This window comes from Bufo gargarizans, chromosome 6 (assembly GCF_014858855.1).
Source record: "Bufo gargarizans isolate SCDJY-AF-19 chromosome 6, ASM1485885v1, whole genome shotgun sequence".
Lineage (NCBI taxonomy): Eukaryota > Metazoa > Chordata > Amphibia > Anura > Bufonidae > Bufo > Bufo gargarizans.
Genome location: NC_058085.1, coordinates 314,897,044 through 314,969,132, shown reverse-complemented (window position 1 = coordinate 314,969,132; position 72,089 = coordinate 314,897,044).

The window sequence follows — 72,089 nt, the reverse complement described above, 5'->3', positions numbered from 1 at the left end:
TGCCCTGACCAACACAGTTACTGGGAAGGTCCTATGTCGATCAGGGTTTCCAGCACCTATGTTAGTGGCTCCAAAACCCACTTCTCCTCCTCCGCCTCCTCCTCTACTTCCACCTCCAAATTATCTCCGTGCAGCATCAGTCAGTCATAAGTCGGTAGCTGGAAGCAGTGTAGCACTGCAGTGGGTAAGCGGCAACAGGCTGAGCTGAAGCTGATATGCTTAGGGGACAAACAGCACACCGCCGCAGAGCTGTGGCAGGGGATAAGAGACCAGACTGAGCTGTGGCTCTCGCCACTCAACCTACAACCAGGCATGGTTGTGTCTGATAATGGCCGTAACTTGGTGGCGGCTTTGGAGCTCGGCAAGCTCAGACAGATCCCATTACTAGCCCACGTGTTCAACCTTGTGGTTCAGCAGTTTCTCAAAACCTACCCCAATTTTCCTGAGATACTTCATGTTATGCTGCCTTTGCCACGACCCACGCGTTATACGCATTTTAGACAACACGTATCGCCGGTTATTCACCCTTCTTGCCCTCCGCTACAAAGAGAACTTCTCATCTCTCATTTCTATGGTGGAGAGGACGAGCAAAACCGTGCAATACCAGAAGATCCTTGTTGAAAAATTGCTACAAAAATTTCCATCTAACAACGCTGGTGGCAGAGCCCATAGTTCCTTGGCCAACTGAGAAGGGAAGATAAGGAGAACACACAGCAGTTCCAATAGAGGCAGGGTAACACTCTCCAAAGCCTGGGACAGTTTCATGACACCTCACCAGCACCCTCACCCTAATGCGCGGAGGGAAATATTTTTGAAGATGGTGAAGGAGTACTTGGCAGACCGTGTCAGCGTCCTCAATGATCCCTCAGTGCCTTACAACTACATGGTGTCCAAGCTGGACATGTGGCACGAACTGGCGCTCTATGCCTTGGAGGTGCTGGCCTGCCCTGCCACCAGCGTTTTGTCTGAGCGGGTATTTAGTGCTGCTGGTGGCATTGTAACAGATAAGTGTATCAGCCTGTCAACTGAAAATGCTGACAGGTTGACTCTTAAAAAAATGAACAAGGCCTGGATTGACCATGACTTCTCGACTCCACCAGAGGAAACCTAATAAACATAAAGGCAGCTTAAATGTGTTGTTTATAATGTACTGAATACACTGTATTCCCATGCACCCCTTCCACCACAAACAGGGTATGTGGTTGAATCTTCCTTTTCTCATCCTCTTTCTCCTCTTCCATCACATGCTTATTCGTCGCATATAATGCCCTCGCATATATGCCCTTCGCATATAATGTTTTACAGGGTCAGCTCACCAGCAGGCCCTCTCCTACAATGTTTTACAGGGTCAGCTCACCAGCAGGTCCTTGCATATAATTATTTAGAGGGTCAGCTCATCAGCAGGCCCTCGCATATAATTTTTTTACGGGGTCAGCTCACCAGCAGGCCCTCGCATATAATGCTTTACAGGGTCAGCTCATGAGCAGGCTCGCACCTAAAATCTTTTACAGGGTCAGCTCACCTGAAGGCCCTCACATATAATGTTTTAGAGGGTCAGCTCACCTGCAGGTCCTCACCTACAACCTTTTAGAGGGTCAGTTCACTAGCAGGCCCGCACTTAAAATCTTTTACAGGGTCAGCTTACCAGCAGGCCCTTGCATATAATTTTTTACAGGGTCATCTCGCCAGCAGGTCTTCACCTACAATCTTTTACAGGGTCATCTCACCAGCAGGCCCGCACCTAAAATATTTTACAGGGTCAACTCATCTGCAGGCACTCACCTAATTATACCTAATAGGTAATTGTCATGGGTGAAGTTGCAGATAGCTGGAACTAATAAATGAACGACCGACTGGCTTGATCCCAAACTAAGGAGCATATGAGTGAGCCCTTTAAAACCCTAAGCGCTCTCCCTGACTGCTATGCACATGCAAGGGTCTCAATGGTAGACGATTGCATGCCCACGTACCTAAGACTGTGTGACACCTGAAAACCCTGTAATAGTAAGGGAACACAACCACCGGCTCCCTGCACTTAATACGGACGGAGTCAGGGTCACCTAGAATCAAGCCAGCAAGGAAACACAATAAAGGAAAAGACTTATCTGAGCATACAGCGGCAGCAGCCTCCAGCAGTGAACACTTCATCCAGGAAGTAGTATAAAAGTGAGGCAGTATGGGAGGGAATATAAAGGAAGACAATTAGTCTAAATAAGTGACACCTGGCAGAAGGAAAGGAGATGACAAAGTGAAACCAAAACAAAGAACGTCATCCAAGAGGTAGAGAAGAACGTCTGTCAGACCTTCTCACAGAACTGGCGGTGACAGTAATTTGCGCTCATGCTACCTTGCTTGGATGTGGTAGCTGTTTCTCAAGCTCCCTCTCTGGAATCGAACCATGATTCCCCTGTTACCCGTGGTCACCATGGTTTGCGCTGAAAATAACATCGAAAGTTGATAGGGCTGACATCTAAATGGATTGTCCCCATCATAGGGATGTGCGATCGGCCCCAGGTTATCTAGAGTCACCAAAGTGGCTGCAGGATCTCGCACATAATGTTTTAGATGGTCAGATCAGCAGGCCCTTGCTTCAAATGTTTGTGAGGGTCACCAGCAGGCCTTTACCTACAATATTTTATAGGGTCAGCTCGCTTTCAGGCCCTCACCTAATTATACCTAATAGGTAATTTGCGCGCATGCTACCTTGCTTGGATGTGGTAGCCGTAGCTGTTTCTCAGGCTCCTTCTCCGGAATCGAACCATGATTCTCCCCGTTACCCATGGTCTATATGGTTTGGGCTGCAAATAACATTGAAAGTTGATAGGGCAGACATTCGAATGGATTGTCGCGGTCACAAGGACATCACCAAAGAGTCACCAAAGCGGCAGCAGGCCCTCGCCCATAATGTTTTAGATAGTCAGATCAGCAGGCCGTAGCTCCAAATGTTTTTGAAGGTCACCAGCAGGCCATCAATCATAATTTTTCAAGGCTGTGTATGATGCCCTCAATTATGTGTAACAAAGGGTGTATTGGAGTGCCGGTTCCTTGTAATTTTTGGCAGACTTTTAACTTAGTGCATAGGCTTTATGAGTGTAGGAGTCCCACTACCTGAACAATTGTACCACAATGTTAATGAGGCCCTCCTTTATGTGATATACACGTTGTATCGGAGTGCCTCTTCCTTGTAATTTATATACAAGCACTTGCACTTTATATACAAGTAAATATATAGGAAAGAATGGTTCCTAACAAATTTACCTCAAAAATGTACCTCTAAAATTGATTTTAGCTTTGGTTTGGTGTGTATTATTGTCTGTAAAAATGGCGTACTACTCGGACAACATCATTCCCAGCAGCGACCTGGGAGTTCAAGATACATCCAGACATCCTCCCCATGCTGTTCCAGAACCATTTAGGTGGCGTTTCCATCATTTTATGACCTTTTCCTATGAATTATACACCCTCCCCTCTTCAGAGCAGGGCGTGCCTGGTTCAATGCTTGGGTTCTCCAATTGACTTCCATTGTGGGCACCTGAGCATCCCAAAGTGTTCTACTCGAGCACCCGAGCACTTTGGTGCTCGATCAACACTAGAAATTTATGTTTCCTTTATTTCTTGAATTTAGAGCCCCAGACTTTCTATGAACATACATTATAGAGAACAAGTTGATGGTCTGGAGATCCCGGGAGAGGTGACTAGGTGGATTAGTGGTTTGGGCAGATAGCACTTGGGGTATTTTTGTAACTTTTTCTTTTTTTTTTTGTATATACATTTGCATAATCTTTTGTAGATGGATCCACTTATTGCGGTTCCATCTGCCTTTCTTTATATGATAAAACAATAAAACATATTAGAAAGATGGTGAGGACGATTTAAAATGTAAAATGGTCCTACCCTAATAAATCAACAGTGATAGTTAAAGTTTTGTAATTATGTCTCCTTTTTTATAGACAGAATTTTGTCGAATTTAGAGCCCCAGTCTTTCTATGGAAATTCATGAACTTACATTACAGAGAACAAGTTGATGGTCCTGAGATCCTAGGAAGGGGTGTATGGGTGGGTTAGTGGTTTGGGAACTATAGGATTTAGGGTATTTTTTGTGACTTGTTTTCTGTATACATTTGTACAATATTTCTGTGGATGGAGCCACTTGTGGCTCCTTCGGCTTTTCTTGATATTATTAAAAATAATAAAAAAAAATGGTAAAGAAAAGGTAAAAATGGTCATACTCTAATGCATCACAAGTGATGGTAAAAGTTTGGCATTTCTAGTTATTTGCAACGATGTTGACACTTTTTGCTTTGTTGTGCAGCTATAATTTCTCGGTAAAGTGAGAATTTGTTACATCTTGGACATGCTGTCAGTTTCTGCCTATGCAGCAGTGACAGTTTGATAAAATGTCCAACATAATAAATAAAATACAAAAGTAAATTTCACTGCATGAGAAACATCATTAGGACACTTCTGATTTACTATTATCTGGTCAATGTTACATTATGGGTGGAAATCCTCTTTCATTTTAACAACTTTTCCATATATCACCCATGAGACAAGTAGAGAGCTTTGTCTGAGGCAATATTCTTCCCTGACACAGGGAAGGTAATTTTATTTTTTTGCAGAAATTCTATTCTCTAAGTTCTGGTTTGGAAGGGTGTTGTGCCATTTTGCTTTTAGATCTTGGTGGCAAAAGGTTTGTCACAACTCTGCCTAAAATATACAAAAATCATGTATCTACAATAGAAGTTGTGAGGAATATGGTTTATCATTTATTGGCAGCCCTGATTGTCATTTGATTCACCTTTTGGCATGCACACAGTCAGTGTACATGCAAAATATGTTCTCACCCTCCAGCCATCTGCTGTCAGCTAGCAAGGGAGGAAGCCCCAGGGGTCCAGGCTTCAAGGAGGCCCCAGGTGGATAAAGTCACACCTCAACCAGCCAGGTTGGAGGCAAGCTAATCCTGCAGGAAAACCCACAGCAGGAGGTTTCAGCCCTTGCCCAGGATCAATACCTCCCAGACATGTTGGCAGCTACATTTCATAAGGAATTATGAATCATCCGTCCATCCCAGGCATAATTTTGTTATCTTTTTGCGAACCTGGGGCAAAGCCAAACATCCACGTGGTCCTGGCTTGATGCTAAGATGCCTGGGAGGGGAGATATACTCCCCACAGAAACCACATAGTGGCACCATGTTTAAACTCTAGTTGTAGCCAGAACCCAGGCGGATCAATTGAGCCTGAGACCATCTTCCTGCAACATTCTGGTCTGGCGCTATGAGCCCTAAGGGGTTTCATGGGTCATTTTCTGCCAGCACCAGAAAAGGAGGAGTGGACCCTTCCCATAGGCGGGGAGGGGAGCGGCCGGCTACAGGTCAAATGTCCATGCAAGTCAGCGGGCATTGTCTCTTCTGAAGGGGGTCACATCGTGCCAATGTGTTTGGAGAGACCGGGAACCAGCTGATATCACTGCCCCTACGTGACTGCAGCCGATGACTATTCCAGTCTCATACCCAAAGGAACTTTCATCTACCCGGTAACTGACTTTTGCTCTGCTTAACCGTGTTGTACCTATATCACCTGTATCTGTAACCTTAGACCACTGTATATATTCTCTGTCTATATTATGTTATATCTAGTGTGCCCTTAAGGCGATTAAATATATAATTTAATCTTATGCTATCTTGTAACTCGATCACAAATCCCCACGTCCGTGTTTCGGCCAAGTTATAAGCTACCGCGGGTTGGTTTCTCACCCTATATAATCCCGTTAGCAGACCGGGCTTACAGTATATCAAATGAGAAGCTGGTGGTAGATTACCTGGGCTGTTAAGGCGCTGTTTCACAGCAGAAGTGAAAAGGCTCTCTCAGCTTGTTGCCTCTCTGTGCCCGCGTGGACAGATGTCTGTGTAAACTGTACCAAGCTGACCTTACCTGCTCCTCTGGAGGGCATAACGTCATGCTTTGGTAACTCGTGACCATACCGTGTCTCGTGAGTTCGACGTAGGTGACGTCAAGTGGGCACGACGTCTGGTATTCGTCACAGAGGTTAGTGCTAAAAGTCCTTGAATTTGGGTTCTCCAAGTATAGTGTTTTGTTTCTGATTTCTTCTGGTTAGCTAAAACCGGAAAAATTGTGTAATACTGTTAGATTCTAAGTAAAGAGCATGGACGTTGACAAAGTGTCTTCAGAGTAAAGAGTAGGTTTATCCTACCCTATTATCCAAACATCAGCTGTTATCCTAGCTTCCAGGACTGTGCAGCAATATACCTTCTTTTGCTCTGTCTATACTGGGGGAAGGGGAACAAGAGATTTAAAGGAAATATGTCTTCACAAAATGACCTATTGTTTAAATTAAGTGTTTATGTTTTTTTTGAAAAATAATGATAATTTTAAAATTTTCCATGTCCCTATAACAAAGAAAAATGCTAAAATCATGCACTGACCTATAGGCCTAAAATATGGTACATCAAGCCTTCCTGTTCCTTGAGAGCCACATGGTTCATAGACACAATGGACAGGAGGGGACCACATTGACATCTATGGAAGAATTTTCTAAGTATACTCTGTGACCTGTGCTTAGGTCAGGAGAGAGTAGATAAGCTGTGATTAGAGATGAGCGAATTTCTCAAAAATTCTATTTGGCCGGTTCGTGGAATTTTCCCCAAAAATTCTATCTAAAAATCTGAATTTATTTGTGTCGAATCGCGTAAAAAAAATGGCTATTTCCTGGCTGCAGAGAGCCTTTATAGTGGTGTAGAACACTGTGCCTTGCAGTAAAGCCCATAAGGTGTCTGCTGTGGTAGTGAAACAATACTGTGAGTCAGTATTACATGTAGATGACAGGCGTTGCTCTTAGATTCACTGCACACTTCACTTATTTGGGCAGTTACGGGGCCAAAATGACCAAAAAGCTCAAGTGTGAACTCAGCCTTACAGCTCAACTGTTAGCGCCACATATAAAAACCTTGCAGAGGCCCAAGATACTACTATAGCGTAAAAGAGCGCACTCCTTTTACACCAAGTCACTGATTCCACATAGATTTCTACAGAACCTGTTCTATTAAATGCTTATACAAGTAGAACCCCCCCCCCCCCCCAAGACAGAGTGGAGAGGGTGTCAGCAGTAAGTTTGTATTGACTTCACTGATTATTTTGCCCTTCTCTGATTCATCAGAACAATAACCACCCAAAAAAAGGATCCTGTCTGTGGAGCATCCACCTTCACTCGGTCAGCATTTGGTCAGTAATCCATCAGTATTGCTAAAGCCCAAAAAAACAGGAGTAGATCCAAAACAGAGATGACACATAAATGGAATATTTGCATGTCTTCTCTGTTTTGTACCCACTCCTGCTTTTGGATACCAAATCATAAGCCAATTCTGATGCAAAATAGGGACCATGTCATGCAGGCCTTACAGCTCTGACATGGACAGGATCCGTTATCATTTTCCTTTATTCTGACAGAACAGAAGAAGGTTAAAATAAATGATGATGTCAGCCGAAATGCAAAATCGTGGCCCAGTCATCAAGTGGGGAGGGTGGGAACAGCATGACAAGTCCACAGAGTGGCCTTATGACATAGTGGTGAGGTGGAAGCAGCATGAGGAGACCACAGAGTGGCCCAATGACAGAGTGTGGTGGTGGCAACAGCACCAGGAGGCCACAAAGTGGCACAATGACAGAATGTGGAAGTGGCAGCAGCATCATCAGGAGGCCACAGAGTGGCACAATGACAAAGTGTGGAGGTGGCGGCAGCAGCAGCATCAGGAGGAGGCCACAGGGTGGCACAATGACAGTGTGGAGGTGGCAGCAGCATCAGGAGGCCACAGAGTGGCACAATGAGAGAGTGTGGATGTGGCGGCAGCAGCATCAGCATGAGAAGACCATAGAGTGGCACAATGACAGGGTGTTGAGGTGGCAGTAGCAGTATTAGAAGGCCACAGAGTGGTAAGGTAACAGTGTGGAGGTGGCAGCAGCATCAGGATACCACAGAGTGGCAAGGTGACGTAGAGTGGAGGTGGCAGCAGCATCAGGAGACCACAGAGTGGCAAGTGACATAGTGTGAAGGTGACAGCAGCCTCAGGAGACTACAGAGTGGCAAGGTGACATAGTGTGTAGGGGGCAGCAGCATCAGGAGATCACAGAGTGGCAATGTGACATAGTGTGGAGGTGACATCATCATCATCATCATCAGGAGACCACAGAGTAACCCGGTGACATAGTGGGGAGATGGGTGGCAATACCAGTACCAGCTGAAAATGGTGGGTGAAAGAAGGAGCACTTGGAATCAGATGTGTGGCATCAGGCAGGTGGCAGCATCAGAATAGTAGCTGAGGCAGGTAGCCAGAAGAAACCAAAGTGTTGGTGTGGCACCATGGATGATCTAGTCTGATTCATCAGGCATTGGTGGGTGGAAATACTGGCTGATCCATGCCTTATTAATCATGACAAAGGTCAGTCTCTCCACATTTTGGGTGGACAGGCGAGTTTTCCTTGGGGTATCTATGGCCCCGCCGCACTAAACACCAGCTCTGATGCGATACTACTGGCCGGGCAGGAAAGCTTTTCCAGGGCAAACTCTGCCAGTTGCGGCCACAAATCCAGTTTGGCTGCACAGTAGTGATGAGAGGCAGGGGCAGTATTCGAATTTGCGATATTTTGCGAATATATGGTAGAATATTCGTCATATATTCGCGAATATTCGTATTCGAGATATTCATTCTATTGCAAAAAATCTGTAATAAAAAAAAATCGCATAATGCGAATTTTTATGCGAAAAAAAGTGTTGGTCAAAAATGAGTATATAGCACTACAGAATATACTGCTATATATTTGTTTTTAGAATATTCGTCATTTTTTACATCTGAACAAATTATTACTCCCTGCTTAAAATTCTTGTGGGTCAATGACTCATTGGCCCACAAGCAATAAGCAGGGAGGAATCATGACTTTAGATGTTGAAAAAAGACGAATATTCTAAAAAACTAATATATAGCAGTATAGCGAATATATTCGTTTTGACATTTTTTTGAATATTCGTCTTTTTTTCCCCCTCCAAACAGCACAGTTAAACCCCTTTGGCATACTCCTCCCCACAAGCGTCCCCGTCACCATGGGAACGCCTGGTGGTTAGAATATACCATCGGATCTGAGTTAGATCGTGAAAACTCAAATCCAATGGTATATTCTAACACAAATGCGTTCCCATGGTGATCTGGACACTTGAAGTTAGAGTATACCAACAGGCGCATTACATACTGGCCCCCTGCTGCCTGGCGGCACCTGACCTCTGACAGGGCACTGGGATCCACACAATTAACCCCTCAGATGCCGCACCTGAGGGGTTAATTGTGCGGATCACAGCACCCTGTCAGAGGTTGGGTGCCACAGGGCAGCAGTGCGCCCCCCCCCCCCCGCCCTCCCCACTATTAAAATAAATCATGGCGGAGGCGCATGCGCGAAGCCGGAGGAGACGGACATGCTTCTCCGAGCTCCGTGCCGCGGGCTACAGAAATCCCTCATTAAGCGCCGCTATACCGGCTCCACAAGCCTCAGGATTACGTGACAAGTTCCACGAAGATGTCCCGTCGAGAAAGGCGAGAACGGAGAACACGCCGACCCCTTCACAGACTTTACCCGAACTCTTTAGAAGTGCCGGGCGATCATCAATGGCGGATCCCTCTCCGGCTCCACCAAGCCCCGCCTCCTCCACAGCTAGTGGATCCATACTGGAGCCCCGGGAACAGCAACCAGGGCAGACGGAGCTCTTTACCAACATAGCGTTGCTGTTCCGCACTGAGCTTTCGCAAGCAGTGGCAGAATTCACTCGCCAAATCCAGGACCTGGGGCAACGGGTCTCGGACTTAGAGTCCCGGGCCAACGATATTGCAGACGCTCTGGGGACAGATAGAGCGGACATTGATGCGCACACAGCGCAACTAGAGGCACTCGAATCCAAGATCGAGGATCTCGAAAATAGGTCCCGCAGAGGTAACCTTCGGGTGAGAGGTCTGCCGGAGACGTACACAGATCTGCCTGCCACCATGACAGCGCTGTTCAGCACCCTTCTCCCACAGGAGGATCAAAGTCGCCTGAAAATGGACAGAGTCCACAGGGCCTTGGGCAAACCGCGCACCAGTGATCTACCCAGGGATGTTATACTTAAATTTCACCACCCTGAAACCAGGGATCTGATTTTGGCAGCAACCAGAAACATCTCTGAACTACCAGGTCTCCCGCCATCTGTACATCTTTATGCAGACTTGGCGCCATCTACCCTCCGTTGCCGCCGCAAACTGCGGCCAGTCACTCAAGCATTACAGAGGGCTCAAGTTAAATACAGATGGGGCTTCCCCTTCGCGCTGTCCTTCCAGCTCAACTCCCGGACCCATGTGGTTCGCTCACTATCAGAAGGCCTGGAGGTCTTACAGAAAGCGGGCATACCTCACGACCAAAGAGACAGACCGGATCCGGCCCCCAAGCCTCAAAGACCAGCTAGAGTCTGGACCACAGTGGCCCCGTCATCTGGTTCCGTGAGTCGGTCGCCGAAGATCTGAACTATGCTGACTAAGGTGACCCGATATTCTAAAGATTTGAACTTATTGTTCTCATGTTTCTGAGGATCACTCCCGCTCCTGTTTTGTTGTACTTTGTTCTCTTAGACAGTTATATCCACTCCCTTGTCGACTCACCTTGTACCAAGGATTCCTCAGCTATGCCTACTTCTCACCTTGATCTGGAGTCCTGCACCAGGGAAGTAGCCTAGTGGACTTTCATGTTGCCTCACCTAAGAGGGTTGATGGAGATGGGGATTCGCGCCATTTCTGGTCGAAATCCCCCCTCATCCAACCTGTTAGAGTTAGCTGACCCGAGTCAGTCAATGTTAGACGTTGTTTTTCATGCAAAAGTCATAACTTTTCTTGTTTCTTTGTTTGATTCTTATGTTTTGGATCCAGTGTTATGCGGTACTAATGAGAGCTTGACAACAAGTGTAGAGTTGGTTAATGGGGTAACTGAGCCAGAGAACGTCGCCATCTTTAGCATACACGGATCATGTATAAAGTCATGTCACATAATGTAAGGGGTCTAAACTCCCCTAGAAAACAGAAGGCGGCATTCTCAGTTTATTTAAAGCACAAACCAGACGTTCTCTGCCTCCAGGAATCTCATTATACACCAGGGTCCCACCCGAAATACTTCCACCCGCAGTATACCAGGTTCTATTCATCTACTTTTCAGTCTAAGAGTAGGGGTGTGATAACGCTACTAAGAAATTCCTTCCCAATGACAGTTACACAATCAATCCTGGATCCCAATGGAAGATTTGTCATTTTGCTGGGTACATATCAGGAGGAAACGCTCTGCTTGGTTAATGTGTATGCACCTAATGAGGACCCATCTCATTTTTTAGTGAGATGGGTTCTATCATTGACGCACTTACATTTCACAAGGTGATTTGGTGCGGGGACTTTAATTTTAGTGTTAACCCTGTATTGGATCGATCTTCCCTTCCTGCCCAACCACACCCTCGTTTGCATGACATCAGAATCCACAAGGTTCTTGAGACCATGAATGTAGCAGATACGTGGAGGGAACACAATGGATCACAAAGGAGCTATACTTATTACTCGCCCATACATCGTGTATATACTCGCATTGATATGATCCTGTCCTCCGTGTGTCTTCTCCCATTTTTGTCCTATTCAAGGCATATCCCTTCCTCCTGGTCGGATCACGATATGGTACTGGTCGAGATAGATTGCCCAGGCCAGACATCCAGGCCTTTTCACTGGAGACTGAATGAGTCTCTGATGTCCAGACCAAGCTTGGTAGACCAGTTACAGGGGAACATTCGCAAATTTTTAAGGACAACACCACGGACGACTCTGACCCGTTAAATGTATGGCTAGCCCATAAGGCATTTATGAGGGGGAAACTTATCCAAGTAGCTTCACGTATGAAACGCAAACGTACTGAGGCCCAGAGATCTTTAGAGGCTAAACTGGAGAGATTGGTTAGGGCTCATCAACGTTCACCTTCCTTGTATTTGCTAAAAGCGGTCAAAGATACTAAATTACAGTTAAATACCATTCTTTCTAATAACACAGAAAGGGCCCTACGCTGGACAGCCTCATATTATTATCGCTTTGCCAACAAGCCTGATAAAATGCTGGCCTCACAGCTTAAAGCCAAACAGAGGTTAAATCAGGTATTTCAATTGCGTACGGCCACAGGACAACTAACTTCCAACCCTGACATGATCCATCAGGCATTTCATTCCTTTTACCAAAAGCTTTATTCAGCTCCCCCCCCCAGATTCCCATCTACACAGCTTCCTCTCCTCGGTCCCTGTCCCTCGAGTGACGACTAGCTATACATTTAACGGGTCAGAGTCGTCCGTGGTGTTGTCCTTGAAAAATTTGCAAATGTTCCCCTGTAACTGGTCTACCAAGCTCGGTCTGGACAACAGAGACTCATTCAGTCTCCAGTGAAAAGGCCTGGATGTCTGGCCTGGGCAATCTATCTCGACCAGTACCATGTCGTGATCCGACCAGGTAGTAATTTTCCTACCTAAAATAAATTATTTTTGAGACTAAAATAAATCATGGCCAGTGCACCCTAACCCCCCTCACTAGTATTACAATCATTGGTGGCCAGTGCGGATCGCCCCCTCTGTATTAAACATCATTGCTGGCAGCGCGCTGACAATCCCCCCCCCCCCCCCGTATTAATCATTGCTGGCAGTGCGCCCTCAATCCCAGCAGTGTAATGCTAGGGCTCCGATCGGTTGCCATGGCAACCAGGACGCTACTGAAGTCCTGGCTGCCATGGTCATTTAGTCAGCATTGTACTTACCTGCGCTGGGGCCGCCGGGCGCTCCTTCTTCTCAAACTCACAGGTCTGTGCGGCGTATGTTTATAGACCTGTGAGTTTGAAAAGAAGGAGCGCCCGGCGGCCCCAGCGCAGGTAAGTACAATGCTGACTAACTGACCATGGCAGCCAGGACTTCAGTAGCGACCTGGTTGTCATGGTAACCGATCGGAGCCCCAGCATTACACTGCTGGGACTCCGAACGGAACTGCCGTTGCCACCAATGATTGGGGGGTGCACTGCCAGCAATGATTAATACTGGGGAGGGAGGGGGGATTGAGGGCACACTGCCAGCAATGATTAATACTGGGGAGGGAAGGGGGATTGAGGGCGCACTGCCACCAATGATTGTAATACTGGTGAGGGTGAGAGGGGTTAGGGCGCACTGCCCATGAATGATTTTAATAGTGGGGGGGCGCACTGCTGCCTGGCGGCACTTGACCTCTGACAGGGTGCTGTGATCCGCACAATTAACCCCTCAGGTGCCGGTTAATTGTGGGGATCACAGTGCCCTGTCAGAGGTCAGGTGCCGCCAGGCAGAAGGGGGGGACAGTATGTATGCGCCTGTTGGTATACTCTAACTTCAAGCGTCCCCATCACCATGGGAACGCCTCTGTGTTAGAATATAGCATCGGATTTGAGTTTTCACGATCTAACTCAGATCCGATGGTATATTCTAACCACCAGGCGTTCTCATGGTGACGGGGACGCTTGTGGGGAGGAGTATGCCAAAGGGGTTTAACTGTACTGTTTGGAGAAATAAAAGACAAATATTCTGAAAAATGTCAAAACGAATATATTTGCTATAGTGCTATATATTAGTTTTTTTGAATATTCGTCTTTTTTCAACATCTAAAATCATGATTCCTCCCTGATTCTTGCTTGTGGGCCAATTACTCATTGACCACAAGCATTTTAAGCAGGGAGGAATCATTTGTTCAGATGTAAAAAATGACGAATATTCAATATAACGGATATATAGCAGTATATTCGTAATATTTGTGAATTATCGAAGTTGCGATATTCGCGATTCATATTCGAATATTCACACTCAACACTACTGCCCAGTAGTGAATGTGGGGTGGCAGGGAGCTGTCCAAGTATGCCACCACCTGCTGGTTCAGGTCCTGCTCCAGGTCTAGCTGCTGCTGCTGCTGAGTAGCTGCTGCTCATCAGCGACTGTAGACTCAGGCTGCTTCTGATGGAGCTCGAACTGCTACTACCCCCCTACTACAGAAACCATGGCAGAGGAACGTGAGCGCAAAGGGCCCCCCGGTCAGACCTGCGGGAGGATGGACGATGGCTCAGATAGGCAAACGGCCAACTGACTACATAGGATGCCTCTATAGTAGTTCAGTTTGTCCTCCCTCTGAGTGGGTGTAAAAAAGGCCCCCATTTTGGACTGGTAGCGAGGGTCCAACAAGGTGGAGAGCCAGAAGTCATCCCTCTGCCGAATGCTGACAATTCGGCTGTCACTACGCAAGCAAGTGAGCATGCAGCGGGCCATTTGTGCAAGTGACTAGGAGGGACTCCCTGTCTCCATCTCGACTGCATACTTCCACAGTGTGTCTGGGTCCTCTGTCTCATCTTCCTCATCGCCCTGTAGCTCCTCTGGCTGCTCCTGCTCCTCCTCTCCTCTCTCTCACTTCACCACACTTGCTCCTGATGAAGGGACGTGCCTGTCCCGAAACGCGTTGAGCCGGATTTACATACATATGCAAATAAAGACCTTTGAAGAGAAGCACCCGTGTGATTTGCTGCCTTCATCCGTTAATACTCTAGAAGCGATCCAGGCTGGGGGGGTACTCGGTTTACAGGTGTTTTATGCTTATCCTGGTAAACCGCCCCCCTCGTGAAGTGAGTAAATGAACCCACGATACCACAATTTTTTTTAAATATATTATTTTAAATATATGTATAATGGTATCCTTTTATACAGATTTTTAACCCATTGATTTACATACTGTACCATACCATACAGTGCACGATGCTGCAGAACATGGTCTCTTAGGCACTTGAGACAGTTTGCAGTAATCCTACCCATGTAGAAAATGTTTTAGACTTTTATATGTGTACAATCTTTTGATCTTTTGTGCAGGTTTTTATACGCGTTTTTATGTGCGTATATATATATATATATATATATATATATGTGCTTTTATCTCACAGTTCGAGACTTCTATACACACCCCTACATCCTAAAACTTGCTCCTTATACCAACACAAAGCCCAAATATCCACCAGCAACGATCAACCACTATTGGCGCCCAAAAGGGTATATTTCAAATAGGCGAGACCTGGAGGGTATTTCTACCTACCAGTCCCCCTAATTTGGCTCACTACTATATCCTCTACAGGCAGACACCTTGTCGACCTGACTATACCCGGAGCAGCCTCTAGTATTCAACACCCAACCTTCTCTCCACTCCACTCCTATAAACCCGAGGCGCCTCAAGTCTTTCAGATCTAGTGGAACCCTTTCCAACAGATCGGCCTGACCCTCACACTTTCTTTCTCTCTCTCTTATACTTCACCACACAACAGCAAATTAATTTTTTTGTGCCACTAATATATTCAAAAAAGGGCTTTAAAACATATAACTGCACAGCTGAATGGCAAATAGGCCCTTATTTTTTTCCACTTATACACGCCACAAAAGGCTTTAGAACATACAGTATAACTGCACCGCTGAACGGCAAAAAATATATATATAAACACCAGAAAGGGCTGTAATTTTCTCACTTCACCACACGACAGCTAATAAGCCCTTCCCCCCCTCCCCCCTCCACTAATATAAGCCAAAAAATGCTTTAGAACATATAACTGCACCGCACTAGAGCAAATAAGACATATAAATATTTCCTTGTAATAAACCCTGTTAATGCCTGTATCAAACAGCACTTGCACCCCAATAACAAGAATGGTTTGCTGGAATTACAGAGCTGTATAATAGCAATTTGGATTCCCAGTCAGTGCAGCAAGGTGTAATAGGATTGTTCCTATTACCCAGGCTGTAAACTCCCCTACTGAACCCTGTTCTGCTTCAATAATGTGGAATGATTCCTCCCTATACTTTCCCTGAACTTCTATACAGTAAAATAAAAGTTTTAAAGTCTTTTCTACCACTGTCCCTAGCGCCTGCTGACATCTCTCCCTGCACTAAGTACACTGGAAAATGGCTGAATCCAAGATGGTTGAGGCTATTAATAGGGCTGTGACATCACAGGGCTGGCTGGCTGCTGATTGGCTGCATGCATGGCATTGAGGGTGATCCCTTGTTCCCAGAGTTCCTTGCTCCATGTCCTAACATGCACAGCAGCTATTTTAGTAAAAAATGAGATTCCTTACCATGAAGCGTGAGGAAATTCAGATTCAGTGCGAATCAAATTTTTCCTGAAATTTGGATCGAATTCCATTTTGTCAACTTCGATTCTATAGCTGTGATATCACCTATTGTGAACAGTAGAACCTGTGTTATCTATACAGAGGTGATATCTGTCATTGTAGTTCTACTGAAAAGTCTCAACATATTATTGGGCCCAAAAACTAGATTATCTTAGGTATTTTTTAAACAAAGAAAGTGACATAGAAAATTAAAAGAAAAATTACCTAAAATTCCAAAAATATATTTAACATAATATGATTTAAACTTTAGTTTATTTTCTGATGACCTATTGCCTTTACAGAACACTAGGAGTGGATCACCTGTCATTATCACTCCATGGAGACTAGGCTAGATAGCCTCAATGTTTGGGACCACCTTGCCAGATTTATTAACCCACATCATGTTTCCTATTGGTAACTACAGTTCACATCAGACCGTAGGCTGTTCAAAAGGTGGGACGTGTAGGCAGAGTAGGCAGATGCCTAGATTGCTGTAGATGGAGGGCAATGTTTTGATTTTAGACTTTTTAAGAATAAATGCTTCCTTGAATATTAAGAGCATTAGGAAGTGGGGAGCAAAGAAGCAACATTGATCAATAAAATGGATGAATGTCAATGAATGTCTATCATGCTGGATTTAAAGGTTATGTACACTTTCGGGAGCATTAATTCTATTTTACTCATTTCTGGCAAAAAAATATTTTTTTTATTGGTCTTTATTAACAATATTCAGCCGTTCTGTCACAAAGGGTTAACTGTTTGTCTAGCTGTGTGAATCATACTTTCACTTTCACTTTGTGCGGTCATGTAATAAACCTCATCTCTAAACTACTAAGAGGTTATAAACACTTCTTTAAGCCACATTCATATCAGTAAGATAAGAACTGAGCTATAGTGAGTGTCTGTAAGGTCAGAGATCAGGGATAAGGAGCCGTCAGCCTGACTCAAACAGTAAAAATACAGAGCAACTACTGGAGAATCTGAGGGTTGTACAGAGAAAGGGGTTAAACATTTTTAATAAAGATGAATTGAAAAAATGGGTTCTAGTTCAAAATAAGTACAATGCAATAATAATAATGAAAAAAAATCGTCCCCAAGGGTATACATAGCCTATAAGGGGCGATTTTTGGTTATCATTGCACTTTACTCATGTTGGGCTAAAAATATTTTTCTTCAGTTGGTCTTTATTAAAATTATTCAGCTGTTCTGTCGCAACAGGTTAACTCTTTGTCTAGCCGGACATCTTCTAAACCTTATTTCTAAATTACTAAAAGGTCATAAACACTTCTTTAAGCCACATTCTTATCAGTAAGATAAGAATTGAGCTATACTGAGTGTTTATAAGGTCAGAGATCAGAGATGCTTGATGGAAAAAGTAAATACAGAGCCTGCTACTAGAGAATCTCAAGGCTGTACAGAGAAAGGGGTTCAACATTTTTTAATTAAGGCAAATTGAAAAAAAAATTATATCTCAAAATAAGTAAAATGCAATAGTATTCAAAAAAAATTGTCCAAAAGGTGTACATAGCATTTAAATTTGATTTCATGGGACGAGAATTTCTAGGACGTATACGCTGAGAAAATGTTTAATCCAGCAATTATGTTTTCAATTGAAAAGCAGCATCTACAACCCATGTCAGGATGACAGCTGAAGGAGTGCTCCTACTGCTCCAGAAGCTATTCCATCTCCCTGCATCAGCTCTCCTGTCTACTTGTGTTTGTTATACTGACATATCCATCTCAGTATCTAAAGCTCCAGAAGTCATCTGGGAGCACAGAAAAAATATGTTTCACAAATGTTCCCGTACATGTGCTTTCAAAACAGATTGCCATAGTTTTCTCCTGTGGCCTTTCCCAATCACACATCTCAAAAAGCCTGATCGTTATGTTGTTATACCATTGTAGACAATACTTATTAAGCCAACCACAAGACAGGTTACAGTAAGGGAATACACGCTTCCATTCAGATTAATTGGCTTTTAAGGGTATATTCATCATTGTCTCTTTTTGGCGCTGCATTAATATTTTTTTGTATCACACGAAATGCCGCCAGTTTCCTGTCTTGTTAAGATGTATTGCATTCCAACTGTTTGCCAGTTGAGGAGAATCAATAGGTTGCTATTTATCAACAGGCAATAAACACGATTTTGCTTACGCCTCTTCTGTCTGTATAATAGTATACGGCAATATATCAGAAATGATTATTATCTATAGTGTCATGAAAGCACTCTAAGAAAATGGTTACTTTTGAAGACTAAAATGATCTTTCTAGAATATAATTGAAATAAAAATAAAAAAAACGCAATTGACCAATGACCACCTGGGGACGTGCGGTGGTTTCTAATCCATCTTAATGATTATGGATTTACATTAATTCACATGAGTCTTGCTGAAGGCAACAAGTCATACTTTTACTGATGACCAGATCCGCAGAAAATGTGTAAGGCAGCAACAACAGTAGGACTAGCCTGCTCCCTGCCACCCCTACACTGCTCCTCTGTCTCTTACCACACATGGCGCTGTACACCTGGTACTGTTGGTTAAAGCAGCTCAGTCTCATTCATGTGAATAGGGCTGAGCTGCAAAACCAGGTGCAGCCACAACCAAATGTACAGCACTATGTATAGTAAACAACAATAGGGATGTGGCACTTGATAAAGCTGGTAGGTCAGACCCTAACGAGATATTGATCAGATTACTAATGCCATATATATGCCATCAATAAGGGAATGTGTCGAAGATAGTTTTAAACCAGATAGTTAAAACCAGATAGTGACACATAACCTTTTTTCTAATCTGTTTTACATTTGTGGTTGTATATTTTTTAATCTATTTACTAAACCTGATTATGGGGGTGGCCATCTAGCCTGAGACTTCTAAAAAGTGATCTATACAGATAGTGTTGAGTGAAGCTCATAGATCCGAAGTCGCTTCGGTCAAAACTTCATTTGATTGCTTTATGAAGATCTATCTCTGTACAGACTTTGGTGAATAACATCAGCCATCAATTTTTCAACTTGAAAACAATATTGAAACTGGGATCAGAAGTCGGCTTTGAATCCCAGTTTTAAAACAGTTTTTAAGTTGAATAATCGAATGCTGAATTTCTTCAACGAAGTCTAGCGCGACTTTGGAGATAACGAATTTCACCTTGGCGGACCCCATATATTTGAATGCTGTCCAAAGACAGATCTCTGTACAGCATTCAAACTAAGCTTTGATCAAAGCGACTTCGGATCTATGATGCGAAGCTTGCTTCGTTCAACACTATATACAGACCAAGAAGTGGTGCCTATTATTAGACCTAATCGGTGTGAAAAAATGCAGGTATTTAGGATAAAAAAATAAACTAAACAAAACTGAATAGAAAAGGAGGGAGGTGTAGGTATCCAAGAGGAGTGAATGTGACATTATGCACTGAGCTCCCTCTAGTGGTGGCTGCAGACAGCTAGTTTTATCATGTACTGTGTGAAGCAGGGATTTAGAGCTGTATGGCAAGGTATGTTGATGTATTTAAGATTTTGGTGTAAATACATTGAGATATCTGTAATTGTAAATGTGGGGGGCACTCTAATATCTCTGGCTGTATAATAACAACTACAATGAATATGATCCAAATATATATTTATTTTGATTATACGTGATTCGACATATAGTTAAAATTCATAAACTTATGAAGGTTATGAATTTTAACTATACTGTATGTCGAATCACGTTCAATCAAATCATATACATTGTAGTTGTTATTATACAGCCAGAGATATTAGAGTGCCCCCCACATCTACAATTACATACTACTTTTTCTGTCTTGCGACATTGGGGTGAGTCGTGGGGTGAGCACCAAACCAGAATTTCCCAACTGGTGTAGCCACTGACTTATAAATACATTGAGATATCTGGTGTTCAGTCTGAGAGCTATATTTATAATGCACATTATATGCCATGTTTTTAATGAAAAGATTCCTTCATAAAAAAAAGTACATTTTGCGCAAAGGAAGGTTGGAAGAAGTGTATTTCTATAGTCGCTATAATTGTTGATGAGCAGGGGCACACAGCAAAACTGCAGCCACAACAGAAGCTGTTTCAGAGACTGTTTAGGAACCATTGCTGCATATTCCGGCTGCGTCATCCTCAAGCCTTCCACCCTGTGAGCCACAGAATCGGGGAGAAATTGTTGCCATTTTGGATCTTGTTTTGCTAATGCTGTTTTCCATAAATGAACTTTACAACCCACCTTCAACTGCAGGGAAAATAGATACCTGGCACATCCACTCTCATCAAGACCTCGTCTGAAATGTCATCTGTTTAACTCTAGGTGCTCCAGTTCAAGCAAGTTGAAGAGAATGGTCTAAACTTCACGCTGCAACACTCGTCATCTCCAATTGGTAATATAGTAAATGAAACCTTAGTCCTCGTGGTCATTTTACAGTAGCACAGCTCCCTATATAACTGCAAAGACATATGATATCTTTTTTTTTTTTAAGCCATTGGGAAAAGTGTGAAAATTATATCCAGAGAGGCTGTCATCTTTAGATTTCCAGGTCATCAGTTTGGTAGTTCAGCCCCGGTGTTGTGAAAGTACAGATCCTATCAGGACCAGTCCTGCACAGATTCTGAGCATTGAGGTGGGGGCCGTAAACGAATAATCTTACCCTACCCCAACTCTTGGCATCTACAGAAAAACACTTTTTGCTGCTGATTGGTGAAGGCTTGTTAGCAGCGTCCATCTTTCTACAGCGGCTTTCTCTTGTCAGCCCCTAACTTCTAACCATGTTTAATAGATACTGTTTGCTGTATGTGACAACATGCTTTGGTTTTCACTTTGCTATTTTGTTTTCCTACTCTTCATTTCAGTTTTTTCTAGCATATAAATAAAAGAAAAATGTACAGAAGCTGGAGTATTTTCCATAGCTTTTCAGTGTGTGATAGTATTGTGTGTGTTCTGTGTGCAAAAATATACATTTTGTACAATTTCTTAACTTATATGATAGACATCCAGTGATATTGACTCACTTTATCCTTCAGAGAAATCTATGAATAGAAATTATGAAAAGCTACCACTCTCTGTGATATTACCTAAAGAATGTAGCATGTAGAGTGTGAGAAATATATGCAGTGTCCCACTCTGTGATAGTTGTGGGGTCCTGTATAACTTTGCATTATACCATGTCAATGTATTGCTGTGTGAACTATACTTCCTCATAACATGCTGTTTTAGATGTGCATGTCATTACACCTGTTCACCACTAGGTGGTGACGGCACCACATATATTTATCTTGGGGTGTGCCAAGGCAGAGGGAGAAGGGAGGAAGTTAGTGGAGGAGTGAGGAGCAGAACAGGATAAGTCCAATATGTAGCTGCCATTTTAGCCCCTTGGCCCTGGACAAGCTGAGGCAGTGGGAAGAACCTACCTACGGCTACCTAGCACAGACCAGAGTGAATGATGGGTATAGAGAAAGTCTAGTGGCGATAGGAGCAGCATTAGCTTATGGACTTCATAGCACCAGTGACCGGAAGAAGCCTAAAAGCACCTGGACACAGCCGGACGACTAGGTGCAAGGTTATCCATTACCACATACCTATATGGACATTGTGGACCAGTGTTTCTGAAATCAACCAGTGCAAACAATGGAGTAGAGAATTCATGTCTGCCGTTAGGGAGACCGCCCTGTGGTTTGCTAATTAGAAGTAAGAATTTATTATATCCAGTATCTGGCTGCTAGAGTGTGGACATAGTGTAGACAGATATAAGAAGGGAACTCCACAGGCTACTTTTGCCAAGCTTGTTACAGGGATTACAGCTGAGCCAATATTTGTTTTATATTTGGATTATTACTTTTGCCATATAGATGAACTTTGCTGACTACAATTGATCAAGGAAAAGTTCAGTTGTTCACAAGCATTGCCTCCTCATCCTTTCCACCACCCTCCTTTGCACCTAACGGTGCTGGCGTCACGAACAATAGGGACCCTGCCTCCACGGCACCTTGAACCATTCCACCAAGGGCACCTCAAGCAGCATCTGGCAGGAATTCCTGTACAGCGGAGTGTGCCCCGAAGGAACTGGTGCTAACCTGCCCGTCACTGCACATCGGCCCAGGGAGCTACAGAACTGTGAGTAAAACTACTACTACCCCCATTGGCCCACCGTAGCTCACATACTGCCCCTGCGGCTTGGTCGCTGCATATATATATATATATATATATATATAAATATATTTAATAAAGACCAACTGAAAAAAAATATTTTTAGCCCAAAATTATTAAAATGCAATCATAAAAACAAAAAATTGCCCGCAAAGGTGTTTGTAGCCTTTAAGAATGAATGTGTGCCATATAATATCTTGAGGTAAAGGCAATGAACTGTAGTGCTAAATTTATCAAAATATAGTATTGGATGTCTGGATAATAGTGCACAAAGTATCCTCATTAATATATATATATATTTATTTTGTGCGCCGCTGTTCCCCTGCTTGTTGCCGCGGTCCTAGGCGCCGTGTTCAGCGGTAATCTGTGGTCAGTGCTTCCCATTCGCTGCAGTCCTGGGTTTTGCCTGTGTAGGTACTGTGGTTCTAGGATCCGCTCCACAGTTTCCTCTCAGCCCTGGTTACAGTAAGCTTGCTGCTTGTTTCTTGCAGCACTTCCTTAATGGCCGGAACGCGTCACTTCCTGGGCTTTATTGGTTAGGTCATGTGACCTTGCTGACCAATCCTAGCCCTCCTGCTCATATATAAGTGGCTCAGCCCCCTTTCCAGATGCCTCAGTGTCAAGGTCCTTGTGTCCTGCTAAGGTTCCTGATTACCACTTGTGTTCCTGGATTCTGCTACCCATCTGATCTGATTACCATCTGATCTTTGCCTGTTTGCCTTGACTCTCTATTGCCGACCCGGATTGCCTGACCTGTACCTGTGCAGCATGCCCTGACCTTTTGCCTGTCTGACTACGCTTCTGCCTCATGCTTCGGTTCTGCACTGTTGCTCCTGGTAACGACCCCACCTGCTGACATCGCCTGTACTTCTGGTACCTTTCTCAGGTACCTCCTGATCCGCCTGGACCAGCTGCCTCCTGTGTCTATCCTCCTCAAGAGGTAGCGACCTGGTGTTCCTCTCTGGAAAGTCTATCCCCACCATCAGGGGTACTGTAAAGAATCGAGGGGTTCACTTAGACAACACCCTTAGAGGAGGTAGAACACATGGAACAGTGGGTTAACACCCGCTGGTTAGTGACATATATTTACTGTATATATATATATATATATATTTGTGACATACATATATTTATATATATATATATATTTGTGACATACATATATATATATATATATATATATATATATTTTGTGACACAGTGAGGGGAATGGTCTGGGAAAACAGGTATTTTCCTCCCAGCGTGTGCTGCTGGGCTAATTTGCAGCCAGGTGGAGGTCAAATACTGAACTGCATTTTAATTGCCGGTCCAGGTTTTTTACAGAACCTGACTGTCCTTAAGTAGGCAGCTGGGCTCAGCAGCAGGATCTCTGTGTTGGGATCTGAGGCTTGGTGCCAGTTTGGAGGGCTGAGACCCATGGGCCGAGGTAACAGGCCCCCTAAAGCCTGCCATGGACTGCTGGAGGCAGAACTTACATCAAGGTGACCTGTCTTATATTAACTTTCCAATTTGTGTGAAGTAACACAAAGATGTACTTTCCATTGTGTGTGATGTAAACACCAAGACTGCAAAGTAATGCATTGTTTTGTGCATTTGCCTCAAGTGTGAATAAACACTGACGTTTTGTGTTAAGAACTTGGCTTTTGCTTCTGTACTGCATCTGTTTACCCTATCTACCAGAGCGAAACCCCACAATTGGAGAATACGGGCAAGCTCAGTGAGGCAAGCGTGAATGCTGAAGTATTGTTGTTTTAAATTTTTGCTCCGGGCACGGTTGTATGTCTTTCATTAAACCCGCTAAATTTCAGCCCGTCACCCCCGACAAAATGGAGGCCATAATGAAAGCTCTTGTTGGGGCTAACCAGCAGCAGCGAGAAACTAACCTGCAACAACGGGAGGCTAACAGGCAGCAGCAAGAAATAAACCAGCTGCTGTTACAACATGTGATGGCTATACTGACGGCAGGAACATCCCAAAGTGTCCATGATGTCCGGAAAGCGGCAGTCCCCAAGATGACACCGTTAGATGATGTCAAAACCTACCTGGCTATGTACGAGAAGGTGGTCACAAGGGAGAAACTACCCCAATGCCAGTGGGCTGAAGTCGTCGCTCTGTTCCTGGCATCCGATTCTCAGCGAGTGTATTTCGACTTGCCGGACGATCAAGCGTCCGGCTACCAGAAAGTAAACGGTGAGATTCTGGCAAGACTGGGGGTAAATGTGTTGGTCAAGGACCAGTGGGTACATCAGTAGGGGTTTAACCTGGCTGAGCCCTTGAGACCCCAGTATTATGACTTATTTCACCTTGCAAAAGTGGCTACAGCCTGATGTGCTGAGTCTCACGGCTATGCTGTATTGACTATTAGCTGATACACTGCCTGTCCCAAAAAAAAGTCGCCACCTGGATTTAACTAAGCAAATAGCTATGAGCCTCCGATTAGATAATTACTGCATGGGACAATTATCTTTCAGCTGGCAACAAGTTATTTAACTCCAACTGGTGCAATGACTTCTTATTTCTTAAACAACCATGTCGAAAGATACATCTCGTGGTCGTGCAAAAGATGTTAGTCTGCTTGAAAAGAGTCAAATCATTGGCATGCATCAAGCAGAGAAAACATCTAAGGAGATTGCAGAAACTACTAAAATTTTGTTAAAAACTGTCCAACGCATTATTAAAAACTGGAAGGATAGTGGAGACCCATCGTATTCGAGGAAGAAATGTGGCGGGAAAAAAATTCTGAATGATCTCAAACGTTTTGGTGAAATCAAATCGAAGAAAAACAACAGTAGAACTAAGGGTTATGTTTAATAGTGAAAGTAAGAGTATTTTCACACTCACAATGCGAAGGGAACTCAAGGGATTGGGACTGAACAGCTGTGTAGCCATAATAAAACCACTAATCAGTGAGGCAAACCAGAAAAAAAGGCTTTAATTTGCGAGGGAGCATAAAGATTGGACTCTGGAGCAATGGAAGAAGGTCATGTGGTCTGATGAGTCGAGATTTACCCTGTCCCAGAGTGATGGGCGCATCAGGGTAGGAAGAGAGGCAGATGAAGTGATGTACCCATCATGCCTAGTGCCTACTGTACAAGCCTGTGGGGGGCAGTGCTATGATCTGGGGTTTCTGCAGTTGGTCAAGTCTAGGTTCAGCAACAGTATGTGCTCCAAGAATGAGGTCAGCTGACTACCTGAACATACTGAATGACCTGGTTATTCCATAAATGGATTTTTTCATCCCTGATGGAACAGGCATATTCCAAGATGACAATTCCAGCATTCATCGGGCTCAAATTGTGAAAGAGAGGTTCGGGGAGCATGAGACATAATTTTCACACATGGATTGGCCTCCACAGAGTCCAGACCTTAACCCTATTGAGAATCTTTAGGATGTGCTGGAAAAGGTTTTCTGCAGCGAGTGTGTGACCTTTTTTTTTTTGGTGGCGACTTTTTTTTGGACAGGCATGTATGTTCTGGGAGGCTTTGCCACCCCCTCTCCAGCACTGGATCGGCCATGTGTCTCCTGGCAATTCCCTGGAGATGGTGGACCTGGTGGAACACTATTAGGCTACTAAGAATCTGCAGGGGGTTCTTTTGGGAAGGGGTAAGTCAAACCCCGTAAATCTCCACCCCAGGCCCGGAGATTTGAGCCGATGAAACCTACCCGGCATGTACCGACTATGGGCCTGGCTCCGTTAGTCTGCTGGCAGTGTCAGGACCCTTGCCATGTAAGGGCTGACTTTCCTCATCTGGTTGAGCCCATGGACACTAATTGTGGTTACCGTCAGTCGCTATATGCCAGACAACTGTGTGAAACAGGTACCCCGGAATCTCTAGACCACTTGTGCCAGGTGGAAGTGGGAGACACTCAAGAGGAGGCGCTGCTGGAATCAGGGAGCCTGGTGAACCTAGTAAGGGCTACCCTAGTGCGGTCCACTGAGTATACTGGACAGAAAGTTGAGGTGATGTGCATCCATGGAGACTTAAAAGACTACCCCACCACTCTGGTGTCTTTAACCACAGTAGCCAGCAGGTGGACCCACGAGGTAGCAGTCGCCACAAATCTACACTACTAACTCATAATAGGGAGAGACTTTCCAGGCTTCCTGGCCCTAGGGCCGGTTGTGAGAGTTACTGATACCCGTGAGTCAAGGGTAAAGCCAGGAGGAGATTGGCCTTGTTCAGGAGGAAGTCCAGAACCCTGGGAACCTGAGGCCGAAGAGCCAGCAGTGGGGGTGACCGCCACTTCGGTGGAAGAGGGGGAGACAACCCCGCTGAGTGTAATGGTGGGAGATGTGGAGGACTTGCCACCGGGTCCTGAGTTGGCAGACCTCAACGTCTCCGGGGAAAATTTTGGTACAGCACAACACCGGGACCCAACCCTATCCCGAACCTGGGAGAATGTGTTAAAAATTGATGGTAAACTACAGCAACCTGGGGCCGAGTCAATGTTTCCCTGTTTTGTGGTTCATCAGAATATGCTGTATTGGGTAAACAAGCTGAGCGGTGAACATATTGAACCATTGGTGGTGCCCCAGGCTTATTGCAAACTCGTGTTAGAGTTAACTCACCAGCATGTTCTCGGGGGTCATCTGGGAATGCAGAAAACACAGGACGGGATATTACAGCGGTTTTATTGGGCCAGTGTGTTTAGAGAGGTGGATGAATTTTGAAAGTCTTTCCTGACCTGCCAAACAACTAGCCCTCAGTACCTTTTACGCAGTCCCTTAGTACCTCTCCCGATCATCGAGGCATTGTTTGAGCGAATTGCTATGGACCTCATAGGCCCAGTACCGAAGTCCGCTGGAGGACACCAACACATATTGGTCGTCCTAGATTACACCACTCGGTATCCTGAGGCAGTGACACTGCGACATACATTATAGCTAAAGAGTAGAGTTGAGCGAACACCTGGATGTTCGGGTTCGAGAAGTTCGGCCGAACTTCCCGGAAATGTTCGGGTTCGGGATCCGAACCCGACCCGAACTTCGTCCCGAACCCGAACCCCATTGAAGTCAATAGGGACCCGAACTTTTCGGTACTAAAAAGGCTGTAAAACAGCCCAGGAAAGGGCTAGCGGGCTGCAAAAGGCAGCAACATGTAGGTAAATCCCCTGCAAACAAATGTGGATAGGGAAATGAATTAAAATAAAAATTTAATAAATAAAAATTAACCAAAATCAATTGGAGAGAGGTCCCATAGCAGAGAATCTGGCTTCACGTCACCCACCACTGGAACAGTCCATTCTCAGATATTTAGGCCCCGGCACCCAGGCAGAGGAGAGAGGTCCCGTAACAGAGAATCTGTCTTCATGTCAGCAGAGAATCAGTCTGCATGTCATAGCAGAGAATCAGGCTTCACGTCAGCGACCACTGCAACAGTCCATTGTCATAAATTTAGGCCAAGCACCCAGGCAGAGGAGAGAGGTCCCGTAACAGACAATCTGGCTTCATGTCAGCAGAGAATCAGTCTTCATATCATAGCAGAGAATCAGGCTTCATGTCAGCCACAAATGCAACAGTCCATGCAGAGAATCAGGCTTCACGTCAGCCACCAGTGCAACAGTCCATTGGCATATATTTAGGTCCAGCACCCAGGCAGAGGAGAGAGGTCCCGTAACAGAGAATCTGGCTTCATGTCAGCAGAGAATCAGTCTGCATGTCATAGCAGAGAATCAGGCTTCACGTCAGCCACCACTGCAACAGTCCATTGTCATAAATTTAGGCCAAGCACCCAGGCAGAGGAGAGAGGTCCCATAACAGACAATCTGGCTTCATGTCAGCAGAGAATCAGTCTTCATATCTTAGCAGAGAATCAGGCTTCACGTCAGCCACAAATGCAACAGTCCATTGTCAGATATTTAGGCCCAGCACCCAGGCAGAGGAGAGAGGTCCCGTAACAGACAATCAGGCTTCACGTCAGCCACCAGTGCAACAGTCCATTGGCATATATTTAGGCCCAGCACCCAGGCAGAGGAGAGAGGTCCCGTAACAGAGAATCTGGCTTCATGTCAGCAGAGAATTAGTCTGCATGTCATAGCAGAGAATCAGGCTTCACGTCACCCAACATTGGAACAGTCCATTGGCATATATTTAGGCCCCGGCACCCAGACAGAGGAGAGGTTCATTCAAATTTGGGTAGCCTTGCAATATAATGGTAAAATGAAAATAAAAATAGGATTGAATGAGGAAGTGCCCTGGAGTACAATAATATATGGTTAAGGGGAGGTAGTTAATGTCTAATCTGGACAAGGGACGGACAGGTCCTGTGGGATCCATGCCTGGTTCATTTTTATGAACGTCAGCTTGTCCACATTGGCTGTAGACAGGCGGCTGCGTTTGTCTGTAATGACACCCCCTGCCGTGCTGAATACACGTTCAGACAAAACGCTGGCCGCCGGGCAGGCCAGCACCTCCAAGGCATAAAAGGCTAGCTCTGGCCACGTGGACATTTTAGAGACCCAGTAGTTTAATGGGGCCGAACCATCAGTCAGTACGTGGAGGGGTGTGCACACGTACTGTTCCACCATGTTAGTGAAATGTTGCCTCCTGCTAACACGTTGCGTATAAGGTGGTGGTGCAGTTAGCTGTGGCGTGTTGACAAAACTTTTCCACATCTCTGCCATGCTAACCCTGCCCTCAGAGGAGCTGGCCGTGACACAGCTGCCTTGGCGACCTCTTGCTCCTCCTCTGCCTTGGCCTTCCACTTGTTCCCCTGTGACATTTGGGAATTCTCTCAGTAGCGCGTCTACCAACGTGCGCTTGTACTCGCGCATCTTCCTATCACGCTCCAGTGCAGGAAGTAAGGTGGGCACATTGTCTTTGTAGCGTGGATCCAGCAGGGTGGCAACCCAGTAGTCCGCACACGTTAAAATGTGGGCAACTCTGCTGTCGTTGCGCAGGCACTGCAGCATGTAGTCGCTCATGTGTGCCAGGCTGCCCAGGGGTAAGGACAAGCTGTCCTCTGTGGGAGGCGTATCGTCATCGTCCTGCCTTTCCCCCCAGCCACGCACCAGTGATGGACCCGAGCTGCGTTGGGTGCCACCCCGCTGTGACCATGCTTCATCCTCATCCTCCTCCACCTCCTCCTCATCCTCCTCGTCCTCCAGTAGTGGGCCCTGGCTGGCCACATTTGTACCTGGCCTCTGCTTTTGCCAAAAACCTCCCTCTGAGTCACTTCGAAGAGACTGGCCTGAAAGTGCTAAAAATGACCCCTCTTCCTCCTCCTCCTCCTCCTGGGCCACCTCCTCTTCCATCATCGCCCTAAGTGTTTTCTCAAGGAGACATAGAAGTGGTATTGTAACGCTGATAACGGCGTCATCGCCACTGGCCATGTTGGTGGAGTACTCGAAACAGCGCAACAGGGCACACAGGTCTCGCATGGAGGCCCAGTCATTGGTGGTGAAGTGGTGCTGTTCTGCAGTGCGACTGACTCGTGCGTGCTGCAGCTGAAACTCCACTATGGCCTGCTGCTGCTCGCACAGTCTGTCCAGCATGTGCAAGGTGGAGTTCCACCTGGTGGGCACGTCGCATATGAGGCGGTGAGCGGGAAGGCCGAAGTTACGCTGTAGCGCAGACAGGCGAGCAGCAGCAGGATGTGAACGCCGGAAGCGCGAACAGACGGCCCGCACTTTATGCAGCAGCTCTGACATGTCGGGGTAGTTGTGAATGAACTTCTGCACCACCAAATTCAGCACATGCGCCAAGCAAGGGATGTGCGTCAAACTGGCTAGTCCCAGAGCTGCAACGAGATTTCGCCCATTATCACACACCACCAGGCCGGGCTTGAGGCTCACCGGCAGCAACCACTCGTCGGTCTGTTGTTCTATACCCTGCCACAACTCCTGTGCGGTGTGGGGCCTGTCCCCCAAACATATGAGTTTCAGAATGGCCTGCTGACGTTTACCCCGGGCTGTGCTGAAGTTGGTGGTGAAGGTGTGTAGCTGACTAGATGAGCAGGTGGAAGAAGAGGAGGAGGAAGTCGAGTAGGAGGAGGTGGCAACAGGAGGCAAAGAATGTTGCCCTGTGATCCTTGGCGGCGGAAGGACGTGTGCCAAACAGCTCTCCGCCTGGGGCCCAGCTGCCACTACATTTACCCAGTGTGCAGTTAGGGAGATATAGCGTCCCTGGCCGTGCTTACTGGTCCACGTATCTGTGGTTAGGTGGACCTTGCCACAGATGGCGTTGCGCAGTGCACACTTGATTTTATCGGATACTTGGTTGTGCAGGGAAGGCACGGCTCTCTTGGAGAAGTAGTGCCGGCTGGGAACAACATACTGTGGGACAGCAAGCGACATGAGCTGTTTGAAGCTGTCTGTGTCCACCAGCCTAAATGACAGCATTTCATAGGCCAGTAGTTTAGAAATGCTGGCATTCAGGGCCAGGGATCGAGGGTGGCTAGGTGGGAATTTACGCTTTCTCTCAAATGTTTGTGAGATGGAGAGCTGAACGCTGCCGTGTGACATGGTTGAGATGCTTGGTGACGGAGGTGGTGGTGGTGGTGTTGGTGGTACATCCCCTGTTTGCTGGGCGGCAGGTGCCAACGTTCCTCCAGAGGCGGAGGAAGAGGCCGAGGCGGCAGCAGCAGAAGAGGTAGCAGGGGGAGCCTGAGTGACTTCCTTGGTTTTAAGGTGTTTACTCCACTGCAGTTCATGCTTTGCATGCAGGTGCCTGGTCATGCAGGTTGTGCTAAGGTTCAGAACGTTAATGCCTCGCTTCAGGCTCTGATGGCACAGCGTGCAAACCACTCAGGTCTTGTCGTCAGCACATTGTTTGAAGAAGTGCCATGCCAGGGAACTCCTTGAAGCTGCCTTTGGGGTGCTCGGTCCCAGATGGCGGCGGGCAGTAGCAGGCGGAGTCTCTTGGCGGCGGGTGTTCTGCTTTTGCCCACTGCTCCCTCTTTTGCTACGCTGTTGGCTCGGTCTCACCACTGCCTCTTCCTCCGAACTGTGAAAGTCAGTGGCACGACCTTCATTCCATGTGGGGTCTAGGACCTCATCGTCCCCTGCATCGTCTTCCACCCAGTCTTGATCCCTGACCTCCTGTTCAGTCTGCACACTGCAGAAAGACGCAGCAGTTGGCACCTGTGTTTCGTCATCATCAGAGACATGTTGAGGTGGTATTCCCATGTCCTCATCATCAGGAAACATAAGTGGTTGTGCGTCAGTGCATTCTATGTCTTTCACCGCTGGGGAAGGGCTAGGTGGATGCCCTTGGGAAACCCTGCCAGCGGAGTCTTCAAACAGCATAAGAGACTGCTGCATAACTTGAGGCTGAGACAGTTTCCCTGGTATGCATGGGGGTGATGTGACAGACTGATGGGGTTGGTTTTCAGGCGCCATCTGTGCGCTTTCTGCAGAAGACTGGGTGGGAGATAATGTGAACGTGCTGGATCCACTGTCGGCCACCCAATTGACTAATGCCTGTACCTGCTCAGGCCTTACTATCCTTAGAACGGCATTGGGCCCCACCATATATCGCTGTAAATTCTGGCGGCTACTGGGACCTGAGGTAGTTGGTACACTAGGACGTGTGGATGTGGCAGAACGGCCACGTCCTCTCCCAGCACCAGAGGGTCCACCAACACCACCACGACCATGTCCACGTCCGCGTCCCTTACTAGATGTTTTCCTCATTGTTATGGTTCACCACAACAACAAAAATATTATTTGGCCCAATGTATTGTATTCAAATTCAGCTGAATATAAATTTGAGGCCTAGTATTTAGGCGCTGGGTGACCGGTATGGATTTACTGACAGAATTAGACTTGGAAATGCACAGTAGCATGTGTGTGAAGTTATTCTGAATGACCCTATGTGCACCTTGAATATTATATACCCTTTTAGGGATAGATTTCAAATAGCTCTGATACAGCAGAAACCACTAAATTATGAAATTGCTAATTTGGGAATTGTATTTCAACCCAGAACAAAAAATGTGCTTTGACGGACACTAAATAACTTGCCCAGCCAGAACAGTACAGCGGTAACGACAGATTTAGCGGGATATAAATTTGAGGCCTAGTATTTAGGCGCTGGGTGACCGGTATGGATTTACTGACAGAATTAGACTTGGAAATGCACAGTAGCGGGTGTGTGAAATTATTCTGAATGACCCTATGTGCACCTTGAATATTATATACCCTTTTAGGGATAGATTTCAAATAGCTCTGATATAGCAGAAACCACTAAATCATGAAATTGCTAAATTGGGAATTGTATTTCAACCCAGAACAAAAAATGTGCTTTGACGGACACTAAATAACTTGCCCAGCCACAACAGTACAGCGGTAACGACAGATTTAGCGGGATATAAATTTGAGGCCTAGTATTTAGGCGCTGGGTGACCGGTATAGATTTACTGACAGAATTAGACTGGGATATGGCCAAAAAATAACCACACTATTGCTGGTTAAATGCACTTGGTGTGACAGCTTGACCAACCACACTACTGAGGGTTAAATGCACTTGGTGACGGGCGCAGCTTGCCCCTGATGTAGTATATGGCCAAAAAATAAACAGACTATTGCTGGTTAAATGCACTTGGTGTGACAGCTTCACCCTGATGTAGGCTTTAGCCAAAAAACAACCACACCATTGAGGGTTAAATGCACTTGGTGACAGGCGCAGCTTGCCCCTGATGTAGTATACGGCCAAAAAATAAACAGACTATTGCTGGTTAAATGCACTTGGTGTGACAGCTTCACCCTGATGTAGGCTTTAGCCAAAAAACAACCACACCATTGAGGGTTAAATGCACTTGGTGACAGGCGCAGCTTGCCCCTGATGTAGTATATGGCCAAAAAATAAACAGACTATTGCTGGTTAAATGCACTTGGTGTGACAGCTTCACCCTGATGTAGGCTTTAGCCAAAAAACAACCACACCATTGAGGGTTAAATGCACTTGGTGACAGGCGCAGCTTGCCCCTGATGTAGTATATGGACAAAAAATAAACTGACTATTGCTGGTTAAATGCACTTGGTGTGACAGCTTCACCCTGATGTAGGCTTTAGCCAAAAAACAACTACACCATTGAGGGTTAAATGCACTTGGTGACAGGCGCAGCTTGCCCCTGATGTAGTATATGGCCAAAAAATAAACAGACTATTGCTGGTTAAATGCACTTGGTGTGACAGCTTCACCCTGATGTAGGCTTTAGCCAAAAAACAACCACACCATTGAGGGTTAAATGCACTTGGTCGCTACTTGTGCTGGCGCACCACAAGACACAAAATGGCCGCCGATCACCCCAGAAAAAAGTGACTGACAAACGGTCTGGGCAGCCTAAAAAAAGTGAGCAATTGAGTATCAGCAGCTCAATGACCCACAGCTGCAGATCGATCAATAATCAAGTCCTTTGGAGGAGTTAATCTGCCTAATCTCGCCCTACTGTCGCAGCCGCAACCTCTCCCTACGCTAATCAGAGCAGAGTGACGGGCGGCGCTATGTGACTCCAGCTTAAATAGAGGCTGGGTCACATGGTGCTCTGGCCAATCACAGCCATGCCAATAGTAGGCATTGCTGTGACGGCCTCTTGGGGCAAGTAGTATGACGCTTGTTGATTGGCTGCTTTGCAGCCTTTCAAAAAGCGCCAAGAAAGCGTCAAAAAGCGCCAAGAAAGCAACGAACACCGAACCCGAACCCGGACTTTTACGAAAATGTCCGGGTTCGGGTCCGTGTCACGGACACCCCAAAATTCGGTACAAACCCGAACTATACAGTTCGAGTTCGCTCATCCCTACTAAAGAGTTAATGGATATGTTTTTCCAAGTGGGGCTACCTAAAGAGGTTCTGACTGACCAAGAGGCCCCTTTTATGGCCAAGGTCATGAGGGAACTCTGTGAGTTGCTGCACATCAAACAGCCACGGACATTTATTTATCATCCGCAAACTGACAGCCGGGTAGAAAAGTTTAACCAAACATTAAAAAACATGTTAAAAAGAGTGGTGTCTAAGGATGGGAAGGACTGGGACCTCCTTCTGCTCTATCTTATGTTCGCAGTGTGAAAGGTGCCCCAGGCCTCTACTGGGTTCTCACTCTTCGAACTGCTATATGGCCGACATCCTCGTGGTCTGTTGGACATAGCCAGAGGCGTGGGAGCAACAACCCACCCCGTATAAATGTATTATTGAATACGTCACCCAGATGCAGGAACATATGGAAACAGTGTTGCCTCTTGTAAGAGAGCATATGGAGGCAGCTCAGCGAGCTCAAAGTCGGGTCTATAATCGGCAGGCTTGGGTCCGGATCTTTAACCCGGGAGATTGGGTTTTCGTTCTGGTACCGACTGTGGACAGCAAGTTCCTGGCTAGGCGGCAGGGACCCTACGAATTAAGGTACACCAGCCACGGCGGCGAAAGCCGGAGCAGGTGTACCATGTGAATTTGCTCAAACCTTGGAAAGATAGGGAGATTTGTACTAACGACAGCCCCCGGCCGAGTTTTCCAGGGGAAGAGGTTCCGGCCCCTCGATCTGATGCAAGGGAAGTGATTGCCACCAGGGCCGGTGTCATAACACGGCAAACCCGGGCAAGTGTCGGGGGCCAATGCTCCTGGGGGGGCCCACTGAGCTGCTATGAGCACTTCTATCAATACACATGGAAGCTCTCATTGCTGTCATTTTACTTATGCAGTACCCCTTTGGTGGGCCCTCTGAGTCACATGAGGCCGGCTGCTGCAGAGACTCAGACACGCCCCTTCTACACAGGACATGCTTGAGGAGAGAGACCGGCAGGGCTGGAGCAGAAGTGTGAACACAGGTTGTCAGTGAGTCTGCACTGTGAAGGGCTTGAGCAGAAGTGTGAACACAGGTTGTCAGTGAGTCTGCACTGTGGCTGTCTCTTCTCTGTGGGACAGGAGGGGGGGGACTCTTCGATCTGCTGCTGGATGCTGCTTCATTCTATTTAGTTGTTTTACTGTTTCATTAAGCAGTTTTCCTTCATGACACCTGCCCCCCACCCCCATATCCTGTCCTATCTCATCCTCATGGAGCCCGTGCTGACTCCTTTCCTTCCTCATGTACCCAAAGCTCCTGTTCCACCCTCCTATCTCCTATTGCTGCCCTGCACAGACCTCCTGCCCCTACTTCTTGTATGAATCCCCCTCAGAGCCCCTTCCAACTACTTGCTGTGTCCACCCCTCCTGTCCATTCAGAGTCCCTGTCTCACTCCTCTGCCTCTCATTATGGTGGCATCTGAACTGCATTCACCATAAGGACCCTCTAACATCACAGGGTCATGTGACTGTGCCCCCCCACCCTGTACTGTGTCCCCCACCCAATACTCTGCCCCTCACTCCATACTGTGCCCCTTTATGCCCTGCATCAGTGGCGTAGGGATCGCCATAGCAACCATAGCAGTGGCTGTGGGGCCCTACGCCACTGGGGGCCCGTGCCGGGGCGCATTGTCTGCCGCACGCACAAGGAAGGAGATTCGGAGAACGTGAGGTAGGCGGTGGAGGGGGCCTGAATGGGGGCATAGAGAAGGCGGAGCCAGGCTGCCACCAGTGCCGCAGTGCGTGCAGGAAAGATTTCCTCCGGCTCCGCCTCCTAGAGTCCTAGTAACTAGAGGGAGGACTCAGGCGGTGGAGGGGGCGGGGCCGGGCCGGAGGAGGGGGTACCTGTTGTGGAGAGTGGAGGGACTAGGGATAGGGGCAACGTGGCCGTGCCCTGCCGCTCAGTGTAGATGCTAGATCCTTCTAAGCTACAGGACCTTTGATGATGTCATGACCATGTGACCAGTCATGTGGGTGGGAGGAGCCAGGCTGTGGGCTGGTAGTGCCTTTATGATCCTCATCCGCTCCTGACTTTGGCTTGAACATATGAGGTTAGCACCCCAGGACTTAGAATTCCGGGTACTTAGAGGTTAATGCCGGGTTGTGTAGAGGACTGTATGGCCTCATTCACACATTGCAGATTTAGTCAAATCTGCAAACAAGATGTACAGCGTATAGCATAGCTGTGTGTGTCTGCCTACCCAGAGCAGCTGTGTGTGGGGTGCATGCAGCAGTGCTGATGTTGCTTCATGTGTATAATGGAGCAAAGATAGGTGTATAGTATGAATCCAGCATAGAAGTGTGTGTGGTGTATGTAGCAGAGCTGTATGCGACAGGAATGTATAATGTGCACAGCTGTGTATGTAAAATATGCAACACAGTGATATGTAATGTGCCACCCAAAGCTGTGTGTGTGTGTGTGCACGCATGTAGCAGAGTTGTGTATGTAAAATGTGCAAAAACCCTGACGCTCTCAAAAAGAGCAAGCAATATAAAACATTGTAGTTTGATACCTTTTACCCCTTAAAGACCGGGCCCATTTTCATTTTTACATTAGCCATAACCTTTTTATTTTTCCATTCACATAGTCAAATGAGGGCTTTTTTTGTGTGGGACAAGATGCATTTTTTAAATGTCGCCACTTAATTCCGCCAAGGTTTTTGAGGTTTTGACATCACGGCGTTCACTAAAAATGACGTCTTTATTCTGCGGCTCAATACGATACAAAACTTGTATAGTTTTTATTTGGTTTAATTACTTAAAAAAATTACTTTTCTATATTTCGGTCTATGTGAGGGCTTGTTTTTGTGTAACGATCAGTAGTTTTCTTGGAGGGGAGGGGGCCCCATACAAAAATTTGCTGTGGGGCCCAGTCACTTCTAGTTACGCCCCTGCCCTGCATTGTGCCCTCTTACCACACCCTGTGCAGTGCCCATAGTCATTCCCTGTACTGTGCCCTCTTATACCCTTTTATCCGTTCACTGTATGGTGGTTTTATCATTGCATAGTGGTGTTATCACTGTATGGCGGTAGTATCCAATAACTGTATGACCATAACTGTATCCCCTTCCCTGCCCCCTCCACTTTTTTTAGACCTGGCATGAGCGGGAAAAGATACAGATTGAGGTGCTAAGGACCTTTGCGCCACATCTGTGTCAGAAATACGCCTAATATTTACGTATTTCTATATAATAAATGACCCCCTAATTCGGGGGTAAGGCTAATATCTTTATAGTATATAGGTTCTAGTGTATTACACTGTGCCCTGTATTTCCCAGTAGCTAAATGATCCTTGGGAAACACAGTCCCTCATCCCTGACCACCAGGACCAGGTAGCACTCTGTCAGTACTTGGCGGCCTCCCCTGTCGGCCACGCTGCTCCGCTGTGTACTGGTGCTTATTCTGACACTAGGGCTGGGTTGACATCCCATTTGTGCCATCCATTTAATGTATACCAAAAATGTATGCGTAACAGATGCCTCAGACTGATGCCGTACAGTGGCGTCCGTTCACCATACAGTTATATTGTAAAAAAAACATATATGTTAACGTATGCATTTTTTACTGGACTCTGCAGGATACAGAAAGGCCTGAGGAGAGAAGTAGCGCAGGGAGCTGCGGTAAGTGAATGACAGGACCACTGGCTCCCCTGCGCTCCAGCAATGATAGGTATGTGAGGGGGCCACTAGGGGGTCATTACACTGTGATGACCCCCAGTGCCCCCCATTTAGTATAACGATCCCCAATGACCCTCCATTCAGTATAATGACCCCCAGAGCCCCCATTCAATATAATGACCCCAAGTGAACACCATACAGTATAATGACCCCCAGTGCCTCCTTCATACAGTATTCCCCCAGTGTGAGGGCTACTGGGGGTCATTATTCTGAATGGGCGGGGCAACTGGTGGTTATTATTCTGAATGGAGGGATGCTATGGAGTCATTATACTGTGTGTTGGGCCACTGGGGGTCATTATACAGTGTGGGGGAGGCTTTGGGGGATCATTATACTGTGTGAAGGGGCCACTAGTGGTCATTATACTGTATAGGGGCCACTGGGGGTCATTATACTGTGTGGGGGTCACAGGGGGACATGTAAATGTAAACAATTGCCACAAGGGGGCACACATGAACCTGGAGCCGGCCCTGGTTGCCACAGTGAAGATTGCTGACAGCCTCACCTCTAAACAGACACAGGAGTCCAGGGAGTTCGTCAGCAGGAACACGGATGTGTTCTCAGACCTCCCTGGACACACTTCCACAATTTAGCATGACATTGTCACTGAGCTTCAGGCAAAAGTCCGGTTAATACCATACCGGGTACCCGAGGCTCAGCTACAAGCCATCTCGGAGGAAGTGCATCTAATGCTGCAACTAGATGTTATTTAGGAGTCTAAAAGTGAGTGGGCCAGTCCTAAAGTTTTAATATCCAAATCGGATCGCATTAGGGTTCTGTAACGATTTTCGTAAACTAAACAAGGTTTCTAAGTTCGATGCATATGCCCATGCCCCAGGTGGATGAGCTCATCGAGAGGTTAGGACAAGCCCGATATTTTTCTGTTTTGGATCTCACAAAAGGGTACTGCTAGGTATCTTTGACAGAGGCTGCCAAAGAGAAAACTGCCTTTATCACACCAGAGGGGCTGTACCAATATAAGATGTTACCCTTTGGTCTGCATGGTGCCCCTGCCACTTTTCAACGATTTATGAACATTGTGCTTCGTCCACATTGTCGGTACGCTTCGGCTTAGGCCTCATGCACACGACCGTAGTTATAGTCCGCAACTGCGGCTCGGATGCGGACCCATTCACTTCAATGGCGCCGCAAAAGATGCGGACAGCACTCTGTGTACTGTCCATATAAGTTCCTCCGTTCCGACGCCCCGCCCAAAAATATAGCATGTCTACAATGGGCCGCAAATTGCGGAAGGCACACGGGCAATTTCTGTTTTTTGCGGATCCGCCGTTTGAGGGAAAGGCGCATGCCCTGTCCCGAGTACATTGTCTGGCGAGTGTTCACCCCCTCAGGGTTGAACAAAGGGGGAGTTATGTGACACAGTGAGAGGAATGGTCTGGGAACACAGGTATTTTACTCCCAGCGTGTGCTGCTGGGCTGATTTGCAGCCAGGTGGGGTCAAATACTGGACTGGATTTAATTGCCGGTCTGGGTTGTTGGCAGCACCTGGCTGTCCTTAAATAGGTAGCTGGGCTCAGCAGCAGGATCTCTGTGTTGGGATCTGAGGTTTGGTGCCAGGTTGGAGGGCTGAGACCTATGGGCTGGGGAAACAGGCCCCCTAAAGCCTGCCGTGGACTGCTGAAGGCAGAACTGACATCAAGGTGACTTGTCTTATATGAAATTTCCAATTTGTGGGAAGTAACACGAAGATGTACTTTCCATTGTGTGTGAAGTAAACACCAAGACTGCAAAGTAACGAATTTTTTTTTTACATTTGCCTCCAGTGTGAATAAACACTAAAGTTTTGCGTTAAGAACCTGTCTTTTGCTTCTGTACTGCGTCCACTTACCCTATCAACCAGAGCGAAACCCCACAATATATATATATATATACAGTGCTGCCCAGTTATTCATACCCCAGACAAATTTTGACTTAAAGTTACTTTCATTCAACCAGCAAGGAATTTTTTTTATGGGAAATGACATAGGTGTCTCCCAAAAGATAATAAGACGATGTACAAGAGGCATTATTGTGGAAAAAAAAAACATTTCTCAGCTTTTATTTACATTTGAGCAAAAAATACAAGATGTTCCACACTATGGAAAATCTCAGAGGACGTGGTCGGAAGCCAAAAGTGACACCTGTGCTGGCCCGAAGGATAGTTAGAGAGGTGAAAAAGAATCCAAGGATCACCACCAAGGCCATCCTGGTGAATCTGGGCTCTGCTGATGGCAATGTCTCAAGGCAGACAATCCAATGGACACTGCACACTGCTTGGTTCCACTTCTCCAGATAAGGCACACAAAAGCTTGCTTGGCCTTTGCAAAAGCTCATCTGGACAAAGAATAAGACTTCTGATGAAACAAAAGTTGAATTGTTTGGTCACAGTGATGTTTCCTTCATTTTGCATAAAAAACGGAGAAGCCTTCAACCCAAAGAACACCATCCCCACTATCAAACATGGTGGTGGGAACCTAATGCTTTGGGGGTGTTTTTCAGCCAATGGACCAGGGAACCTAATCACAGTAAGGCCGAATGCACACAGCCGATGTTCACGGCCGTGAGCGGTCCGTGGAACCGCGGCCTGGATTCCTGCTGAGTGCAGGAGCGCACGGCGTCATTGGTTGCTATGACGCCGTTCGTTCCCTGCTGCCGCCACAGTACAGTAGTACACTGGTATAGATCATACCAGTGTATTACTGTATTGCGGCGGCAGTATGAAAAAAGAGCAATTTATGAGTATTCTCAACAACATCAGGCAGTCTGCAGAGAAACTTGGCCTTGGGCACCAGTGGACATTTCAGCATGAAAATGACACAAAATACACAGCAAAAGTGGTCAAGAAATGGTTAGCAGACAACATTAACGTTTTGGAGTGGCCCAGCCAGAGTCCAGACCTGAATCCAATTGAGAATCTGTGGAGGGAGCTAAAGATCAGGGTGATGGCCAGAAGACCCTCCAACCTGAAAGATTTGGATCTCATTGCTAAAGATGAATGGGTAAAAATACCTGTGGAGACCTGCAAAAAGCTGGTCTGCAATTATAGGAAGCGTTTGATTGCTGTAATAGCCAATAAAGGCTTTTCTATTGATTATTGAGAAGGGTATGAATAATTTTGGACTGGACACTTTTTGCTCAAATGTAAATAAAAGCTGAGAAATGTTTTTTTCCCACAATAATGCCTCTTGTACATCGTCTTATTATCTTTTAGGAGGCACCTATGTAATTTACCATTAAAAAATGTCTTGCTGGTTGAATAAAAGTAACTTTAAGTCAAAATTTGCCAGGGGTATGAATAATTATGGGCAGCACTGTATACATAATACTTATCAATAAAGAGATTTCCTGTGAGCTTCCTATATGTTAGGAAGACCTAGAAACCATAATTGTATGCTGTACATTGCCTTATTGAAAGTAGTATACACAGCAGAACTGACATATACTAATTGTGAATTTTGTTTAGAATAATGAAGGTCCAGCAGTTTAAGGGAAAATTAACTAAACCAACACACAATAAAGGGAATGTGTCTGTGACCTTATTATTCTATATGAGAGAGGGTACAGGGATGAGGATGTGAGCTTGTCCATTACCTAATGTCAGTTTCTCTGCTGTCTCCATCTTTACAACTGCGGCTTTACCTTCCATTGTGCTCTTGCCCTCTGTTGATAATGGGATGACCTTGCCGCCAATGTGCACAACACAAGCTGAATAGTGAATCTCCACAAAACAGGAGGTCTTGGCCTATTGTGTGTGATCAATGTGCAACTTGCAATATTTCAGTATTATATTAATATACTGTAGACTATGAAATGGAAAAAAAAAAAAAAAAAAAAACACAAGATACTTTATGCTGGTGTTATATAAATTAATAAAAATCAATACAATATATAATAAATAAAGGGGTTGTCAGCTCCTGGCAGGGGCGGACTGGGAACTTACTATAAAGTGGCCCTGGAAAAAACAAAAAATGGCCCCATGTTGTAGGTGGGTACAAATTGAAGGAAGGCGGGGAAACACAAGTATATAGTAACATAGTAACCGAAAAAAGACATTTGTCCATCCAGTTCGACCTGTTATCCTGCAAGTTGATCCAGAGGAAGGCAAAAAAAAAAACCTGTGAGGTAGAAGCCAATTTTCCCTACTCCAATCCGGCAATCAGACTAACTCCCTGGATCAACAACCCATCTCTAGTAGCTATAGCCTGTAATATTATTACACTCCAGAAATACATCCAGGCCCCTCTTGAATTCCTTTATTGTAATCACCATCACCACCTCCTCAGGCAGAGAGTTCCAGAGTCTCACTGCTCTTACCGTAAAGAATCCTTTTCTATGTTTGTGTACAAACCTTCTTTCCTCCAGACGCAGAGGATGTCCCCTCGTCACAGTCACAGTCCTGGGGATAAATAGATGATGGGATAGATCTCTGTACTGTCCCCTGATATATTTATACATAGTTATTAGATCTCCCCTCAGTTGTCTTTTTTCTAAAGTGAATAACCATAATGTTGATAATCTTTCAGGGTACTGTAGTTGCCCCATTCCAGTTATTACTTTAGTTGCCCTCCTCTGAACCCTCTCCAGCTCTGCTATGTCTGCCTAATTTACAGGACCCTAGAACTGTACACAGTACTCCTTGTGTGGTCTGATTAGTTTTTTGTAAAGTGGTACCACTATGTTCTCATCACGGGCCCTTTTGATGCAACCCATTATCTTATTGGCCTTGGCAGTAGCTGCCTGACACGTTTTTTTTACAGCTTAGTTTGCTGTTTATTAAAATTCCTAGGTCCTTTTCCATGTCAGTGTTACCCAGTGTTTTACGATTTAGTATGTACGGGTGACTTGCATTATTCCTTCCCATGTGCATTACCTTACATTTGTCAGTATTAAACCTCATCTGCCACTTATCTGCCCAAGCCTCCAATCTATCCAGATCCCTCTGTAGCAGTATACTGTCCTCTTCCGTGTCAATTACTTTACACAGTTTAACAATGCTCTGTTCTCAATCCACTGGCGCTGATCTATGTAGTGTGCTGAGGTATCGTAGCAGTACTGCAATACCTGCTGCCTAAGTGGAACTACAATAAATAATGATATACACAATACTGCAAACAACTTCCCCCGTGCCTATCCTGCTTGCTCTGCTAGGACGGGATAACCACTTCAATCAATAATAAAATCAAGAGTACCTTGTAATTGATCTATATTCTGCGGCTTCCTCTTTATTCCTTGTTGCAGATGTCTTTTACAGGATATATTCGGATTCAGTAATTGTTTGTTGGAGCAAGTCCCGGCTGGTGGCGTGACTCCGTTCTTACGTGTGCTCGTGCTCATGTAGAGCTACCTAGCGACGTCACTTGTACGAGCTAAGGATCACTGTGAGTACCAAAAAGCATCCAACGTGTTTCGAACAGTAACGTTGTTCTTCATCAGGGAATCACTTTGATACTACCTACACCCCTCCTTATATAGACCTGTGCTCTCATAATTGCATTAACACTTTTTCTGCAACACTCCGCCTTGACAGTTTATACTATAACATATATTCCCTCCCCCCTCCTGCTTATTCAAATGCAAACAGCTCTATCTCTACATTTAAACCTGTTGGAGCCATTGTATCCATATTGAAGATCCACTTTGTTTTCACTTTGCTCTAACAAACAATTACCAAACCCCAAAATATTCTGTAAGAGACATCTGCAACAAGGAATAAAGAGGAAGCCGCAGAACATAGATCAATTACAAGGTACTCTTGATCTTAATATTGATTGAAGTGGTTATCCCATCCTAGCAGAGCCAGCAGGATAGGTACGGGGGAAGTTGTGCGCAGTATTGTGTATATCAATACTTTACACAGTTAAGTGTCATCTGCAAAAAATGATATTTTACTGTGCAAGCCTTCTACAAGATCATTCATAAATATATTGAAGAGAATAGGGCCCAATACTGACCACTGAGGTACCCCACTAGCGACAGTGACCCAATCTGAGTGAGTACCGTTAATAACTACCCTCTGTTTTCTATTACTGAGCCAGTTACTTACCCACATACAGACGTTTTCTCCCAGTCCGAGCATTCTCATTTTATATACTAACCTTTTTTGTGGTACAGTGTCAAATGCTTTGGAGAAGTCCAGCTATACGACATCTATTGATTCACCGCTGTCAAGTCTAGAACTTACCTCCTATTAGAAACCTTTTGACATGACTGATCCCTCATGAAGCCATGCTGATATGGCGTTACTCGCTTATTTTCATTGAGGTACTACAAGATAGCATCTCTTAGAAAACCTTCAAACAGTTTACCCACGACAGATGTTAAACTTACCGGCCTTTCTAGACTCTGTGTTTGGACCCTTTTTGAATATTGTCGCCACATTTGCTATGCGCCAATCCTGTGGAACACTCCTTGTCAGTATATAGTCCTTAAATGTCAGAAATAAGGGTCTGGCTATGACATTACTTAATTCTCTTAGGATACGGAGGTCACGGATCAGTGGATGTAAACCCACTGTGCCACTGACTAGCAATACTCCAGAGGGGCGTGACTAAGCAACTACCTGGATTTCACTAGAGCCTCAGATGTGAGGATAGGCTTGACCGTCGGTAGTTGCCAGGGGCTACTCTGGAGCGTAAACCAGTCAGTGACAGCTGGTTCAGGCAGACCAGGAGGTGCCTACGAAGGTACTGACAATAAAGACGTAGTAAGTCAGGCAGGGTCGTTACTAAGAGCAACAAGACAGAAACCAGAGGATGAGGTAGAGACGTAGTCAGGACGAGCAAAGGGTCAGGGCAGGCGGCACAGGAGCAAGGTCAGACAATACGGGTTGGCACGGTTGAGACAAAGCAAGCAGGCAGGGATCAGACGAAAAGCGGAGTCCAGGAATTAATACTGCCGCTGCTACCGTAGCCTACCAAGAGCACATCCCCACAGTATGTACCTCTCACAATTAGATTTTAGGATACTTTAAAAAATATCCAATTTTTTGGCTGTATTTTTAATTTAGAGGACTTTGCCCCAGTTAGTTACGCCTATGGCCTCTCTTAGTTGGCTAAATTTAGCTTTTGAAGTTTGGTATTTTTGATCCTCCCTGAAGAAACGCTCTTTTGAATGATAATTGGAAGGTTATTACTTTATGGGCACTATTTCCCAGGTGTCCCCCAACCTGCACGTCTAGTGTTCTGTCAGGCCTATTGGTTAATACTAAGTCCAGTATGGCCGTCCCTCTAGTCAGGTCCTGAACCAGTTAGGAAAGGTATTTGTCTTTGGTTATTGACAAGAACCTGTTTTCTTTTATACAAGTTTCAGTTTCCCAGTCTATATCTGGGTAGTTGAAGTCCCCCATAATAACAACATCATTATGATTTGCCGCCTCGTCTATCTCGTTTAGAAGTAGATTTTCTGTGGATTCTGGTATATTATGTGGTTTATAATAAACTCCTATTAGTATTTTATTATTGTTTTTGTCTCTATGTATTTCTACCCACAGTGGGCTTTAGACAGGACTTTACATAAAGGCAGACCCCTCCCCCTCTCCGGTATAGGTGATCCTTTCTAAACAGACTGTAACCCTGTACATTAACCGCCCAGCCATAGCTAGTCTATCATCCAGCCATGTCTCAGTTATTTCCACTATGTCATAGTCCTCCTCACACATCACTAATTCCAGTTCCCATCATACTGTGACATCTGTACTGTTGCATCATACTGTGACATCTGTACTGTTGTATTATACTGTGACCTCTGTACTGTTTCATCATACAGTGACATCTGTACTGTTTCATCATACTGTGACATCTGTACTTTCCCATCACACTGTTACATCTGTACTGTCGTATTATACTGTGACATCTGTACTGTTTCATCATACTGTGACATCTGTACTGCTGTATTATTCTGTGACAGCTGTACTGTCGGTGTACTGGGATATCTGTGACATAGATTTCACAGTGGTCACAGGACCAAGCCACTTTCTGATCCTGCAGGGAACGGGACATTAACACAGCCGCAGACAGGTTAGGTACATTTGGGTTTTGTCAGCTCCCAGGCTGGACAACCCCTTTATTTATTTACCTCTTTAATTTAAACAGTAGACAATATTATTGATGATATTCTGTGAAAGGAATGGATAATATACAGTCCATATATGAATTTTATGAGAACAATAGAAACATAATGATTTTTTTTTATTGTGTCCTCCTGATGCATAAAAACCAGAGAATTCAAAGACGATGTCTTACAAATGAAAATGCTAAAGTTAATTAAGTGTACACATTATTTACAGTGACTGCAACCTCCAGCTCGGTTGAAGTGATCCACTGCATTGCTTACTGTAGCAAACATCTTTTCATAGAGGCATGTACAGATGACCTTATTGATTGCTTTTTGTATACTTAAAAGGGGGATAATGCGAGGAGCTGATACAAAGAGGCGTCAAAACATATATTTATCGGTTGGATAAATACCTATATTACACAACCAAGGTCCATATAGACTTTGGATATTACCGTTCTAACAACCAATCTATTTTCATCCCTGTAGTAATTTCATGCAAGAAAGGAGACATTTCAGGGATAGCTATGGCACCTGAATATACCAAATGCTATACCAAGCATGTATATATAAACGGAGATTCCTATTATGCGCTGCCAAAAGTACACAAACTTCTGAATGCAGTATGTAATTTGATTGCTGTGTTATCAGAAGAGTTTGGGCTGTGCAGCATAAGGGTGCTATTACACTGTCATTAGTTACTAGTGGCACAGGCAATATTCCTTTTTGCGATATTTCGTGAATTTTTTAGGCTACTTTCACACTAGCGTTGTTTAAATCTGGCGTTCAATTCCGACACCGGAACTGCCAGACGGATCCGGAAAAAACACTGTGAAAGCGGATTACATTTGAATCCTGATCAGGATTTTGATCACAATGAAAAAATGCAGGTAAAAATACAGCATGCTACGGTTTTCTAAAAAGCCTGATCAGTCAAAAAGACTGAACTGAAGACATCCTGATGCATCCTGAACGGATTACTCTCCATTCAGAATGCATTAGGATAAAACTGATCAGTTCTTTTCCGGATTTGAGCCCCTATGACGGGACTCAGCGCCGGAAAAGAAAAACGCTAGTGTGAAAGTACCCTTACATAATATTCTCAATAAATTAGCAAATTCTAGAATTCGTGATCTCCATTCATTATTTTCGCGATTGCGCAAAATAATGACTTGAGATCGGCACTAATGATGCGCATATTTTTTGCTCAATACATGCAACTTTACATTTTATCAGGTCTGAATACATATTACTGATTGGTGCACTAAGTACTGTTGTGACATCACAGCGCTATGTCTGTAGCATGTATGTATGGACATTGGACAGCAGAGAAACAGTAATTCCAATCACACTGCCTAACACCCTGCACTGGAACCTATCAGCTACACTATATCACTATCTAACCTACACTGACTATCTCCTACCAACTATCTGTATTATATATATGAGTGAACTAACTAACTATCTAATGTAATTGGATAAGGAATAGGATCCAGATAGAAGAACCGAGCACAGCAATGTTACTGCTCTCTATCTCAGAACTGCAAAAAAACAGCAGAAAATGGCTGCTGGGGAGTTTCTTATACATGAGAAACTCAAAAAATTTGAATATTGTGCAAAAGTTCATTTATTTAAGCAATGCTAATTAAAAGGAGGTTCATTAATGCAACTTAAAATTAGAATAATGTGAAAAGGTTCAATATTCTAGGCTCAAAGTGTCACACTCTAGTCAGCTAATTAATCCATACCTTCTGAGCAAAGGGGACCTGAGATTGTGACTTTGGGGTTTTCATAAGCTGTAAGCCATAATCATCCAAATTAAAAAAAATGTAATGAGTCTATCTCATATATTAGTTTCACCTTGTAAGTTGAAATAAATTAACTTTGCACGATATTCTAATTTTTCGAGTTTCACCCATCCCTATTGGTTGCTAGGGATGTTGCTAAGCTCTGACAAAGATTTTGCAGCCTTCTCATTGGCCCACAAGCAAGAAGAAAGGTTACTGATGAAAAGAAAATCTAGAATATTCGCGATTACAAATATATAGCATTATATTCTACATCTTTGCAAATTCTCGAAGTGCCGATATTCGCGATAAAAATTTGCGATTAGAATATTCACAATCAACACTATTAGCTACCATGGGAAATGCTTGTGCTTTACTGGTAAGTGCCTGGCTGCAACTGGACTTGCCATTGTTTACAACTTGCAAGTCCACGTGCAACCCGGTAATATTTGGCAGATAGAATTTTAACCCCTTGAGGACCGGGCTCATTTTCACCTTAAGGACCAGGCAATTTTTTTAAAATCTGACATGTGTCACTTTATGTGGTGATAACTTTAAAACGCTTTTACTTATCCAGGCCATTCTGAGATTGTTTTCTCGTCACGTATTGTACTTCATGAAAGTGGTAAAATTTAGTCAAAAGAATAAATTTTTATTTATAAAAAAATTCCAAATTTACCAATAATTTTGAAAAATTTGCTAATTTCCAAATTTCTATTTCTCTACTTTTATATTAGATAGCAATACCTCCAAAAATAGTTAATACTTTACATTCCCCATATGTCTACTTCATGTTTGGATCATTTTGTGAATGCCATTTTGGGGACGTTAGAAGGCTTAGAAGTTTAGAAGCAAATCTTGAAATTTTTCAGAAAATTTCTAAAACCCACTTTTTCAGGACCAGTTCAGGTGTGAAGTCAGCTTTGTGAGGCTTACAAAATAGAAACCACCCAAAAATGACCCCATTTTGGAAACTACACCCCTCAAGGTATACAAAACTGATTTTACAAACTTTGTTAACCCTTTAGTTGTTCCACAAGAATTAATGGAAAATAGAGACAACATTTCAAAATGTAACTTTTTTGGCAGATTTTCCATTTTAATAATTTTTTTCCAGTTAGAAAGCAAGGATTAACAGCCTAAAAACCTCAAAATTTATGGCCCTGATTCTGTCGTTTACAGAAACACCCCATTTGTGGTCGTAAACTGCTGTACGGGCACACAGCAGGGCGCAGAAGGAAAGGAATGCCATGCGGTTTTTGGAAGGCAGATTTTGCTGGACTGGTTTTTTGACACTATGTCCCATTTGAAGCCCCCCTGATGCACCCCTAAAGTAGAAACTCAAAAAAGTGACCCTATTTTAGAAACTAAGGGATAGGGTAGCAGTTTTGTTTGTACTTTTTTAGGGTATATATGATTTTTTGGTCGCTCTATATTACACTTTTTGTGAGTTAAGGTAACAAGAAATAGGCACCGTTTTTATTTTTTGTTTTTTACAACATTCTGATAGGTTAGATCATGTGGTATTTTTATAGATCAGGTTGTCCCGAACGCGACAATACCAAATATGACTTTTTTGTTGTTGTTAGTTTCAGTTTTACATAACAAAGCATTATATTTTTTTTAAATGATTCTTTAGTGTCTCCACATTCTGAAAGCCATAGTTTTATTTATTATTTGGGCGACTGTCTTGTGTTGAGGCTAATTTTTTTGGGGATGAGATGATGGTTTGATTGGCACTATTTTGGGGTGCGTATGGCTTTTTGATCGCTTGCTTTTACACCTTTTTGTGATGTAAGGTGACAAAAAATGGCTTTTCTTACACAGTTTTTCTTTTTTTTTTACGGTGTTCATCTGAGGGGTTAGGTCATGTGATATTTTTATAGAGCAGGTTATTACGGATGCGGCGATAGCTAATATGTATACTTTTTTATTTATGTAAGTTTTACACAATGATTTCATTTTTGAAACAAAAAAGTCATGTTTTAGTGTCTCCATAGTCTGAGAGCCATAGTTTTTTCAGGTTTTTGGGAGATTATCTTGGGTAGGGTATGATGTTTGCGGGATAAGATGACGGTTTGATTAGCACTATTTTGGGGTGCGTATGACTTTTTGATCGCTTGCTTTTACACCTTTTTGTGATGTAAGGTGACAAAAAATAGCTTTTTTTACACAGGTTTTCTTTTTTTTTTTTTACGGTGTTCATCTGAGTGGTTAGGTCATGTGATATCTTTAAGAGCAGATTCTTATGGCTGTGGCGATACCTAATATGTATATTTTTATTTATTTATTTACTTTACTTTAACACAATAACAGCATTTTAGAAAAAAATTATCATGTTTTAGTATAAAATTTTAGTCTGAGATCCATATATTTTTTTACTTTTTGGGGGATTGTCTCATGTAGGGGTTCATTTTTTGCGGGATGAGGTGCCGATTTGATTGGTACCATTTTGGCGTACATACATTTTTTTTTATGGCATTCAACATGAAAGGGAAAGAAACATGGCCGTTTCATAGATCAGGTCATTATGGACGCGGTGATATCAAACATGTGTAGTGCATTTTTTTAAAATATTTTTTTAATCAGTGATAAATGTGTTTTTTTATTTTGACTTTTTTTTCACTTTTTTTATTTATTTTTTTGACCCAGACCCATTTGGTTCTTGAAGATCCAGTGGGTCTGATGTCTGAATAATACAATACAGTACACTATATAGTGTACTGTACTGTATTTTAACTTTACACTTAGTCTGATCAGACTTTTGCCTTTAGCAGAACTCTGATCAGACTTAGCCTTACCATAGCAAACCAGAAGCCTGTGAAGGTGTCTGGTTGCCATGGTAACCATCACCTGCTGCCACTACAGAGCAGCGGGTAATGGGGAGGGAGGGGGCCCCTCCCTCTGGGATACCATCAAGAATCGGGTGCTGAAACGGCACAGCAGCCCCTGATGAGAGAGGGAAGGAGCTCCCTCCCTGTTAACCCCTTCGATACAGCAGTCCCTACGGACTGCGGCATGGAAAGGGCTAAATGGGTGACATCACAGTGTCCGCCCACACCACCTGCACCCCCAACTCTTCCCCGCACAGCCTGCTGGCAGATAACAATGAGGGCTACAGGGGGAGGTTAAAAATTAAAATATCTGTCATTTTGAAGTTTATTATCCCCGCGGTCACAGACCGCGGAGATCAGAAACTTTCAAAAGCACTGCAAACCTCAGGTCTGAATTGACCTGGGGTTTTCAGTGATTGCCGATACGGGGGGGGGGGGGTCACAGGACCTTCCTCGGCATTGTCACAGAGTGCCTGCTGAATTATTTCAGCAGACACTCTGTTCCAATCACTGCGGTGATCGGAAATACACAGGGTGTACAGGTACACCCTGTGTCCTTAAGTACCGGGACATCAGGGCGTATCTGTACGCCCTGTGTCCCCAAGAGGTTAATAGCACCTTTAGGTTATGACAAGTGACAATTCCATGATAATATTATACAGTTTTTACACTAGCACCTGGATCTGAATACTTATATAATTGCATGTAATTAAAAATGTATTGCAGTTACTGGGTTATTCAATGAAATCTATGTGTATAGCGCCACCTCCTGTTTGCTCTTTTTCTAATTTATCTGTCCTGCTCACTGAGATGAAAACACATGCTCAGCTCCATCCCTGAAATATCACCAGCTTCAGCAGAAAATACATGCCCCCTGAGAAAAGACCCCCCACCCCCATGCTGCCAGCTTGAAATAATATCAGAACAGCCGAAGCAATGAATGAGGAGATCTCTGGATCCATGTCAGGTGCAAGGCTGATTCTAGCTTTGTTAGAAGAGGTACACTAGGGACAGTGTTGCTGCAAACAGTTTTAAAGAACAATTTTGGAGATGGAGAGTGCAGGGAGACCACATGGAGAGTGTATTGCCATGTGCATCACTATGCAGTGCACCGACATTTATAGTTAATCCATTCTGTATAGCCAACAGACAGTTGCCTGGGCCCTCCAAAGGAACGGGCAGTGGCAAAAATGTTGCTGTAGTTGGCACAAGTAGCAGCAGAAGAAGGGGTGGTAGAAGCAGCCGCATCAACAGGCCAGAGCTGCCACTGTCATCCAGCGGTTGTGTTTTCCAGCTGTACTGGAATGGTTGACTCGCTTTTCACAATCGTCTCAAGTGACAACAGATACACACAGCCAGTAATTGGCAGGTTCCTTTTACACCACGCTTAATTGACATGGCCCAGGAACTGCCTCTAAGCCCTCACCTGTCCTGAACCTGCATCTTGCTTTTGCTGCTCCTTCTGCTAGCCAAGTAATGATAGCCGCCAGTTCTGCTCAGCTTTTCAGCGACAATGAGCTTTATGAGGACAGTCAGCAGTTACTGGCCAGTCAAGACTTGGAGGAGAGGTCCGCTACGGACTCCTTTAGGTGTGCAACTACCGATAATGACAGTCGGGTGGGAGCACATGTTGCGAGAGGTCAGGGACATGCGCAAGAGACAGGTGAGGGTGACACACATGAAGACCAAACATTTCATAAATGATGATGTAGTTGATTGTACATGGTAGCCGGGTGAAGAGGAGGCATCATCAGGGGGCGAGGTTGGCAGCGTGACCTTGAGACTGCAGGGTGGATGCAGTGGGAGATCTGGAGCCAAATGCGAGAGGGGTAAACCTTCTGCCACTCGGGAGACTACCTGTGAGCAAAACACTGGCAGTGCACTGGTTCATGAAAGCAGCAGCAGAGAGGCATCACACAGTGCTGGAGGGAAAATGCGAAAATGTTTCACAAATTCACGGGAGACATTAGCATGGCGGTATGCAGGATGTGTGGGGAGAAGGTGAGGCGCGGCCATCGTATTAATATTGGCAGGACAGCCCTGCGTCAACACATGGAGTGTCACCATAAAGTGGCATCTGATAACCGTGCCACTCATTTAGTTTTACAGCCTGGTGCAGCAACTGCTGCATCTCCCATCAGCCCGAACCCTTCTCCAGTAGTCAGGGCTCGGCAACATCAGCAGAAGAAAGCTGTCATTCCTTCTATGAACTTCAATGTCATCTATTGCTTCTGATGCTCCTCCTCCTCGCCACATTTTTTTTACAGCAATCAATAACTGAAGCGATAGCAAAAAGACAACAGTATGCATTTGCAGTGTACCACTGCGTGTGTGTGGGCACTGCTTAAAAGTACTTTTTGGTCTTAACAATGTATTGTACAGTATGGTATAACTTCGTATTTATGTATCTGCAAAATCCCTGCTAACAGGCAGATTAGGTGTAATTTATACATCCCACCACTAGATGGGGATATAGTTCAGGTCTTATATATATATATACCTAGGTCAGGCCTAGTGAGGCAGATTAAGAATGGAGTTCAGTTGAGACCAGAGTTCAGATTAGTGGAGACAGGTCAGTGTGGAGATCAGTAAGTAGACTGATGCTGACAGAGGGAAAAGATGCAGATCTAGCACTTCAGCTCTGAGGAAAAGTTTTAGTCCAGCCAGGGACAAAAGGACAGACTTATATACATCCAAAGTATAAAAGCCGCAAACCAGGCATAAGGGACCTTTGGGATATTCAGGTGAAGGATACCATAGCCTCCGGCAACCTCACCCAGAATTGCACTGATACTGAAAACAGCCCACTGCTCCCAAAACTAAAAACCTGAAAAGCCTAGAAACAGTGGATTTGCAGAATCAACTCTGTACCATCAAGAAACTGCATTTTTGTACTGCTGCAACCAAAGTCATCAACAGTAAAAGTTGTGAGTTGCATCTTACCACTGTCTACCTCCTTATTACCATTATTGGTTGTACCACCATTAACGGTACTGGCGTCACGACAAAAACCATCAAGGGACTCAGCCGCAACAAGCACCCTAAGCACCCCTAACATCAAGGCCACCTCAATCACCATCTTGGCTGATGCTTCCCTACCACAGAGCGTGCCCCGGAGGATTTCGTGCTGTCCACCTCAACACTGTCCTGCCAGCCCAGGGAGGCTTTCTGCTAACCGTGAGTAAACTGATGAACTGTGTGTTATAATTTGGCCCCTCATCGGTCCACCGTGCACCTCACGTGTTGCCCCTGCGACTGGCTGGCTGCATATCCACTCATCCAGGGGTTCAGAAGCTGAAAGTGCACCTGGCCAAGTTGCTGGTACTACATGACCTTCCTTTCCATGTAGTTGACTCTGCACATTTCAGGGAACTGATGGCTTGTGCCCACCAAGGTGGAGAGTCCCAAGCCAACATTACTTTTTCAAAAAATCTGTACCAGCTTTACACACGTACATTGAGTAGAAGGTGAGCCAGTCCTTGGGCCTCTCATGTCTGGTAGAGTTCACACCAGCACTGATGCATGGAGTTGTAACTGTGATCAGAGGCAATAAATGTCATTCACAGCCCACTAGGTAAATGTCATTCCAGGTCAGACACACCAGCAACTAGGCCAGGTGATGACAATGCAGCCTCCGCATTGTAATGTTGGGATTTCTGCGCCAATGTTTTCCTCATCCACGCAGTTCTGCACCTGGTTAGCCTTGGCGATCTGAGTCACACTGGGAGGAACTGCTCGGCGTCATCAATAAAGAAATCCATTACTGGCTGTCTCCTCGCTAACTGGAGATAGGAACCATGGTTACTGATAATGGGAAGAACATTTTGTCTGTGCTGCATCAGGGAGGGCTGACCCGTGTGCTCTATGTGGCGCATGTCTTCAATCTTGTTGTCACCCGCTTCCTCAAGTCTTCCACTGAACTGCAAGAGCTGTTAAAAATGTCCAGGAAACTGTGCATGCACTTCAGCTATTCTTACTGTGCAAAACATGCCCTTTTTGAGCTGCAAAGGCAAAATATTCTTCCCCAGCATCGCCTGATATGCGACATTTTCACCCGTTGGAACTCCACACTCCATATGTTAGACTGCCTGTACGAGCAGAGGAGAGCGGTTAACGATTTCTTAATTCAGGAGAAGGATAGGTCTATTCCCCGATATAACTTTCACGTTAGCCAGTCAGCTCATGCCGTTTGCTCAGGCCGTTTGCTCAGGCCGTTTGAGGAGGCCACTTTATTTGTCAGTAGAACTATGGGATCAATGATGTCATTCCACTTCTTCACATCCTGGAGGGGATGCTGAGAAATATGTTTGAAGACATGACGCCTACATCTCACAGCCACCTGAGCCCTGAGGAGAATGAACTGGCAGAGGAGGAGGATGAGGACCAGGAAAAGGACAAAAACGCCCAGGAATTTTATACACAATTAGGTGGTTTATCTTCCCAAGCGACAGGAGAGGAGCAGGCGGAGCTGGAGGGTGACAACAAAAAAGACGAAGATGACCCAGACACACCATGGCAGTATGCAGTCAAAATGGAGGCAGGGAGGCCCTCTGAGTCCTTTGCGCAAATTGCCAGATGCATGCTTTCTTGTTTGCGTAGTGACAGTTGCATTGTCAGGATTCAGCAGTGGGATGACTACTGGCTATCCACATTGTTAGACCCTCGCTACCGGTCAGAATGGGTGCATTTTTTAGACCTTCTGAGAGAGATGCAAAAAAGGACTACTATAGAGACATGCTGTGTAGTCGGTTCGTCGCTGCCTATGAGCGCTATCACCCTTTCTCAGAAAGGTCTGACTGGGTGGAACTCATGCTCTACTGCCACACTGCCATAACTGGTGGTAGTGGTGGGTATGGTCAGGAGTAGTACCAGCTCCATAAGCAGAAACTTGAGTCTGGAGTCTCTGATGAGCAGTTTTCTTCAGTCACCTTCTGAAGAAACCACCCAACAGACTCACCCACCCAGAACCTCAAGCAGTAGGTTGTGGCATACTTGGATTGCACCCTTTCACCCACGGTCCAAGATCCCCTGGACTACTGGGCAGCCAAACTTGAAGTATGGCAGCAAAACTGGTTGAGTTTGCCATGGGCATGCTTTTCTTCCCAGCCAGTAGTGTCGCATCAGAGCAGGTTTTCAGTGTGGCGGGGGGCATAGTTAGCCCTAATAGAACTCGTCTTTTCTCACAAAAATGTTGACAGACTAACCTTCATAAAGATGAATCAGGAGTGGATCAACCAGGATTTCCAGACACCGGTGCCTGATGCAACAGAACAGACCATTCTGCCACTAATGATCATACTGTAATGTACTGCCACACCGGAATATTCTGCAAAATGGGCCGCTACTTCTGTCCACGTCCTGCTGCCACCCTGCCACCCATCTGCTGCCCTCACTATTTGGTCAGTATTTTGCATCAGTATTTGATCAGTAATTGTCAGACGAAACCAGGAGTGGGTCCAAAACACAGAAGAGATGCAAATATTTCCATTATATTTTATCTCTGCTTTGGACCCACGCCTGGTTTTGGCTCACAAATACTGATGAAATACTGATGCAAAATATTGACAAAATACTGACCATGAGAAAGAGGCCTTATTAATGCTCAAAATACAGGATGTTTTTTATTTATTTTATTATTGTCTGGTTCTTCTGACAGATCAGAAGGACGGAACAATAAAGCCTTACTGCCACTGATGCAGAAGGGATTAAAAAGCATGTCATGGCCTGCCACAACATAGATTAAAAGCTATTTTTTTACCACTACTTCATTGGCACTGCCTCCATTTTTTTTTGTTCCACTAAGGAGCGATGTAGACACAGTTCCTGTAGAGGTGCGTACATTTTTTTTGCCTTACTGAAGGGTTCTGTATGCATTTATTTTTGTTTAACCCGTAGGATACCAGCGCTGAAACTACCTGAAATCCCAGCGCCCTACAGCTACAGCGCTCTGATCAGGCGGGTGCGCAGGAGCTGCGCCCGCCCGATCAGCTACAGGGGTCCAGCAGTCACTGATAGCCGGACCCCTGCGGTATGCTCCGGCATCGGTGAAAACACAGATGTCGGTGCATTAACCATTGCACTGCCGTGGTCAGCGCTGACCGCGGCACGTGCGGTATCCTGCCGGCTGCGGGGTATCCATCAGGTGCCCGCGATGCTGTGACAGGGACCCGATGGCAGGGAAGGCAGCCCGATTGACTTTGTAAGGCTACTTTCACACTTGCGGCAGGACGGATCCGACAGGCTGTTCACCCTGTCTGATCCGTCCTTCCGCTATTTCGCAGTGCCGCCGGACCGCCGCTCCGTCCCCATTGACTATAATGGGGATGGGGCGGATCTCCGGCGCAGCACGGCATTTCTTGGTGAGAGGCCGCCGGACTAAAAAGTCGGACATGCAGGACTTTTAGTCCGGCGGCCTTTCTCCGTGCACCAGCCTGTCGGATCCGTCCTGCCACAAGTGTGAAAGTAGCCTTAGGCATCGTGGCTGCCTTATGTAAGATCCTGTGAGATCCAGCCCCGTGGATATCACAGGCAGGAAGCTGCAAGTGTATTACAGCAAAAATTTAAAACAATAGGGGAAAAAAGAAAAGTATACATATTAGGTATTGCCGCATCCGTATCGACTAGCTCTATAAAAATATCAAATGATCCACCCCGTCAGGTGAACGCCATAAAAAATAAAATAAAAACTGTGTCAAAAAGCCATTGCCTCACAAAAAGTGTAATACCAAGTGATCAAAAAGTCTTATGTACCCCAAAATGGTACCAATCAAACAGTCATCTCATCCCGCAAAAAATGAGCCCTTACCTAAGACAATCACCCAAAAAAATAGGGCTCTCAGAAAATAGCAACACAAAAACAAGATTTAATTCTGTTCAAAAATGATTTCACTGTGTAAAACTTGCTGTTAACCCTTGCTGTGCTGCAAGAAAAAAAAGATTAACATAAAAAATCTACCAAAAAAGTAAAATTTTGAAATTTCACCTCCATTTTACTTTAATTCTTGTGGAACACCTCAAGGGTTAAAAAAAGTTTTGAATAATTTAAGGGGTGTAGTTTCTAAATTTGGGGCCATTTATGGGTGGTTTCCATTACGTAAGCCCCACAAAGTGACTTCAGAACTGAATTGGTGCTTAAAAAAATGGTTTTGGAAATGTTGTTGAAAATATGAAAAATAGCTTCTAAACTTCTAAGCCTTCTAAAATCCTAAAAAAAAAATATGACATTTACAAAATTATGCCAACATAAAGCAGGCATATGGGGAATGTTGATTGATAACCATTTTAAGAGGTATTACTATCTGTCTTAAAAGTTGAGAAATTCAGATTTAGAAAATTGTTAATTTTTCCCAATTGTTGCTAAATTTTGGATTATTTTATAAATAAAGGTTAAATATATTGACTAAAATTTACCACTGCCATGAAGTACAATGTGTCCCGAGAAAACATTCTCAGAATGGCTTGGATAAGTAAAAGCAAAAATCGTCCTGGGATTTAAGGTGAAAGGTGGCCCAGTACTGAAAGGGTTACCAGAAGGGATTAGTGATAAATCTTGGTGCATACTGTTACTGTCACTGCTGCTGACTACTTGACTCTTAGTGCACAGTTATGTACACTGGTGATGAATTAGACCTGACTGTAACATTGACCTGTGATACTGACGCACAGTAAATCTACAGCTAACAGAAAGGATTAGCTATGAATCTTGGTGCACTGCACACTGATGTACATGGCGATGCAATCTCTCCGCACTCTCTCCGCACTCTCCATGAAGTTTCACTTCCAAGCCTTCACACTGAGATTGGGCCACGAAGTGGGAAGAATACTATTAGGCAGATTGTACTGGGTATACTAGATTAATAGCAGTTTGTGGCAAATTTATTTGGAACTAATCACATTTCTGGCAAATTGAATATTTGACAATAGATCCTGGGTTGGCCTTGAACTCACGGCATCATAGATTACTGACTTATTGAGTTCGGTTTACATAAGCCTTGGTATTTCCGGGAACTGTGTCCGTCACATGGACTGCATTTCATGGACTACGCACGGCCATGTGAAATCCTCCTAACAACAAGCATATCGCAGTACATGAACATTATGGTATCTCACAACCTGCACCAGGTACTGATGTGTTGATAATGAAAGTTCATATCTATTTCACCTTTTATTTCGGCTCACCGGCAATGAATCAATGACATAACACCTTGATTAAAAAAATAAAAGCTCACCGCCTTTGCCAGTCCTCGGTGCACGGATCCTTGGGAGAAGCAAATCCACTGTAGAAACAAAGTAGTGGGTCTAGCACTTGGCTCTTGAATAAAACCTTGATTTTTTTATTTCAAATATTTTTCAAAAGTCCAAAATTGGCACACAGCAGGAGATCTCCCCACACTAGTCAATTCATTTCGGTCTTTACTCAGTCCTTATTCATGTCATGAATAAGTACTGAGCACAGTCCGAAATGCGTTGACTGGTGTGGGCAGATGTCCTGCTGTGTGCCAATTTTGGACTTTTTAAAAATATTTGAAATAAAAAATTCAAGGTTTTATTCAAGAGCCAAGTGCTAGACCCACTACTTTGTTCAATGACATGGAAATATTTGACAAGGCAGGCTATATCAATCATGTAAAATACAGTCATCCTTAAATATGTGCCTCCCTTTGATGCATCTGGATTTACGTCTCAGCTTTTAATGTAAGGCAGTCATTTATTTTAATTTGCTGTCAGGAGTATTGATAAGGAGTCCCATGCATGTTCACAGCTAGTAATCCTATAATTGATATTGATGACGAGGCCTTGGCGTCTTCTGCATTGTTGCAGTTTAAAGACTCATCGTTCTTTCTATTGTCACCTCAGACTCTTCACTGCAGATCACTTTATCCTAATGGAGCGCTCTCAGCCATGTCTCTGAAAGTCGGTCTGCAAAGCAATGTCTACAAATCAATTTCTATCATTTGCCAAAGAAAATGGACTGCGGCCCATCCATTCCTTCAAGGTTAGTAAACTTGTTTTCGTGGATTTCTGAGAGCACTGGGCGCCGGAGGATTATTTCACTGACTCTCAAAGAGTGGTATAAAAAAGCGCATTAAGGTCCCATTCACACGACCGTACTTTTGGTCTGCATCCCATCCGCATTTTTTGAGGGTCGCACACTGACCCATTCATTTCTATGGGTCCACAATAAAATCTGTATGTCCGTTCCGCAGTTCTGCAAAAAAGATAGAACATGTCCTACATTTTGCAGCATATGCATTGTTACAATGGGTCCGCAAAATAAAAAAACAGATGCAACACGGACATCATCTGTATTTTTTGCGGATCTGCGTTTTGCGGACCACAAAATACATACGGTTGTTGAATGCACCCTTATGCACAGAAGTACAACAAAGTACAGTACATGTGTATATATTGTAACTCTACAAGTCGTCTTTCAAACCAATATGTCAGAACACATTTGAGTGTGACAGACAGAAAATATGACACAAAGATATAGGGAGGAAGGAAAGGGAAGGAAATATAGATATGTGGTACTGGTGAGGAAATGAGAAATATTTCTTGATGAGAACGTTCACAAGAGATTTACTGAGTTTATCACAGCATGAACATTTATTGTGCCACTAGATACAACATTTTATCAGTTTGTCTAGCTTTTATCGAACTATATTTATGTCATATACAGTATCACTGGAACATCTGTCTATCAATAATTCCAACGCAAACTTCCTAGGCTGGATCTACTGCAGAAAAGCCGATTGGCATGGTGTGGGACCCCCGCCTGTCTGATCTTTATGGCCTATACTGAGGATAGGCTGTCAATACAAAATGACTAGAAGACCCTTGAACAAATAATAACTTATAGTAAGCATTGATTATGTAAAGTAGCCTATAATATGTTATATGGTATGATGCTCTGTATTTTATGGTATGGTGGGTTTCTATAATGACATGTATAGTATACTGTAGAATATATCTAGAATTGTTCATAGATAGATAGATATACAGAAATAGAAAAATAGATAGATAAATAAACAGATAGATATACAGAAATAGATAGAACGATAGATAGATTTATAGATAACTGATTGATAGATAGATAGATAGATAGATAGAAAGATAAATATATATTAGATATATAGATACTGTAGATAGATAATCGACAGACAGATAGATAGATATGAGATAGATAAATAGATAGATACAGTAGATAGACATGAATAGATAGACAGACAGAAAGATAGATGATAGATAGATAGATAGATAGATAGATAGATAGATAGATAATCGACAGATAGAAAGGTATAAGATAGATAGATAGATGAATAAATAAATAGATATTAGATAGATAAATAAATAAATAGATAGATAGATAGATAATCGTAGTACCCTTCAGAAGGAAAATGTGTTTGTGGCACAAAAGAAAAAAACTACTGTAGCTATTGGTGTCAGTAGCCAACCTAAAACTAAAGAAGACATATATAGGTCAAATAATTCAAGTCCATATTTATGTACAGCAAAGTTCTTTCAGGAGAGAAATACTCTGACATTTGTCTTCTCTGAAAGTGATAAATTACAAGAATTATAAACATTGGATACAGAAAAGAAATCCAATACATTGCCTTACATAAAGCAGAAAATGAATTTCTGTTGGCATCACATTCCGTTGAGGAGCTAAGAATTTGTGGTAGAATAAGGATGCAAATGTGAAACCGCAAATCCTACATACCTGTAATTTCAAGTGACTTTTTAGGATAAACTGCCATGTGTGTATATAGTACCAGTGATAACACTACATCTGCCCATTATAAGATTTGTATCCTGCACCTTTGTACATTTGTATCCTTTATTATTACCAGTTCTCCTTTACAGTGCCCCTCTGTAGGCTCTATCTCTAATTGTTTTTTTCCCCTGAGCTCAACTCTTGGAGGTGTAGAGCCAGAGACTAACTACTGTGATGTCTCCCATACACTGCATAGAGCGAAGAGAAGAACCTGCTCTGTAGCATACCCCTTGAAGAAACAGCAGCACTGAGCAATGTAGCTGTATATCAAGCACTGGGGTGAGACAGAAAACTTACCAGCTAGCAACAGCATCTGCGTGTACACATCTCTCGCTCTCAAGCTACTTCCTCCTCCCTTCCCTTCATAGACTTCTATGCATTATATTTAACCTGTTCCTGTACATGCTTATGATGGATCTTCCTTAGTTTCGCTCCTTTAGAGCATTGCTAGTGAAAAATGTCAGAGCCAAGATTACTAATAAAAGTGAACAAAAACAGTTAATGATGTATATTACAAAACACATACTGTAAAATCTTGAAGTGACCATTACACTTTAAGGCAGGAGGTCCAAATTTTAGAAAAACTGACAATAGGTCAGCTGGACTCACCAAACTACAGATGAAAATCTTCACAGAAGAGGGGAAAATAATATTTCATAAATATACAGAATTTCCTCATCATGAAAAATGATAAAAAGTTTTGCTCAGGGTAAACTGTGTAAAACTATGTGGAAAATTAGCAATTACTGTTATACCAAGACTGAATGTAATGCAGCAGTGGAGAGCAGCAGTGAGGACAGTCCGGAGGGGATTCCAGTGATTGCTGTCAGCAATGGAATTATGCAAAATATAAAAGTGCAGAAAACTGTGGGAGGGTATGGGGAGTAAAACAAAAATGCAAAAAAAAATGAAATATCGACATTGATATCAATGGGGACTTTTCTAAAATATAAAGAAGAAACTTTAGCAGAAATAAACACCATAGAAAAGTGAAAAGTTAAACAGTGCCAAAGGCATATATAGTCTGAGATCCCACCAGTGGGGAATGCACCCTACGGTAGGAGGGGTAGAGGAGCCAGCAGGTAATTGTAGAAGTGTATGTGCACAAATGTGAAAAGCAGGAACTGATAAATGATTTCTAGTTGAGGAATCACAATTAACCAATGTGTGGGGATGTGCTCGTGGTAGGCTACGGTAGCGGCGGCAGTATTGAGGCAATCATAGACAGTCTTTGTGATACACTGTGACTTTATTCACACCAACGGCATAACAGGCAATGTGCAGACCACACAGGTGCATATCCACATAGTGCATAGAACAAAAGTCCTTCCATAGAAAATAAACAGCAGGTTTGAGTCACCTTGTTTTGGACAGACCACAGCAGTTCTGCAGGATTCTAGGCTATCTGCCTTTGTCTCCCTCAGGCCAGAGCCCCTTCGGCTCGTAGCACCACAGGTCCCAGGGCTATCCTTCAATGTGTGCTGCGCCCAGACTCTCCTTCACCAGCACTCACTCTGTCTGTGGAAATCTCCAGCACAGCAAGACACACCCCACCCCCATCATCAGCAGGCTGGGTTCTTTAAAGGCCCAGCTCCACCAAAAACCTGGGCTGGCCGTCGGGAACAGGCACCCCCCCACTCTTTACCTGATCCCAGTAAGAACCGGCCCGGACACGCTGCGCCAGCAGCATTCGCCGCTGTAACCGCAATGATCCGGTTCTTACTCCACCGAGGCCAGGACCTCTGGTGGCACGTATCGTCCGTCCATTATTATTCCGGGGACTCTCCTACAAATGTTAATATGCTACAGAATAAAATTAAGGATATATTATCAGGAGGCAGTTGTGTAACTACCATAGTGGCAGACCATGCGACTGCTATGGAGCCCAAGGCAAGAGGGCGCCCAGTATTAGTTGGGATTAGTGATGAGCGGCAGGGGCAATATTCGAATTTGTGATATTTCACAAATATTTTGTAGAAATATTCATCATATATTCGCAAATTTGAGAATTCTCTATTATTTTATTGATTGCAAAAAATCAGCAATTTAATATTTGCATGAAGCACGTGTAACACAGGCGTGGGTCACTTTTGCTACATTTTCCAAGCTGATAGAAGTTTCCTTATACTGGAGAAACTGTTTGGCACGGCAGAACATTAAAAATGGCTTTATATGCAGATAGAGTGCTCAAATATATTCGCGATTGAGCAATTAATGATACGCATATTTTGGCGCAATACGTGCAACTTGATATTTTAGCAGGTCTGACTACATATTACTGATTGGTGCACTAAGTATTGTTGTGACATCACAGCACTATGTCTGTGGCATGTATGTATGGACAGCAGAACCTATTACACTACCTAACACCCTGCACTGGAACCTATCAGCTACACTATATCAGGCTATAACCTACACTGACTATCTCCTACTAACTATCTGTATTATATATATATATATATATATATATATATATATATAAGCTAACTAACTATCTAATGTAATGACACAGCAAAGCACAGAGCACAGCAATGTCACCGCTCTCTCTCAGAACTTTACAAAACCGTAGACAATGGCTGCTGGGGAGGTTCTTATATAGTAAGGGGGAGGCAACTTTCCTATTGGTTGCTCAGACAAAGACATTGCAGCCTTCTCATTGGCCCACAAGCAAGAAACAGGGAGGGATCATGGGTTCAGATGGAAAAAAAATCTAGAATATTCGAATATATATCACTATATTCTAAATATTCGCAAATTCTGGAAGTGCCGATATTCGCGATTAATATTCGAATATTCGCACCCAACACTAATTGGGATTATCTGCTCTTCTACTGGAGGTGAAACTTGGTCAGGACTCTACCCTCTAAAGTAACAACTTTTAGCAAATGAGGCTGGGGAAAGATGGCCTAAGGGTCAGGGTTTAGGTGGAAACCCTTCTTTCCGGGAGGGGGGGGCTGGTTTGTTCCTTGCTACCGTGTTTCCCCGAAAGTAAGCCCTACCCCGAAAATAAGCCCTATCTCAATTATCAGGACGGGCTGTAATATAAGCCCTACCCCGAAAATAAGACCTAGTAAATCTCCTTAAAAACGCTTTGTAAATGTTGCCTAGTGTCTCCGTTTGCTGCTACCGTATATTTAAAAAAAAGAAGTTTTCGCTCACTGCTGTCCCGCCGGAGGTTCTCTTCTCTCCTCCTGGCTGATGTCTGCTGCTGCTTCCCTGTTTCATTGCCGCTGACGTCAGCCGTGGATCTCCTCCCTCCAGAAGCCGTCTTCGGCGCGCTGACGTCAGCGGCAATCTCGGCTCTTCATTTTCCTCCCCTCCTCCCGCTGACGTCTGCGCCCCCCCCCCCCCCGCCCTTTTTGCACGGAGCTGGCTGGCTGGCACATACATATTTCTTAAAATGAAGCTGAAAACCAGTTGTACAAGCTAAAACACAAGGACTAATGGCACTGAGAGGAGACTTAAAGGGGTTTTCCTTTTGTTAAATTGACAGCCTGCAGTGCGGCCGGATCTCATAAGTCTCGCGCATGCGCAGTGTGCTGCTGGAACCCAGCTATCAGCGGCAGTCGGAGACAGGAATGCGCTTAACCAAGGAGCGCACCACGCATGCGCGAGAATTATGCCATCCTGGCCGCACTGCAGACTGTCAATCTAACAAAAAATGGTTAGGGGGCGTGCTTACCTTGACTTGAAGCAAGGAAGCTGCTGCCCCCTTGACTTCAAGCTGACCGGCAAGATAGCGCCGATGGCGCTTAAAACATAGTTTTTTGAATCTATGGAGCATCATATTACCGGATCGAACATATGATTATTAACAGACTGGGGGATACTATGAGGTAATGCTGGCGGTTTTATATGTGTTTTTGAGGTGACAGGTTCCCTTTAAAGGAACAAAACTTTACTCCAGCTGTGGCACAAAGCATAATTGTTACAGAACATGGCACTTAACTTGGCGGTTACAGGCTCAGTGGGCACACAGCTTGACAGTTAAGAGTAATAGAATGCAGCTTGATGGTTATAGTTTTTAAATGGGCACAGAGATTAGAAGTTACAGAATCTAGTGGGTACAAAGCTACGCAGCTACGAGTTCACAACTTTGCAGTTAAATCTCCAGTGGAAACATAACTTGGCATTCTTACTTTTTGTCTCTGGTCAGTGTTACAGGCAAGGATGACTCCACTTCCACCTGGCCACAGTACAGGAACATGGAATTGGTCTGAAAAACTGATTATGAAGCACTCTCCTCCATTGACCCAAGTAAGTCAGCAATCTATTCAGGCAGTTGTCCTCAATTTATTTATTAAATTCACAGCCGAGTTTGGGTTCAAATGTGACAGTCCAAGATTTTCACAGTTATGGTCTTACAGATTGCGGTGTAAAAATTATACAGCAATTGTTAAGCAAAACTGTTCATTCATGTGAGGACTACAAATTGGGATTGCTAGACTAGATAGCACTAGATAGATCTCAATATATTCTTGGGAAGACAGGTATTGACAAAATGACATGCAGTGTAACTTAAACGGGTTATGCAGGCAGTACTATTGATGACCTATCCTAAATATCTGATCGGTGGGAGTCTGACTCCCAGAAGCAAGTATACAGGTCACCATTCTGGCCAGCATGCCCAAGGAGCCAGTTCTATCTAGCTCTGCCACCAATGAGACGATTGGGTCTGGTGTCATAGTCATTCTTCTGCTCCTCCACCTCCAGTGGCAGCACCTCCTGCTCCTTCCCAATGGGAGTTTCTCCTTGTGAGTCCCCAACAGCTACATTGCTGACAACAAGATGGATTAGCTGTTCTTCTTCCGCCATCATCCCTTGCTGCATGAGTGTATCAATTAAATGTCATTCCCCTTCTACAAACACAGTGACAATTTACTTTGGGAATAATGCAGCACTGGCACCGTTAATATTTGTGCTTACTGTCTTATGTGCATTTAACTACCAAAAAGTTGACCTTTCTAGTGTAAAAAAACACATTGCAAACCTGGCTGGTATGAGATTATTCCCACCCACAACAGCAATATAAGGATGATGGAAAGGCTGGTAAAAGATTTCTGCCTACTCTTTTATGTATGTTTAAATATGCAAAAATAAAAATGACCTTTCTAGTGTGAAAAACACATTGTAAACCTGGTATGAGATTATTCCCACACATAGCAGCAATATAAGGATGAAAGAAAGACCATTAAAATATTTTTGTCTACTGTGTCATGTGCGTTTAATTTCACTGGTATAAAAATGGCGTTATTGGCATAAACTGCGTCTGCTATAATGCAACACTGGACAGATATAATGCACTGAAAAACAAGTTCAATTGCTCAGCGTTTGCAGCAGAATGCTATCGGGACGCTATGCTAGCAATAGGCCTATGTACAAACTTGAGGTTTTGGGGGGAAAAAACACAGATGTCTTTCGGGTGAAGTGAGAACTATTTTTTTTTTCCTTGCAGGTGGTTGGTTTTTAAGGTTCTACTGCAGATATATGTTAGCCCCTGTATGCAGCACTACACTATAGCCCCTCATTCCCTTAAAGCTTTCTCTGATCAATGTCCTCCCTATTTTACACAATTATTTATTTTTATTCAGTTTCTACCCTGTCCCTGTAACACTAGAACAGAGGCTTGTTTGTGCTGTACACTGTACAGGTCCTTCTAAAAAAATTAGCATATTGTGATAAAGTTCATTATTTTCTGTAATGTACTGATAAACATTAGACTTTCATATATTTTAGATTCATTACACACCAACTGAAGTAGTTCAAGCCTTTTATTGTTTTAATATTGATGATTTTTGGCATACAGCTCATGAAAACCCAAAATTCCTATCTAAAAAAATTAGCATATCATGAAAAGGTTCTCTAAACGAGCTATTAACCTAATCATCTGAATCAACTAATTAACTCTAAACACCTGCAAAAGATTCCTGAGGCTTTTGAAAACTCCCAGCCTGGTTCATTACTCAAAACCGCAATCATGGATAAGACTGCCGACCTGACTGCAGTCCAGAAGGCCATCATTGACACCCTCAAGCAAGAGGGTAAGACACAGAAAGAAATTTCTGAAGGAATAGGCTGTTCCCAGAGTGCTGTATCAAGGCACCTCAGTAGGAAGTCTGTGGGAAGGAAAAAGTGTGGCAGAAAACGCTGCACAACGAGAAGAGGGGACCGGACCCTGAGGAAGATTGTGGAGAAGGACCGATTCCAGACCTTGGGGGACCTGCGGAAGCAGTGGACTGAGTCTGGAGTAGAAACATCCAGAGCCACCGTGTACAGGCGTGTGCAGGAAATGGGCTACAGGTGCCGCATTCCCCAGGTCAAGCCACTTTTGAACCAGAAACAGCGGCAGAAGCGCCTGACCTGGGCTACAGAGAAGCAGCACTGGACTGTTGCATGTCATTCGGAAATCAAGGTGCCAGAGTCTGGAGGAAGACTGGGGAGAGGGAAATGCCAAAATGCCTGAAGTCCAGTGTCAAGTACCCACAGTCAGTGATGGTCTGGGGTGCCATGTCAGCTGCTGGTGTTGGTCCACTGTGTTTTATCAAGGGCAGGGTCAATGCAGCTAGCTATCAGGAGATTTTGGAGCACTTCATGCTTCCATCTGCTGAAAAGCTTTATGGAGATTAAGATTTCATTTTTCAGCACGACCTGGCACCTGCTCACAGTGCCAAAACCACTGGTAAATGGTTTACTGACCATGGTATTACTGTGCTCAATTGGCCTGCCAACTCTCCTAACCTGAACCCCATAGAGAATCTGTGGGATATTGGGAAGAGAAAGTTGAGAGACGCAAGACCCAACACTCTGGATGAGCTTAAGGCCGCTATCGAAGCATCCTGGGCCTCCATAACACCTCAGCAGTGCCACAGGCTGATTGCCTCCATGCCACGCCGCATTGAAGCAGTGATTTCTGCAAAAGGATTCCCGACCAAGTATTGAGTGCATAACTGAACATAATTATTTGAAGGTTGACTTTTTTTGTATTAAAAACACTTTTCTTTTATTGGTCGGATGAAATATGCTAATTTTTTGAGATAGGAAATTTGGGTTTTCATGAGCTGTATGCCAAAATCATCAATATTAAAACAATAAAAGGCTTGAACTACTTCAGTTGGTGTGTAATGAATCTAAAATATATGAAAGTCTAATGTTTATCAGTACATTACAGAAAATAATGAACTTTATCACAATATGCAAATTTTTTTAGAAGGACCTGTATAAGATCTTTTTCTGTCAGACACTGAATATACCCATCCACTTTCATCAGCAGCTCAACACAGAATGACATTCTTCTCGTTCTGTAAGGTATCCTCCCTGCCATACAGGGCAAGCTGCCCCCTACTTTCTCTCAGGGGTCATGTGAGCATCCTTTTTATTTCTCCCTTGTGTGTTTTCTGAAGCGAACCTGAAAAGCTTCAAGGTCATTTTGCTGACATTTTTGTGACTAGAATTGAGCAAATCGAAGTTGACGAAGTGGAATTCGATCCGAAATTTTAGGTAAAATTCGATTTCCACCGAAGCCGAATTTCCTCACGCTTCATGGTAACAAATCAAATTTTTTCCTAAAATGGCTGCTGCACAGGTTACAACATGGAGAAAAGAACTCTGGGAACGAGCGATCACCCACAATTCCATGCATGCAGCCAATCAGCAGCCAGCCAGCAACAGCCTCAGCCATCTTGGATTCTGCCATTTTTCTGTGTACTTAGTGCAGGGAGAGATGTGACAGGCGCTAGGGACAGTGCTAGGAAAGACTTTATTATGCTGAAAAAACTATTTATAAGTTCAGGGAAAGATTATTCATAGTGTAGGGAAAATGATAGGGAGGCATTATCTACACTATAAAAGGAGTATATGGTCCAATAGGGGAGTATAGCATGGGTAATAGGAGTAATTCTTTTACACCTTGCTGGACTAATTGGGGATCCAAATTGCACTAAATGATAAGTCAGTAATTCCAGCAAAGCTTGCTTGTTATTGGGGAGCAAGTGCTGTGTGATTCAGCCATTTACCGGGTGTATTAATAGGAAATATACGTATGTCCTATTAGCTGTTTTGCAGTGATTTTTGATCGTTATATTTTTTTGGGCGGGTGTACTAATAGGAAAAAGTTGTTCTGTGGTGAAGTTACATTGTACTACAGCCATTTACGGGGTGTATAAATAGATAAGATACGTATGTCTTATTAGCTGTTCTACGGTGAATTTTGATTGCTGTATGCTTATTGGGGGGTGTATTAATAGGAAAAAGAATACATCTTAATTGCCGTTCTGTGTTGAAGTTACATTGTACAGCAGCCATTTATGGGGTGTATTAATAGGAAAGATATGTACATCCTATTAGTCGTTCTGCGGTGAATTTGATTGTTCTATATTTTTTGGAGGGTGTAATAATAGGAAAAAGAATACGTCTTAATTGCTGTTCTGCTGTGAAGCCTTTTATGGGGTGTGTTATTTTAATTTAATTCTTTTATTACACAGTATGTCAGACAGACAAGTGACAGGCCCTTCAAAGGGAACGGACAGCAGCCAAAATGTATTTCGCAGGCAGAAGTAGCAGCAGAAGAAGGGGAGTTGAGCTCTCAGTGTCATCTAGTGTTTGTGTCTTGACCAGCAACCCAGCAGTACTTGAATGGTTGACTTGGTCTTCCACTTTTTCGCAAGTGACACTAGACACCCCCAGCCAAGGGTTGTGGGTTCCTCTGACATGAACCTTAGTTGGCATGGCCCAGGATCGGATCCTGTGACCCCAACTATCCTCAACCTGCCTCTGTGATTTTCTGTTCCCTCAGCGCAAGAAGTATTATATGCCATACTCTCAGCTCCACTTTTCAGCAAGAATGAGCTACAAGAGGACAGTCAGCAGCTACTGCCCAGCCAAGATCTGGAGGAGACATCCGCAGCTTCCTCCGGTAGGCCGGCAAGTAGTATTGATCAGAGTCGCGTGGGAGCAGGTGTTGCGAGCGGTCAGACTCCTGGCCCTGAGACCATTAAGGGGGACATCAGTGACGTGCAGACAGTAGCCGAAGATGATGATTAATGTTGAGCGCGAATATTCGAATAGCAAATTTTTATCTCGAATATTGGCACTTCGAGAATTCGCGAACAGTGATGGCCAGTTCGCCGTGTTCACCCGCGAACACATGCAATCTGCCATCTTAGCTGACAAGTCCGGCGAGGCACAGGGAAGTCCTTTCCTGTGCCTGTGCGCCAGCCGGTCTGAAATAAAATGCGGTCTCCGGGTGCAGGCAGTTCCGAGAACTTACCTGTGCCTCGCCGGACTTGTCAGTTAAGATGGCAGATCGCATGTGTTCGCAGGCGAACACAGCGAACTGGCCATCACTGTTCGTGACTATTTAGAATATAGTGCTATATATTCGTAATCACAAATATTCGTCATTTTTTTCCATCTGAACACATGATTCCTTCCTGCTTCTTGCTTGTGGGACAGCGAGTCATTGGCCCACAAGCAACTTAAGCAGGGAGGAATAATGAATTCAGATGGGGAAAAATTGTGAATATTCTAAAAACAAATATATATTTAATATAGTGCTATATATTTGTTTTATAGAATATTCGTAATTTTTTTTTCCATCTGAACAGATGATTCCTCCCTGCTTCTTGCTTGTGGGCCAATGAGTCATCGGCCTACAAGCAACTTACGCAGGAAGGAATCATGAATTGAGGTGGAAAAAAATGCAGAATATTCTAAAAAACTAATATATAGCACTATATTATAGTGCTATATATTCGTTTTTAGAATATTCAATTTTTTTTTTACATAGTACACATATGTAAAACAGAAGGTGGTCCAGTCCTTGAGCCTGTTGGTGTCTGACAAAGTCTACGGCAGTGCCGATGTGTGGAGCTGTAGCTACTGTCAAGGGCAATGTCTGCCTCTGCCTTTTCATCCTCCACCGTGTCCTCAGCCTCCACTGTAGGGACAATTCACAGTGCTCCTACCGCAGTGCATGGCGGTGTCATGCTGTTCTGCACCTAGTTTTCCTGGGCGAACGGAGTCACACATGAGAGGAATTGCTCCGCATCCTTCATCAAGAAATCAAATCCTGGCTTTCTCTGCGACAACTCAAAATCTGAACCATGGTGACCGACAACGGTGGAATTCCACCCTCCGTATGTTGGACCGATTATACGAACAGAGAAAGGCCATAAATGATTTCTTGTTGATACAGGCGGACAGAGGTACTCCCCTGTGTAACTTTGATTTTAGCCAGTGGCAGCTCATGAGTGACACCTGCCATTTGCTTGGGCCCTTTGAGGAGGCCCCTTTATTTGTGAGTCGCCAGGACTACAGGATGAACAACGTCATTCCACTAATTCATATTGAAACAGATGCTGCCAAATCTGGCTGGCCAGGGGACAGGAGACGTGGCGACTACATCTCACGGCCACATGAGCCTTGTAGGGCCTGAACTAGAGGAGGAGTAGGACATTCAAGCACAAGCAATGTGTAGCGAAATGGGTAGTCTTTCTACACAGGTGACAGGAGAGGAGAAGCAGGAGCAACTGAAGGAGCTACAGGGCGATGAGGAAGATGAGGCAGACGACCCAGACACACCATGGCAATATGCAGTGCAGATGGAGGCAGGGAGTCCCTGCGAGTCACTTGCGCAAATGGCCCAATGCATGCTCAGTTGCTTGCGTAGTGACAGCCGAATTGTAACCATTCGGCAGAGGGATGACTACTGTCTCTCCATGTTAGACCCAAAATGGGGGCGTTTTCTACACCCGCTGAGAGGGAGGACAAACTGAACTACTATTGAA